Genomic DNA, 69,786 nt, shown 5'->3' on the forward strand with positions numbered 1-69,786 from the left:
ATTGGCAGAGACTTTAACATCAGAAGCCCGGATGGCTCAGTCAGTGGAACATCAGACTCTAGAATTATATTTTGAAAAGTTTAAAAATGTTAAGATATGTTAGACTGATTGTATGAGTGAGATGTTGTGAGTGTGCTTTTTGATATAGAAATGCTATAGCAAACACGTGAACAAAGTTATTTTAGCTTAATATTTTAGAATCAGGCCTGTAAGTAAGTTATAGTAAATGCTATATTTTATGTCTATAGTAAGTTTTATCTGTTATTAAGTAGTTTAAGTTAAATTAAATGCTAAATACTATTAAGGTTAAGTTTGTTAAGTTTATTTGCTGTTAAGTTTCGAGGTCTGTTAAGGTTAAATCATATTAGGTTTAAGATAAGTTAGATTCTGTTAAGTTTGATCTTACATTATTTACAAATAGGTCTAAAATCAGTTAGATTTTGTTATAGTTTTGTTAGAATTAAGAGATTTTACATGTAAGTTCTGTTGATTTAAAATTCTATTAAGTTTAAGTAAAGATAAGTTTAAGTAATGTTAAGTTCTATTAAGTTTAAATATTTTAAGTTTAAGTATTTTAAGTATAAGTGCTATTAAGTTTAAGTGATGTTAGATAGATTTATGCTTTTAGGATAGGTGTTTGTTTTATGACTTGTGTTCAAAGTGTTGTTGTAAACATCAGAGAAACCTTGCTAGCTGAAAATACTATTTAGTTATTAGAATTGCCTATTCTTATGTTGCAAAGAGTGTAGCACAGTTAGCCCATAGAATTTTGAAGCCAGTTAAGTTCTATTAATTTGAAAATAAGTCTGCTAAGTTAAGTATTTTAAGTGCTTCAAGTGCATACTACTTTCTCACCACTCCAAATCAACAAAGGACTGAGAATCGCCCAGCTGATGCCATTTCAGCCAAATGACTAAAGGATTACAGACTATAAAACTGATTTTGAACATTTTTGAGAAACCCAGGGAAGAGGTGGATGTGAAAATCTCATGGACAGAAAGGATCGTTTTCAGACTTGTCATTCACCTCCTCTCCAGGTTCACATAAATGAAAACAGCTAACAGCTTTCTTTTCTTAGTCCAATTACCACCTACCGTGCAATGCCTGATAAGGCCGGACATTGTAGCTCAGCTGAGGGTGGTTTTAACCCTTTGGGATAAAACACTGTTGCCGGACGACCGGGGAACTGATTGACATTATTGAATCATTATCATCTTTCCATATAAAAGGACCGGCAAAAGAGAACTGTCTTGAATGTCACAGCCCACATTGTGCTGCTTGGGTTGCACTGTGTTGTGGGGGTTGTGACAGGACCTTTTGGGTGGATCAGTTGTCACTTTTTCGTTTATGGTGTGATACCTGTAATCATAGACATAACTGGGAACATAATTGGGAGTGGGCTCTACGGAACGAAACAGGACTAAACACTGCCTCAGCTTTAGGTCTTTATGAGTCGCATGAGCAGAAAATCTTGGCTTATTATCGGTGGGAGGTACAGTGTATTTTGAAAAGGGTTAAAGGTTAAAAACTGATAAGAAAAGAAAAAAAAAAAAAAAAAAGGTCAAAGTAAAAACAGAAAAATGAGGTTTACTTTTGTTATATTGCTAGGTGTAGTAGTAGCTGAAGAATTAAGGGTAATACAGTTTAATCAACCTAGAGATAATGTATGAATAACACTTGCTAGACAGATTAATCAGTCGTCGCTTTGTCTCAGCATTGCCAGTGTCGTCTCCTCAAGAATTCTGCAGTTTTATTAATAATCGTGCCTTATGTATGCACAATATGGTAAATATTAAATTGCCTGCACAGAAAGGGTATACTGCCAGTCAGAGTGATGGCTACCGACAATGTCTGTTAATTCAATCACTTAATATTCCTTTGCATTCTCCACCTGAGGAGTTAGAGCTTTTTGGAAGTGCAAATGCTAGCATGACCAGCACTTCTGATGGTGGATGGTTTAACTTTGATTATTTTAATCCTCAAAAGATGAATCCATATAAACAAACATGGGCTACTCTGGATTCAGCTCTAAAGCCAAACATAGTGTCTAAACAACTCTACAACCATTGTAAAGGCTCTAGCATCATGACACCTAAGAAATTACCTACAGGAATATTTCTAATTTGCGGAGATAGAGCCTGGAATGGTATACCTGCTCAACCTCAGGGTGGACCTTGTTATTTAGGCAAGTTATCACTATTTCACCCTAATATATCTGTGCTGATGCAATTAAGTCATCAGGTAAGCAGGCAAAAGCGTAGCTTACATGACTTGGACTGTAGTCAAATAGGAGATCCGTGGTTCTGGAGTAAATTTAAACAAGTGATGGTTTCAGCTTTCCTACCCTGGGGTGCTGCAAGCAAAGCATTGACTCTAGCAAAACAAATAGGGTGTTGGGCTAAGGGTGAACTAAATAAAACTTCACAGATATTAGATATGTTAACTTCAGATGTACAAAGTGTTAATCACGCTGTTCTACAAAATAGAGCTGCTATAGATTTCTTATTATTAGCTCAAGGCCATGGGTGTGAAGAGTTTGAAGGAATGTGTTGCATGAATTTATCTGATCATTCTGTATCTATTCATGCTAAGATAAAAGAGCTACGGCTAGGACTTAATAAGCTTAAGGAAGAAGAAGGATTAGGTATTGATGGGTGGCTTAAAAGTTTCGGATTGGGACCCTGGCTAAGAAACCTTATAACATATGCTATAGGGATATTAGGAGTACTCTTATTGCTTTTACTTATATTACCTTGTTTCTGTAGCTGTATCCAAAAGATGGTTAGTAGGATGATAGAGAAAATGTGGCAAACTAACCTCCTTTCTTTTAAAGAAAAAGACGGGGGAAATGTCGGGAGTTTAGTTCAAGTATGGCTTAAAGAAAAAGGCCACGAAGCCATGCAGCTGAGAGAAAAGTAACAGGTAGCTGTGAAGCAGTTTCAAAGCAGTTTCCAGCCTGACTTCTATAAACAATTAGTCTCTCTCAGGCATCCTTGTATAAGCAATAAAGTTCTCAGGCAGTCTTCCCATAACAAAGGTAACATCCTCTCTGGGAAAAGATGGCACCCTGGGAACAGTTATGGAAGTTTTGGGAACCGTTCGTATCACAGTGAGAACACTGATTTTGTTTGATGTAAACAATCAACGGTATTGTAAAACAAAAGGAGTGGTTAGAGTTTTCTCTGTTAGCCTATCATAAAGCTGTATTTTGGAATATGCATGAAGTTAATTAACACTGTTATTTAAAGTGACGGATCGATCAATAAAGTCGGAGTTCGATGCATTATAGGATGGTCGTTCTCCCCCTCACTTCAACAGCCCGGGAGCGGTGCTTAGCTCCGGAGAGCCTCGTACCTTCGTCTTTAGCGTCTTTTGTGGTCTACATCCTAGCAGAAAGCTTTTCCACTCTGTCTGGCAAGGATAACCTGCGCCAGCACAGAAAACATCTCCCATCGTGTTCTGGACGTTGTACGGAGGTCTGCCAAGTGTTTGCATAAAGAAATGAAAAGTTGTCCAAAATAACTTCCTATCGAATGTTCATGTGATTGGAAAAGTCAGGAAAGTGGTAAGGTACTGTTTTCTATCAGTTGGCAAGCTGCGCACACAAGCCCAGTGTTGTACAGCTTCCTTCTTCACCTTTCCGATGCTGCCGCTCTCTCCGGCTCCCGGAGCCGAAGAAGCGGCTTCTTCGCGCAAAGACGATTGTACCGCTCACAGTGCTCTCTTAGCGCCGCTTCTGCCGAAAGAAGCCCGGGAGCGGCGCTTAGCTCCGGAGAGCATCGTACCTTCGTCTTTAGCGTCTTTTGTGGTCTACATCCTAGCAGAAAGCTTTTCCACTCAGTCTGGCAAGGAAAACCTGCGCCAGCACAGAAAACATCTCCCATCGTGTTCTGGACGTTGCACGGATGTCTGCCAAGTGTTTGAAAAAAACAAAGAAAAGTTGTACAAAACAGCTTCCAATCGAATATTCATGTGATTGGAAAAGTCAGGAAAGTGGTAAGGTAATGTTTTCTACCAGTTGGCAAGCTGCGCACACAATCCCAGTGTTGTACAGCTTCCTTCTTCACCTTTCCGATGCTGCCGCTCTCTCCGGCTCCCGGAGCCGAAGAAGCGGATTCTTCGCGCAAAGACGATTGTACCGCTCACAGTGCTCTCTTAGCGCGGCTTCTGCCGAAAGAAGCCCGGGAGCGGCGCTTAGCTCCGGAGAGCATCGTACCTTCGTCTTTAGTGTCTTTTGTGGTCTACATCCTAGCAGAAAGCTTTTCCACTCTGTCTGGCAAGGAAAACATGCGCCAGCGCAGAAAACATCTCCCATCGTGTTCTGGACGTTGTACGGAGGTCTGCCAAGTGTTTGAAAGAAGAGAGGAAAAGTTGTCCAAAACAGCTTCCAATCGAATATTCATGTGATTGGAAAAGTCAGGAAAGTTGTAAGGTACTGTTTTCTATCAGTTGGCAAGCTGCGCACACAATCCCAGTGTTGTACAGCTTCCTTCTTCACCTTTCCGATGCTGCCGCTCTCTCCGGCTCCCGGAGCCGAAGAAGCGGCTTCTTCGCGCAAAGACGATTGTACCGCTCACAGTGCTCTCTTAGCGCCGCTTCTGCCGAAAGAAGCCCGGGAGCGGCGCTTAGCTCCGGAGAGCATCGTACCTTCGTCTTTAGCGTCTTTTGTGGTCTACATCCTAGCAGAAAGCTTTTCCACTCTGTCTGGCAAGGAAAACATGCGCCAGCACAGAAAACATCTCCCATCGTGTTCTGGACGTTGTACGGAGGTCTGCCAAGTGTTTGAAAGAAACAAAGAAAAGTTGTCCAAAACAGCTTCCAATCGAATATTCATGTGATTGGAAACGTCAGGAAAGTGTAAGGTACTGTTTTCTATCAGTTGGCAAGCTGCGCACACAATCCCAGTGTTGTACAGCTTCCTTCTTCACCTTTCCGATGCTGCCGCTCTCTCCGGCTCCCGGAGCCGAAGAAGCGGCTTCTTCGCGCAAAGACGATTGTACCGCTCACAGTGCTCTCTTAGCGCCGCTTCTGCCGAAAGAAGCCCGGGAGCGGCGCTTAGCTCCGGAGAGCATCGTACCTTCGTCTTTAGCGTCTTTTGTGGTCTACATCCTAGCAGAAAGCTTTTCCACTCTGTCTGGCAAGGATAACCTGTGCCAGCACAGAAAACATCTCCCATCGTGTTCTGGACGTTTTACGGAGGTCTGCCAAGTGTTTGCATAAAGAAATGAAAAGTTGTCCAAAATAACTTCCTATCGAATGTTCATGTGATTGGAAAAGTCAGGAAAGTGTAAGGTACTGTTTTCTATCAGTTGGCAAGCTGCGCACACAATCCCAGTGTTGTACAGCTTCCTTCTTCACCTTTCCGATGCTGCCGCTCTCTCCGGCTCCCGGAGCCGAAGAAGCGGCTTCTTCGCGCAAACACGATTGTACCGCTCACAGTGCTCTCTTAGCGCGGCTTCTGCCGAAAGAAGCCCGGGAGCGGCGCTTAGCTCCGGAGAGCATCGTACCTTCGTCTTTAGCGTCTTTTGTGGTCTACATCCTAGCAGAAAGCTTTTCCACTCTGTCTGGCAAGGAAAACCTGCGGGAGCACAGAAAACATCTCCCATCGTGTTCTGGACGTTGTACGGAGGTCTGCCAAGTGTTTGCATAAAGAAATGAAAAGTTGTCCAAAATATCTTCCTATCGAATGTTCATGTGATTGGAAAAGTCAGGAAAGTGGTAAGGTACTGTTTTCTATCAGTTGGCAAGCTGCGCACACAAGCCCAGTGTTGTACAGCTTCCTTCTTCACCTTTCCGATGCTGCCGCTCTCTCCGGCTCCCGGAGCCGAAGAAGCGGCTTCTTCGCGCAAAGACGATTGTACCGCTCACAGTGCTCTCTTAGCGCGGCTTCTGCCGAAAGAAGCCCGGGAGCGGCGCTTAGCTCCGGAGAGCATCGTACCTTCGTCTTTAGCGTCTTTTGTGGTCTACATCCTAGCAGAAAGCTTTTCCACTCTGTCTGGCAAGGAAAACCTGCGGGAGCACAGAAAACATCTCCCATCGTTTTCTGGACGTTGTACGGAGGTCTGCCAAGTGTTTGACAAGAAGAGAGGAAAAGTTGTCCAAAACAGCTTCCAATCGAATATTCATGTGATTGGAAAAGTCAGGAAAGTGGTAAGGTACTGTTTTCTATCGGTTGGCAAGCTGCGCACACAATCCCAGTGTTGTACAGCTTCCTTCTTCACCTTTCCGATGCTGCCGCTCTCTCCGGCTCCCGGAGCCGAAGAAGCGGCTTCTTCGCGCAAAGACGATTGTACCGCTCACAGTGCTCTCTTAGCGCGGCTTCTGCCGAAAGAAGCCCGGGAGCGGCGCTTAGCTCCGGAGAGCATCGTACCTTCGTCTTTAGCGTCTTTTGTGGTCTAAATCCTAGCAGAAAGCTTTTCCACTCTGTCTGGCAAGGAAAACATGCGCCAGCGCAGAAAACATCTCCCATCGTGTTCTGGACGTTGCATGGAGGTCTGCCAAGTGTTTGCATAAAGAAAAAAAAAGTTATCCAAAATAACTTCCTATCGAATGTTCATGTGATTGGGAAAGTCAGGAAAGTGGTAAGGTACTGTTTTCTATCAGTTGGCAAGCTGCGCACACAATCCCAGTGTTGTACAGCTTCCTTCTTCACCTTTCCGATGCTGCCGCTCTCTCCGGCTCCCGGAGCCGAAGAAGCGGCTTCTTCGCGCAAAGACGATTGTACCGCTCACAGTGCTCTCTTAGCACCGCTTCTGCCGAAAGAAGCCCGGGAGCGGCGCTTAGCTCCGGAGAGCATCGTACCTTCGTCTTTAGCGTCTTTTGTGGTCTACATCCTAGCAGAAAGCTTTTCCACTCTGTCTGGCAAGGAAAACATGCGCCAGCAAAGAAAACATCTCCCATCGTGTTCTGGACGTTGCACGGAGGTCTGCCAAGTGTTTGACAAGAAGAGAGGAAAAGTTGTCCAAAACAGCTCCCAATCGAATATTCATGTGATTGGAAAAGTCAGGAAAGTGGTAAGGTACTGTTTTCTATCAGTTGGCAAGCTGCGCACACAATCCCAGTGTTGTACAGCTTCCTTCTTCACCTTTCCGATGCTGCCGCTCTCTCCGGCTCCCGGAGCCGAAGAAGCGGCTTCTTCGCGCAAAGACGATTGTACCGCTCACAGTGCTCTCTTAGCGCCGCTTCTGCCGAAAGAAGCCCGGGAGCGGCGCTTAGCTCCGGAGAGCATCGTCCCTTCGTCTTTAGCGTCTTTTGTGGTCTACATCCTAGCAGAAAGCTTTTCCACTCTGTCTGGCAAGGAAAACATGCGCCAGCACAGAAAACATCTCCCATCGTGTTCTGGACGTTGCACGGATGTCTGCCAAGTGTTTGAAAAAAACAAAGAAAAGTTGTACAAAACAGCTTCCAATCGAATATTCATGTGATTGGAAAAGTCAGGAAAGTGGTAAGGTACTGTTTTCTATCAGTTGGCAAGTTGCGCACACAATCCCAGTGTTGTACAGCTTCCTTCTTCACCTTTCCGATGCTGCCGCTCTCTCCGGCTCCCGGAGCCGAAGAAGCGGCTTCTTCGCGCAAAGGCGATTGTACCGCTCACAGTGCTCTCTTAGCGCCGCTTCTGCCGAAAGAAGCCCGGGAGCGGTGCTTAGCTCCGGAGAGCCTCGTACCTTCGTCTTTAGCGTCTTTTGTGGTCTACATCCTAGCAGAAAGCTTTTCCACTCTGTCTGGCAAGGAAAACATGCGGAACACAGAAAACATCTCCCATCGTGTTCTGGACGTTGCACGGAGGTCTGCCAAGTGTTTGCATAAAGAAATGAAAAGTTGTCCAAAAGAACTTCCTATCGAATGTTCATGTGATTGGAAAAGTCAGGAAAGTGGTAAGGTACTGTTTTCTATCAGTTGGCAAGCTGCGCACACAATCCCAGTGTTGTACAGCTTCCTTCTTCACCTTTCCGATGCTGCCGCTCTCTCCGGCTCCCGGAGCCGAAGAAGCGGCTTCTTCGCGCAAAGACGATTGTACCGCTCACAGTGCTCTCTTAGCGCCGCTTCTGCCGAAAGAAGCCCGGGAGCGGCGCTTAGCTCCGGAGAGCATCGTCCCTTCGTCTTTAGCGTCTTTTGTGGTCTACATCCTAGCAGAAAGCTTTTCCACTCTGTCTGGCAAGGAAAACATGCGGAACACAGAAAACATCTCCCATCGTGTTCTGGACGTTGTACGGAGGTCTGCCAAGTGTTTGACAAGAAGAGAGGAAAAGTTGTCCAAAACAGCTTCCAATCGAATATTCATGTGATTGGAAACGTCAGGAAAGTGGTAAGGTACTGTTTTCTATCAGTTGGCAAGCTGGCGCACACAATCCCAGTGTTGTACAGCTTCCTTCTTCACCTTTCCGATGCTGCCGCTCTCTCCGGCTCCCGGAGCCGAAGAAGCGGCTTCTTCGCGCAAAGACGATTGTACCGCTCACAGTGCTCTCTTAGCGCCGCTTCTGCCGAATGAAGCCCGGGAGCGGCGCTTAGCTCCGGAGAGCCTCGTACCATCTTCTTTAGCGTCTTTTGTGGTCTACATCCTAGCAGAAAGCTTTTCCACTCTGTCTGGCAAGGAAAACCTGCGCCAGCGCAGAAAACATCTCCCATCGTGTTCTGGACGTTGCACGGAGGTCTGCCAAGTGTTTGCATAATGAAATGAAAAGTTGTCCAAAATAACTTCCTATCGAATATTCATGTGATTGGAAAGGTCAGGAAAGTGTAAGGTACTGTTTTCTATCAGTTGGCAAGCTGCGTACACAATCCCAGTGTTGTACAGCTTCCTTCTTCACCTTTCCGATGCTGCCGCTCTCTCCGGCTCCCGGAGCCGAAGAAGCGGCTTCTTCGCGCAAAGACGATTGTACCGCTCACAGTGCTCTCTTAGCGCGGCTTCTGCCGAAAGAAGCCCGGGAGCGGCGCTTAGCTCCGGAGAGCATCGTCCCTTCGTCTTTAGCGTCTTTTGTGGTCTACATCCTAGCAGAAAGCTTTTCCACTCTGTCTGGCAAGGAAAACATGCGCCAGCACAGAAAACATCTCCCATCGTGTTCTGGACGTTGCACGGATGTCTGCCAAGTGTTTGAAAGAAACAAAGAAAAGTTGTCCAAAACAGCTTCCAATCGAATATTCATGTGATTGGAAACGTCCGGAAAGTGTAAGGTACTGTTTTCTATCAGTTGGCAAGCTGCGCACACAATCCCAGTGTTGTACAGCTTCCTTCTTCACCTTTCCGATGCTGCCGCTCTCTCCGGCTCCCGGAGCCGAAGAAGCGGCTTCTTCGCGCAAAGACGATTGTACCGCTCACAGTGCTCTCTTAGCGCCGCTTCTGCCGAAAGAAGCCCGGGAGCGGCTCTTAGCTCCGGAGAGCCTCGTACCTTCGTCTTTAGCGTCTTTTGTGGTCTACATCCTAGCAGAAAGCTTTTCCACTCTGTCTGGCAAGGAAAACCTGCGCCAGCACAGAAAACATCTCCCATCGTGTTCTGGACGTTGCACGGAGGTCTGCCAAGTGTTTGAAAGAAACAAAGAAAAGTTGTCCAAAACAGCTTCCAATCGAATATTCATGTGATTGGAAAAGTCAGGAAAGTGGTAAGGTACTGTTTTCTGTCAGTTGGCAAGCTGCGCACACAATCCCAGTGTTGTACAGCTTCCTTCTTCACCTTTCCGATGCTGCCGCTCTCTCCGGCTCCCGGAGCCGAAGAAGCGGCTTCTTCGCGCAAAGGCGATTGTACCGCTCACAGTGCTCTCTTAGCGCGGCTTCTGCCGAAAGAAGCCCGGGAGCGGTGCTTAGCTCCGGAGAGCCTCGTCCCTTCGTCTTTAGCGTCTTTTGTGGTCTACATCCTAGCAGAAAGCTTTTCCACTCTGTCTGGCAAGGAAAACCTGCGCCAGCACAGAAAACATCTCCCATCGTGTTCTGGACGTTTTACGGAGGTCTGCCAAGTGTTTGCATAAAGAAATGAAAAGTTGTCCAAAATAACTTCCTATCGAATGTTCATGTGATTGGAAAAGTCAGGAAAGTGGTAAGGTACTGTTTTCTATCAGTTGGCAAGCTGCGCACACAATCCCAGTGTTGTACAGCTTCCTTCTTCACCTTTCCGATGCTGCCGCTCTCTCCGGCTCCCGGAGCCGAAGAAGCGGCTTCTTCGCGCAAAGACGATTGTACCGCTCACAGTGCTCTCTTAGCGCGGCTTCTGCCGAAAGAAGCCCGGGAGCGGCGCTTAGCTCCGGAGAGCATCGTCCCTTCGTCTTTAGCGTCTTTTGTGGTCTACATCCTAGCAGAAAGCTTTTCCACTCTGTCTGGCAAGGAAAACATGCGCCAGCACAGAAAACATCTCCCATCGTGTTCTGGACGTTGCACGGAGGTCTGCCAAGTGTTTGACAAGAAGAAATGAAAAGTTGTCCAAAACAGCTTCCAATCGAATATTCATGTGATTGGAAACGTCAGGAAAGTGGTAAGGTACTGTTTTCTATCAGTTGGCAAGCTGCGCACACAATCCCAGTGTTGTACAGCTTCCTTCTTCACCTTTCCGATGCTGCCGCTCTCTCCGGCTCCCGGAGCCGAAGAAGCGGCTTCTTCGCGCAAAGACGATTGTACCGCTCACAGTGCTCTCTTAGCGCGGCTTCTGCCGAAAGAAGCCCGGGAGCGGCGCTTAACTCCGGAGAGCCTCTTACCTTCTTCTTCAGCGTCTTTTGTGGTCTACATCCTAGCAAAAGGCTTTTCCACTCAGTCTGGCAAGGAAAACATGCGCCAGCGCAGAAAACATCTCCCATCGTGTTCTGGACGTTGCACGGAGGTCTGCCAAGTGTTTGCATAAAGAAATGAAAAGTTGTCCAAAATAACTTCCTATCGAATGTTCATGTGATTGGAAAAGTCAGGAAAGTGGTAAGGTACTGTTTTCTATCAGTTAACAAGCTGCGCACACAATCCCAGTGTTGTACAGCTTCCTTCTTCACCTTTCCGATGCTGCCGCTCTCTCCGGCTCCCGGAGCCGAAGAAGCGGCTTCTTCGCGCAAAGACGATTGTACCGCTCACAGTGCTCTCTTAGCGCGGCTTCTGCCGAAAGAAGCCCGGGAGCGGCGCTTAGCTCCGGAGAGTATCGTACCTTCGTCTTTAGCGTCTTTTGTGGTCTACATCCTAGCAGAAAGCTTTTCCACTCTGTCTGGCAAGGAAAACCTGCGCCAGCACAGAAAACATCTCCCATCGTGTTCTGGACGTTGCACGGAGGTCTGCCAAGTGTTTGCATAAAGAAATGAAAAGTTGTCCAAAATAACTTCCTATCGAATGTTCATGTGATTGGAAAAGTCAGGAAAGTGGTAAGGTACTGTTTTCTATCAGTTGGCAAGCTGCGCACACAATCCCAGTGTTGTACAGCTTCCTTCTTCACCTTTCCGATGCTGCCGCTCTCTCCGGCTCCCGGAGCCGAAGAAGCGGCTTCTTCGCACAAAGGCGATTGTACCGCTCACAGTGCTCTCTTAGCGCCGCTTCTGCCGAAAGAAGCCCGGGAGCGGTGCTTAGCTCCGGAGAGGCTCGTACCTTCGTCTGCAGCGTCTTTTGTGGTCTACATCCTAGCAGAAAGCTTTTCCACTCTGTCTGGCAAGGAAAACATGCGCCAGCGCTGAAAACATCTCCCATCGTGTTCTGGACGTTGCACGGAGGTCTGCCAAGTGTTTGCACATAGAAATGAAAAGTTGTCCAAAATAACTTCCAATCGAATGTTCATGTGATTGGAAAAGTCAGGAAAGTGGTAAGGTACTGTTTTCTATCAGTTGGCAAGCTGCGCACACAATCCCAGTGTTGTACAGCTTCCTTCTTCACCTTTCCGATGCTGCCGCTCTCTCCGGCTCCCGGAGCCGAAGAAGCGGCTTCTTCGCGCAAAGACGATTGTACCGCTCACAGTGCTCTCTTAGCGCCGCTTCTGCCGAAAGAAGCCCGGGAGCGGCGCTTAGCTCCGGAGAGCCTCGTCCCTTCGTCTTTAGTGTCTTTTGTGGTCTACATCCTAGCAGAAAGCTTTTCCACTCAGTCTGGCAAGGAAAACATGCGCCAGCACAGAAAACATCTCCCATCGTGTTCTGGACGTTGTACGGAGGTCTGCCAAGTGTTTGACAAGAAGAGAAGAAAAGTTGTCCAAAACAGCTTCCAATCGAATATTCATGTGATTGGAAAAGTCAGGAAAGTTGTAAGGTACTGTTTTCTATCAGTTGGCAAGCTGCGCACACAATCCCAGTGTTGTACAGCTTCCTTCTTCACCTTTCCGATGCTGCCGCTCTCTCCGGCTCCCGGAGCCGAAGAAGCGGCTTCTTCGCGCAAAGACGATTGTACCGCTCACAGTGCTCTCTTAGCGCGGCTTCTGCCGAAAGAAGCCCGGGAGCGGCGCTTAGCTCCGGAGAGCATCGTACCTTCGTCTTTAGCGTCTTTTGTGGTCTACATCCTAGCAGAAAGCTTTTCCACTCTGTCTGGCAAGGAAAACCTGCGCCAGCACAGAAAACATCTCCCATCGTGTTCTGGACGTTGTACGGAGGTCTGCCAAGTGTTTGACAAGAAGAGAAGAAAAGTTGTCCAAAACAGCTTCCAATCGAATATTCATGTGATTGGAAAAGTCAGGAAAGTTGTAAGGTACTGTTTTCTATCAGTTGGCAAGCTGCGCACACAATCCCAGTGTTGTACAGCTTCCTTCTTCACCTTTCCGATGCTGCCGCTCTCTCCGGCTCCCGGAGCCGAAGAAGCGGCTTCTTCGCGCAAAGACGATTGTACCGCTCACAGTGCTCTCTTAGCGCGGCTTCTGCCGAAAGAAGCCCGGGAGCGGCGCTTAGCTCCGGAGAGCATCGTACCTTCGTCTTTAGCGTCTTTTGTGGTCTACATCCTAGCAGAAAGCTTTTCCACTCTGTCTGGCAAGGAAAACCTGCGCCAGCACAGAAAACATCTCCCATCGTGTTCTGGACGTTGCACGGAGGTCTGCCAAGTGTTTGCATAAAGAAATGAAAAGTTGTCCAAAATAACTTCCTAACGAATGTTCATGTGATTGGAAAAGTCAGGAAAGTGGTAAGGTACTGTTTTCTATCAGTTGGCAAGCTGCGCACACAATCCCAGTGTTGTACAGCTTCCTTCTTCACCTTTCCGATGCTGCCGCTCTCTCCGGCTCCCGGAGCCGAAGAAGCGGCTTCTTCGCGCAAAGGCGATTGTACCGCTCACAGTGCTCTCTTAGCGCCGCTTCTGCCGAAAGAAGCCCGGGAGCGGTGCTTAGCTCCGGAGAGCCTCGTACCTTCGTCTGCAGCGTCTTTTGTGGTCTACATCCTAGCAGAAAGCTTTTCCACTCTGTCTGGCAAGGAAAACATGCGCCAGCGCTGAAAACATCTCCCATCGTGTTCTGGACGTTGCACGGAGGTCTGCCAAGTGTTTGCATAAAGAAATGAAAAGTTGTCCAAAACAGCTTCCAATCGAATATTCATGTGATTGGAAAAGTCAGGAAAATGGTAAGGTACTGTTTTCTATCAGTTGGCAAGCTGCGCACACAATCCCAGTGTTGTACAGCTTCCTTCTTCACCTTTCCGATGCTGCCGCTCTCTCCGGCTCCCGGAGCCGAAGAAGCGGCTTCTTCGCGCAAAGACGATTGTACCGCTCACAGTGCTCTCTTAGCGCCGCTTCTGCCGAAAGAAGCCCGGGAGCGGTGCTTAGCTCCGGAGAGCCTCGTCCCTTCGTCTTTAGTGTCTTTTGTGGTCTACATCCTAGCAGAAAGCTTTTCCACTCTGTCTGGCAAGGAAAACATGCGCCAGCACAGAAAACATCTCCCATCGTGTTCTGGACGTTGCACGGAGGTCTGCCAAGTGTTTGCATAAAGAAATGAAAAGTTGTCCAAAATAACTTCCTATCGAATGTTCATGTGATTGGAAAAGTCAGGAAAGTGGTAAGGTACTGTTTTCTATCAGTTAACAAGCTGCGCACACAATCCCAGTGTTGTACAGCTTCCTTCTTCACCTTTCCGATGCTGCCGCTCTCTCCGGCTCCCGGAGCCGAAGAAGCGGCTTCTTCGCGCAAAGACGATTGTACCGCTCACAGTGCTCTCTTAGCGCCGCTTCTGCCGAAAGAAGCCCGGGAGAGGCGCTTAGCTCCGGAGAGCATCGTCCCTTCGTCTTTAGCGTCTTTTGTGGTCTACATCCTAGCAGAAAGCTTTTCCACTCTGTCTGGCAAGGAAAACATGCGCCAGCACAGGAAACATCTCCCATCGTGTTCTGGACGTTGTACGGAGGTCTGCCAAGTGTTTGACAAGAAGAGAAGAAAAGTTGTCCAAAACAGCTTCCAATCGAATATTCATGTGATTGGAAAAGTCAGGAAAGTTGTAAGGTACTGTTTTCTATCAGTTGGCAAGCTGCGCACACAATCCCAGTGTTGTACAGCTTCCTTCTTCACCTTTCCGATGCTGCCGCTCTCTCCGGCTCCCGGAGCCGAAGAAGCGGCTTCTTCGCGCAAAGACGATTGTACCGCTCACAGTGCTCTCTTAGCGCCGCTTCTGCCGAAAGAAGCCCGGGAGCGGCGCTTAGCTCCGGAGAGCATCGTACCTTCGTCTTTAGCGTCTTTTGTGGTCTACATCCTAGCAGAAAGCTTTTCCACTCTGTCTGGCAAGGAAAACCTGCGCCAGCACAGAAAACATCTCCCATCGTGTTCTGGACGTTGTACGGAGGTCTGCCAAGTGTTTGACAAGAAGAGAAGAAAAGTTGTCCAAAACAGCTTCCAATCGAATATTCATGTGATTGGAAAAGTCAGGAAAGTTGTAAGGTACTGTTTTCTATCAGTTGGCAAGCTGCGCACACAATCCCAGTGTTGTACAGCTTCCTTCTTCACCTTTCCGATGCTGCCGCTCTCTCCGGCTCCCGGAGCCGAAGAAGCGGCTTCTTCGCGCAAAGACGATTGTACCGCTCACAGTGCTCTCTTAGCGCCGCTTCTGCCGAAAGAAGCCCGGGAGCGGCGCTTAGCTCCGGAGAGCATCGTACCTTCGTCTTTAGCGTCTTTTGTGGTCTACATCCTAGCAGAAAGCTTTTCCACTCTGTCTGGCAAGGAAAACATGCGCCAGCACAGAAAACATCTCCCATCGTGTTCTGGACGTTGTACGGAGGTCTGCCAAGTGTTTGACAAGAAGAGAGGAAAAGTTGTCCAAAACAGCTTCCAATCGAATATTCATGTGATTGGAAAAGTCAGGAAAGTGGTAAGGTACTGTTTTCTATCAGTTGGCAAGCTGCGCACACAATCCCAGTGTTGTACAGCTTCCTTCTTCACCTTTCCGATGCTGCCGCTCTCTCCGGCTCCCGGAGCCGAAGAAGCGGCTTCTTCGCGCAAAGACGATTGTACCGCTCACAGTGCTCTCTTAGCGCCGCTTCTGCCGAATGAGGCCCGGGAGCGGCGCTTAACTCCGGAGAGCCTCTTACCTTCTTCTTTAGCGTCTTTTGTGGTCTACATCCTAGCAGAAAGCTTTTCCACTCTGTCTGGCAAGGAAAACCTGCGCCAGCGCAGAAAACATCTCCCATCGTGTTCTGGACGTTGCACGGAGGTCTGCCAAGTGTTTGAAAGAAACAAAGAAAAGTTGTCCAAAACAGCTTCCAATCGAATATTCATGTGATTGGAAACGTCAGGAAAGTGTAAGGTACTGTTTTCTATCAGTTGGCAAGCTGCGCACACAATCCCAGTGTTGTACAGCTTCCTTCTTCACCTTTCCGATGCTGCCGCTCTCTCCGGCTCCCGGAGCCGAAGAAGCGGCTTCTTCGCGCAAAGACGATTGTACCGCTCACAGTGCTCTCTTAGCGCCGCTTCTGCCGAAAGAAGCCCGGGAGCGGCGCTTAGCTCCGGAGAGCCTCGTACCTTCGTCTTTAGCGTCTTTTGTGGTCTAAATCCTAGCAGAAAGCTTTTCCACTCTGTCTGGCAAGGAAAACATGCGCCAGCACAGAAAACATCTCCCATCGTGTTCTGGACGTTGCACGGAGGTCTGCCAAGTGATTGAAAGAAACAAAGAAAAGTTGTCCAAAACAGCTTCCAATCGAATATTCATGTGATTGGAAAAGTCAGGAAAGTGGTAAGGTACTGTTTTCTGTCAGTTGGCAAGCTGCGCACACAATCCCAGTGTTGTACAGCTTCCTTCTTCACCTTTCCGATGCTGCCGCTCTCTCCGGCTCCCGGAGCCGAAGAAGCGGCTTCTTCGCGCAAAGGCGATTGTACCGCTCACAGTGCTCTCTTAGCGCGGCTTCTGCCGAAAGAAGCCCGGGAGCGGTGCTTAGCTCCGGAGAGCCTCGTCCCTTCGTCTTTAGCGTCTTTTGTGGTCTACATCCTAGCAGAAAGCTTTTCCACTCTGTCTGGCAAGGAAAACCTGCGCCAGCACAGAAAACATCTCCCATCGTGTTCTGGACGTTGCACGGAGGTCTGCCAAGTGTTTGCATAAAGAAATGAAAAGTTGTCCAAAATAACTTCCTATCGAATGTTCATGTGATTGGAAAAGTCAGGAAAGTGGTAAGGTACTGTTTTCTATCAGTTGGCAAGCTGCGCACACAATCCCAGTGTTGTACAGCTTCCTTCTTCACCTTTCCGATGCTGCCGCTCTCTCCGGCTCCCGGAGCCGAAGAAGCGGCTTCTTCGCGCAAAGACGATTGTACCGCTCACAGTGCTCTCTTAGCGCGGCTTCTGCCGAAAGAAGCCCGGGAGCGGCGCTTAGCTCCGGAGAGCATCGTCCCTTCGTCTTTAGCGTCTTTTGTGGTCTACATCCTAGCAGAAAGCTTTTCCACTCTGTCTGGCAAGGAAAACATGCGCCAGCACAGAAAACATCTCCCATCGTGTTCTGGACGTTGCACGGAGGTCTGCCAAGTGTTTGACAAGAAGAAATGAAAAGTTGTCCAAAACAGCTTCCAATCGAATATTCATGTGATTGGAAACGTCAGGAAAGTGGTAAGGTACTGTTTTCTATCAGTTGGCAAGCTGCGCACACAATCCCAGTGTTGTACAGCTTCCTTCTTCACCTTTCCGATGCTGCCGCTCTCTCCGGCTCCCGGAGCCGAAGAAGCGGCTTCTTCGCGCAAAGACGATTGTACCGCTCACAGTGCTCTCTTAGCGCGGCTTCTGCCGAAAGAAGCCCGGGAGCGGCGCTTAACTCCGGAGAGCCTCTTACCTTCTTCTTCAGCGTCTTTTGTGGTCTACATCCTAGCAAAAGGCTTTTCCACTCAGTCTGGCAAGGAAAACCTGCGCCAGCGCAGAAAACATCTCCCATCGTGTTCTGGACGTTGCACGGAGGTCTGCCAAGTGTTTGCATAAAGAAATGAAAAGTTGTCCAAAATAACTTCCTATCGAATGTTCATGTGATTGGAAAAGTCAGGAAAGTGGTAAGGTACTGTTTTCTATCAGTTAACAAGCTGCGCACACAATCCCAGTGTTGTACAGCTTCCTTCTTCACCTTTCCGATGCTGCCGCTCTCTCCGGCTCCCGGAGCCGAAGAAGCGGCTTCTTCGCGCAAAGACGATTGTACCGCTCACAGTGCTCTCTTAGCGCCGCTTCTGCCGAAAGAAACCCGGGAGAGGCGCTTAGCTCCGGAGAGCATCGTCCCTTCGTCTTTAGCGTCTTTTGTGGTCTACATCCTAGCAGAAAGCTTTTCCACTCTGTCTGGCAAGGAAAACATGCGCCAGCACAGAAAACATCTCCCATCGTGTTCTGGACGTTGCACGGAGGTCTGCCAAGTGTTTGCATAAAGAAATGAAAAGTTGTCCAAAATAACTTCCTATCGAATGTTCATGTGATTGGAAAAGTCAGGAAAGTGGTAAGGTACTGTTTTCTATCAGTTGGCAAGCTGCGCACACAATCCCAGTGTTGTACAGCTTCCTTCTTCACCTTTCCGATGCTGCCGCTCTCTCCGGCTCCCGGAGCCGAAGAAGCGGCTTCTTCGCACAAAGGCGATTGTACCGCTCACAGTGCTCTCTTAGCGCCGCTTCTGCCGAAAGAAGCCCGGGAGCGGTGCTTAGCTCCGGAGAGGCTCGTACCTTCGTCTGCAGCGTCTTTTGTGGTCTACATCCTAGCAGAAAGCTTTTCCACTCTGTCTGGCAAGGAAAACCTGCGCCAGCACAGAAAACATCTCCCATCGTGTTCTGGACGTTGCACGGAGGTCTGCCAAGTGTTTGCATAAAGAAATGAAAAGTTGTCCAAAATAACTTCCTATCGAATGTTCATGTGATTGGAAAAGTCAGGAAAGTGGTAAGGTACTGTTTTCTATCAGTTGGCAAGCTGCGCACACAATCCCAGTGTTGTACAGCTTCCTTCTTCACCTTTCCGATGCTGCCGCTCTCTCCGGCTCCCGGAGCCGAAGAAGCGGCTTCTTCGCGCAAAGACGATTGTACCGCTCACAGTGCTCTCTTAGCGCCGCTTCTGCCGAAAGAAGCCCGGGAGCGGCGCTTAGCTCCGGAGAGCATCGTCCCTTCGTCTTTAGCGTCTTTTGTGGTCTACATCCTAGCAGAAAGCTTTTCCACTCTGTCTGGCAAGGAAAACATGCGCCAGCACAGAAAACATCTCCCATCGTGTTCTGGACGTTGTACGGAGGTCTGCCAAGTGTTTGACAAGAAGAGAAGAAAAGTTGTCCAAAACAGCTTCCAATCGAATATTCATGTGATTGGAAAAGTCAGGAAAGTTGTAAGGTACTGTTTTCTATCAGTTGGCAAGCTGCGCACACAATCCCAGTGTTGTACAGCTTCCTTCTTCACCTTTCCGATGCTGCCGCTCTCTCCGGCTCCCGGAGCCGAAGAAGCGGCTTCTTCGCGCAAAGACGATTGTACCGCTCACAGTGCTCTCTTAGCGCCGCTTCTGCCGAAAGAAGCCCGGGAGCGGCGCTTAGCTCCGGAGAGCATCGTCCCTTCGTCTTTAGCGTCTTTTGTGGTCTACATCCTAGCAGAAAGCTTTTCCACTCAGTCTGGCAAGGAAAACATGCGCCAGCACAGAAAACATCTCCCATCGTGTTCTGGACGTTGTACGGAGGTCTGCCAAGTGTTTGACAAGAAGAGAAGAAAAGTTGTCCAAAACAGCTTCCAATCGAATATTCATGTGATTGGAAAAGTCAGGAAAGTTGTAAGGTACTGTTTTCTATCAGTTGGCAAGCTGCGCACACAATCCCAGTGTTGTACAGCTTCCTTCTTCACCTTTCCGATGCTGCCGCTCTCTCCGGCTCCCGGAGCCGAAGAAGCGGCTTCTTCGCGCAAAGACGATTGTACCGCTCACAGTGCTCTCTTAGCGCGGCTTCTGCCGAAAGAAGCCCGGGAGCGGCGCTTAGCTCCGGAGAGCATCGTACCTTCGTCTTTAGCGTCTTTTGTGGTCTACATCCTAGCAGAAAGCTTTTCCACTCTGTCTGGCAAGGAAAACCTGCGCCAGCACAGAAAACATCTCCCATCGTGTTCTGGACGTTGTACGGAGGTCTGCCAAGTGTTTGACAAGAAGAGAAGAAAAGTTGTCCAAAACAGCTTCCAATCGAATATTCATGTGATTGGAAAAGTCAGGAAAGTTGTAAGGTACTGTTTTCTATCAGTTGGCAAGCTGCGCACACAATCCCAGTGTTGTACAGCTTCCTTCTTCACCTTTCCGATGCTGCCGCTCTCTCCGGCTCCCGGAGCCGAAGAAGCGGCTTCTTCGCGCAAAGACGATTGTACCGCTCACAGTGCTCTCTTAGCGCGGCTTCTGCCGAAAGAAGCCCGGGAGCGGCGCTTAGCTCCGGAGAGCATCGTACCTTCGTCTTTAGCGTCTTTTGTGGTCTACATCCTAGCAGAAAGCTTTTCCACTCTGTCTGGCAAGGAAAACCTGCGCCAGCACAGAAAACATCTCCCATCGTGTTCTGGACGTTGCACGGAGGTCTGCCAAGTGTTTGCATAAAGAAATGAAAAGTTGTCCAAAATAACTTCCTATCGAATGTTCATGTGATTGGAAAAGTCAGGAAAGTGGTAAGGTACTGTTTTCTATCAGTTGGCAAGCTGCGCACACAATCCCAGTGTTGTACAGCTTCCTTCTTCACCTTTCCGATGCTGCCGCTCTCTCCGGCTCCCGGAGCCGAAGAAGCGGCTTCTTCGCGCAAAGGCGATTGTACCGCTCACAGTGCTCTCTTAGCGCCGCTTCTGCCGAAAGAAGCCCGGGAGCGGTGCTTAGCTCCGGAGAGCCTCGTACCTTCGTCTGCAGCGTCTTTTGTGGTCTACATCCTAGCAGAAAGCTTTTCCACTCTGTCTGGCAAGGAAAACATGCGCCAGCGCTGAAAACATCTCCCATCGTGTTCTGGACGTTGCACGGAGGTCTGCCAAGTGTTTGCATAAAGAAATGAAAAGTTGTCCAAAACAGCTTCCAATCGAATGTTCATGTGATTGGAAAAGTCAGGAAAATGGTAAGGTACTGTTTTCTATCAGTTGGCAAGCTGCGCACACAATCCCAGTGTTGTACAGCTTCCTTCTTCACCTTTCCGATGCTGCCGCTCTCTCCGGCTCCCGGAGCCGAAGAAGCGGCTTCTTCGCGCAAAGACGATTGTACCGCTCACAGTGCTCTCTTAGCGCCGCTTCTGCCGAAAGAAGCCCGGGAGCGGTGCTTAGCTCCGGAGAGCCTCGTCCCTTCGTCTTTAGTGTCTTTTGTGGTCTACATCCTAGCAGAAAGCTTTTCCACTCTGTCTGGCAAGGAAAACATGCGCCAGCACAGAAAACATCTCCCATCGTGTTCTGGACGTTGCACGGAGGTCTGCCAAGTGTTTGCATAAAGAAATGAAAAGTTGTCCAAAATAACTTCCTATCGAATGTTCATGTGATTGGAAAAGTCAGGAAAGTGGTAAGGTACTGTTTTCTATCAGTTAACAAGCTGCGCACACAATCCCAGTGTTGTACAGCTTCCTTCTTCACCTTTCCGATGCTGCCGCTCTCTCCGGCTCCCGGAGCCGAAGAAGCGGCTTCTTCGCGCAAAGACGATTGTACCGCTCACAGTGCTCTCTTAGCGCGGCTTCTGCCGAAAGAAGCCCGGGAGAGGCGCTTAGCTCCGGAGAGCATCGTCCCTTCGTCTTTAGCGTCTTTTGTGGTCTACATCCTAGCAGAAAGCTTTTCCACTCTGTCTGGCAAGGAAAACATGCGCCAGCACAGAAAACATCTCCCATCGTGTTCTGGACGTTGTACGGAGGTCTGCCAAGTGTTTGACAAGAAGAGAAGAAAAGTTGTCCAAAACAGCTTCCAATCGAATATTCATGTGATTGGAAAAGTCAGGAAAGTTGTAAGGTACTGTTTTCTATCAGTTGGCAAGCTGCGCACACAATCCCAGTGTTGTACAGCTTCCTTCTTCACCTTTCCGATGCTGCCGCTCTCTCCGGCTCCCGGAGCCGAAGAAGCGGCTTCTTCGCGCAAAGACGATTGTACCGCTCACAGTGCTCTCTTAGCGCCGCTTCTGCCGAAAGAAGCCCGGGAGCGGCGCTTAGCTCCGGAGAGCATCGTACCTTCGTCTTTAGCGTCTTTTGTGGTCTACATCCTAGCAGAAAGCTTTTCCACTCTGTCTGGCAAGGAAAACCTGCGCCAGCACAGAAAACATCTCCCATCGTGTTCTGGACGTTGTACGGAGGTCTGCCAAGTGTTTGACAAGAAGAGAAGAAAAGTTGTCCAAAACAGCTTCCAATCGAATATTCATGTGATTGGAAAAGTCAGGAAAGTTGTAAGGTACTGTTTTCTATCAGTTGGCAAGCTGCGCACACAATCCCAGTGTTGTACAGCTTCCTTCTTCACCTTTCCGATGCTGCCGCTCTCTCCGGCTCCCGGAGCCGAAGAAGCGGCTTCTTCGCGCAAAGACGATTGTACCGCTCACAGTGCTCTCTTAGCGCCGCTTCTGCCGAAAGAAGCCCGGGAGCGGCGCTTAGCTCCGGAGAGCATCGTACCTTCGTCTTTAGCGTCTTTTGTGGTCTACATCCTAGCAGAAAGCTTTTCCACTCTGTCTGGCAAGGAAAACATGCGCCAGCACAGAAAACATCTCCCATCGTGTTCTGGACGTTGCACGGAGGTCTGCCAAGTGTTTGACAAGAGGAAATGAAAAGTTGTCCAAAACAGCTTCCAATCGAATATTCATGTGATTGGAAAAGTCAGGAAAGTGGTAAGGTACTGTTTTCTATCAGTTGGCAAGCTGCGCACACAATCCCAGTGTTGTACAGCTTCCTTCTTCACCTTTCCGATGCTGCCGCTCTCTCCGGCTCCCGGAGCCGAAGAAGCGGCTTCTTCGCGCAAAGACGATTGTACCGCTCACAGTGCTCTCTTAGCGCCGCTTCTGCCGAATGAGGCCCGGGAGCGGCGCTTAACTCCGGAGAGCCTCTTACCTTCTTCTTTAGCGTCTTTTGTGGTCTACATCCTAGCAGAAAGCTTTTCCACTCTGTCTGGCAAGGAAAACCTGCGCCAGCGCAGAAAACATCTCCCATCGTGTTCTGGACGTTGCACGGAGGTCTGCCAAGTGTTTGAAAGAAACAAAGAAAAGTTGTCCAAAACAGCTTCCAATCGAATATTCATGTGATTGGAAACGTCAGGAAAGTGTAAGGTACTGTTTTCTATCAGTTGGCAAGCTGCGCACACAATCCCAGTGTTGTACAGCTTCCTTCTTCACCTTTCTGATGCTGCCGCTCTCTCCGGCTCCCGGAGCCGAAGAAGCGGCTTCTTCGCGCAAAGACGATTGTACCGCTCACAGTGCTCTCTTAGCGCCGCTTCTGCCGAAAGAAGCCCGGGAGCGGCGCTTAGCTCCGGAGAGCCTCGTACCTCCGTCTTTAGCGTCTTTTGTGGTCTACATCCTAGCAGAAAGCTTTTCCACTCTGTCTGGCAAGGAAAACATGCGCCAGCACAGAAAACATCTCCCATCGTGTTCTGGACGTTGCACGGAGGTCTGCCAAGTGTTTGCATAAAGAAATGAAAAGTTGTCCAAAATAACTTCCTATCGAATGTTCATGTGATTGGAAAAGTCAGGAAAGTGGTAAGGTACTGTTTTCTATCAGTTGGCAAGCTGCGCACACAAGCCCAGTGTTGTACAGCTTCCTTCTTCACCTTTGCGATGCTGCCGCTCTCTCCGGCTCCCGGAGCCGAAGAAGCGGCTTCTTCGCGCAAAGACGACTGTACCGCTCACAGTGCTCTCTTAGCGCGGCTTCTGCCGAAAGAAGCCCGGGAGCGGCGCTTAGCTCCGGAGAGCATCGTACCTTCGTCTTTAGTGTCTTTTGTGGTCTACATCCTAGCAGAAAGCTTTTACACTCAGTCTGGCAAGGAAAACATGCGCCAGCACAGAAAACATCTCCCATCGTGTTCTGGACGTTGCACGGAGGTCTGCCAAGTGTTTGCATAAAGAAATGAAAAGTTGTCCAAAATAACTTCCTATCGAATGTTCATGTGATTGGAAAAGTCAGGAAAGTGGTAAGGTACTGTTTTCTATCAGTTAACAAGCTGCGCACACAATCCCAGTGTTGTACAGCTTCCTTCTTCACCTTTGCGATGCTGCCGCTCTCTCCGGCTCCCGGAGCCGAAGAAGCGGCTTCTTCGCGCAAAGACGATTGTACCGCTCACAGTGCTCTCTTAGCGCGGCTTCTGCCGAAAGAAGCCCGGGAGCGGCGCTTAGCTCCGGAGAGCATCGTCCCTTCGTCTTTAGCGTCTTTTGTGGTCTACATCCTAGCAGAAAGCTTTTCCACTCTGTCTGGCAAGGAAAACCTGCGCCAGCACAGAAAACATCTCCCATCGTGTTCTGGACGTTGTACGGAGGTCTGCCAAGTGTTTGACAAGAAGAGAAGAAAAGTTGTCCAAAACAGCTTCCAATCGAATATTCATGTGATTGGAAAAGTCAGGAAAGTTGTAAGGTACTGTTTTCTATCAGTTGGCAAGCTGCGCACACAATCCCAGTGTTGTACAGCTTCCTTCTTCACCTTTCCGATGCTGCCGCTCTCTCCGGCTCCCGGAGCCGAAGAAGCGGCTTCTTCGCGCAAAGACGATTGTACCGCTCACAGTGCTCTCTTAGCGCGGCTTCTGCCGAAAGAAGCCCGGGAGCGGCGCTTAGCTCCGGAGAGCATCGTACCTTCGTCTTTAGCGTCTTTTGTGGTCTACATCCTAGCAGAAAGCTTTTCCACTCTGTCTGGCAAGGAAAACCTGCGCCAGCACAGAAAACATCTCCCATCGTGTTCTGGACGTTGCACGGAGGTCTGCCAAGTGTTTGCATAAAGAAATGAAAAGTTGTCCAAAATAACTTCCTATCGAATGTTCATGTGATTGGAAAAGTCAGGAAAGTGGTAAGGTACTGTTTTCTATCAGTTGGCAAGCTGCGCACACAATCCCAGTGTTGTACAGCTTCCTTCTTCACCTTTCCGATGCTGCCGCTCTCTCCGGCTCCCGGAGCCGAAGAAGCGGCTTCTTCGCGCAAAGGCGATTGTACCGCTCACAGTGCTCTCTTAGCGCCGCTTCTGCCGAAAGAAGCCCGGGAGCGGTGCTTAGCTCCGGAGAGGCTCGTACCTTCGTCTGCAGCGTCTTTTGTGGTCTACATCCTAGCAGAAAGCTTTTCCACTCTGTCTGGCAAGGAAAACATGCGCCAGCGCTGAAAACATCTCCCATCGTGTTCTGGACGTTGCACGGAAGTCTGCCAAGTGTTTGCATAAAGAAATGAAAAGTTGTCCAAAACAGCTTCCAATCGAATGTTCATGTGATTGGAAAAGTCAGGAAAGTGGTAAGGTACTGTTTTCTATCAGTTGGCAAGCTGCGCACACAATCCCAGTGTTGTACAGCTTCCTTCTTCACCTTTCCGATGCTGCCGCTCTCTCCGGCTCCCGGAGCCGAAGAAGCGGCTTCTTCGCGCAAAGACGATTGTACCGCTCACAGTGCTCTCTTAGCGCCGCTTCTGCCGAAAGAAGCCCGGGAGCGGTGCTTAGCTCCGGAGAGCCTCGTCCCTTCGTCTTTAGTGTCTTTTGTGGTCTACATCCTAGCAGAAAGCTTTTCCACTCTGTCTGGCAAGGAAAACATGCGCCAGCACAGAAAACATCTCCCATCGTGTTCTGGACGTTGCACGGAGGTCTGCCAAGTGTTTGCATAAAGAAATGAAAAGTTGTCCAAAATAACTTCCTATCGAATGTTCATGTGATTGGAAAAGTCAGGAAAGTGGTAAGGTACTGTTTTCTATCAGTTAACAAGCTGCGCACACAATCCCAGTGTTGTACAGCTTCCTTCTTCACCTTTCCGATGCTGCCGCTCTCTCCGGCTCCCGGAGCCGAAGAAGCGGCTTCTTCGCGCAAAGACGATTGTACCGCTCACAGTGCTCTCTTAGCGCGGCTTCTGCCGAAAGAAGCCCGGGAGAGGCGCTTAGCTCCGGAGAGCATCGTCCCTTCGTCTTTAGCGTCTTTTGTGGTCTACATCCTAGCAGAAAGCTTTTCCACTCTGTCTGGCAAGGAAAACATGCGCCAGCACAGAAAACATCTCCCATCGTGTTCTGGACGTTGTACGGAGGTCTGCCAAGTGTTTGACAAGAAGAGAAGAAAAGTTGTCCAAAACAGCTTCCAATCGAATATTCATGTGATTGGAAAAGTCAGGAAAGTTGTAAGGTACTGTTTTCTATCAGTTGGCAAGCTGCGCACACAATCCCAGTGTTGTACAGCTTCCTTCTTCACCTTTCCGATGCTGCCGCTCTCTCCGGCTCCCGGAGCCGAAGAAGCGGCTTCTTCGCGCAAAGACGATTGTACCGCTCACAGTGCTCTCTTAGCGCCGCTTCTGCCGAAAGAAGCCCGGGAGCGGCGCTTAGCTCCGGAGAGCATCGTACCTTCGTCTTTAGCGTCTTTTGTGGTCTACATCCTAGCAGAAAGCTTTTCCACTCTGTCTGGCAAGGAAAACCTGCGCCAGCACAGAAAACATCTCCCATCGTGTTCTGGACGTTGTACGGAGGTCTGCCAAGTGTTTGACAAGAAGAGAAGAAAAGTTGTCCAAAACAGCTTCCAATCGAATATTCATGTGATTGGAAAAGTCAGGAAAGTTGTAAGGTACTGTTTTCTATCAGTTGGCAAGCTGCGCACACAATCCCAGTGTTGTACAGCTTCCTTCTTCACCTTTCCGATGCTGCCGCTCTCTCCGGCTCCCGGAGCCGAAGAAGCGGCTTCTTCGCGCAAAGACGATTGTACCGCTCACAGTGCTCTCTTAGCGCCGCTTCTGCCGAAAGAAGCCCGGGAGCGGCGCTTAGCTCCGGAGAGCATCGTACCTTCGTCTTTAGCGTCTTTTGTGGTCTACATCCTAGCAGAAAGCTTTTCCACTCTGTCTGGCAAGGAAAACATGCGCCAGCACAGAAAACATCTCCCATCGTGTTCTGGACGTTGCACGGAGGTCTGCCAAGTGTTTGAAAGAAACAAAGAAAAGTTGTCCAAAACAGCTTCCAATCGAATATTCATGTGATTGGAAACGTCAGGAAAGTGTAAGGTACTGTTTTCTATCAGTTGGCAAGCTGCGCACACAATCCCAGTGTTGTACAGCTTCCTTCTTCACCTTTCCGATGCTGCCGCTCTCTCCGGCTCCCGGAGCCGAAGAAGCGGCTTCTTCGCGCAAAGACGATTGTACCGCTCACAGTGCTCTCTTAGCGCCGCTTCTGCCGAAAGAAGCCCGGGAGCGGCGCTTAGCTCCGGAGAGCCTCGTACCTTCGTCTTTAGCGTCTTTTGTGGTCTAAATCCTAGCAGAAAGCTTTTCCACTCTGTCTGGCAAGGAAAACATGCGCCAGCACAGAAAACATCTCCCATCGTGTTCTGGACGTTGCACGGAGGTCTGCCAAGTGATTGAAAGAAACAAAGAAAAGTTGTCCAAAACAGCTTCCAATCGAATATTCATGTGATTGGAAAAGTCAGGAAAGTGGTAAGGTACTGTTTTCTGTCAGTTGGCAAGCTGCGCACACAATCCCAGTGTTGTACAGCTTCCTTCTTCACCTTTCCGATGCTGCCGCTCTCTCCGGCTCCCGGAGCCGAAGAAGCGGCTTCTTCGCGCAAAGGCGATTGTACCGCTCACAGTGCTCTCTTAGCGCGGCTTCTGCCGAAAGAAGCCCGGGAGCGGTGCTTAGCTCCGGAGAGCCTCGTCCCTTCGTCTTTAGCGTCTTTTGTGGTCTACATCCTAGCAGAAAGCTTTTCCACTCTGTCTGGCAAGGAAAACCTGCGCCAGCACAGAAAACATCTCCCATCGTGTTCTGGACGTTGCACGGAGGTCTGCCAAGTGTTTGCATAAAGAAATGAAAAGTTGTCCAAAATAACTTCCTATCGAATGTTCATGTGATTGGAAAAGTCAGGAAAGTGGTAAGGTACTGTTTTCTATCAGTTGGCAAGCTGCGCACACAATCCCAGTGTTGTACAGCTTCCTTCTTCACCTTTCCGATGCTGCCGCTCTCTCCGGCTCCCGGAGCCGAAGAAGCGGCTTCTTCGCGCAAAGACGATTGTACCGCTCACAGTGCTCTCTTAGCGCGGCTTCTGCCGAAAGAAGCCCGGGAGCGGCGCTTAGCTCCGGAGAGCATCGTCCCTTCGTCTTTAGCGTCTTTTGTGGTCTACATCCTAGCAGAAAGCTTTTCCACTCTGTCTGGCAAGGAAAACATGCGCCAGCACAGAAAACATCTCCCATCGTGTTCTGGACGTTGCACGGAGGTCTGCCAAGTGTTTGACAAGAAGAAATGAAAAGTTGTCCAAAACAGCTTCCAATCGAATATTCATGTGATTGGAAACGTCAGGAAAGTGGTAAGGTACTGTTTTCTATCAGTTGGCAAGCTGCGCACACAATCCCAGTGTTGTACAGCTTCCTTCTTCACCTTTCCGATGCTGCCGCTCTCTCCGGCTCCCGGAGCCGAAGAAGCGGCTTCTTCGCGCAAAGACGATTGTACCGCTCACAGTGCTCTCTTAGCGCGGCTTCTGCCGAAAGAAGCCCGGGAGCGGCGCTTAACTCCGGAGAGCCTCTTACCTTCTTCTTCAGCGTCTTTTGTGGTCTACATCCTAGCAAAAGGCTTTTCCACTCAGTCTGGCAAGGAAAACCTGCGCCAGCGCAGAAAACATCTCCCATCGTGTTCTGGACGTTGCACGGAGGTCTGCCAAGTGTTTGCATAAAGAAATGAAAAGTTGTCCAAAATAACTTCCTATCGAATGTTCATGTGATTGGAAAAGTCAGGAAAGTGGTAAGGTACTGTTTTCTATCAGTTAACAAGCTGCGCACACAATCCCAGTGTTGTACAGCTTCCTTCTTCACCTTTCCGATGCTGCCGCTCTCTCCGGCTCCCGGAGCCGAAGAAGCGGCTTCTTCGCGCAAAGACGATTGTACCGCTCACAGTGCTCTCTTAGCGCCGCTTCTGCCGAAAGAAACCCGGGAGAGGCGCTTAGCTCCGGAGAGCATCGTCCCTTCGTCTTTAGCGTCTTTTGTGGTCTACATCCTAGCAGAAAGCTTTTCCACTCTGTCTGGCAAGGAAAACATGCGCCAGCACAGAAAACATCTCCCATCGTGTTCTGGACGTTGCACGGAGGTCTGCCAAGTGTTTGCATAAAGAAATGAAAAGTTGTCCAAAATAACTTCCTATCGAATGTTCATGTGATTGGAAAAGTCAGGAAAGTGGTAAGGTACTGTTTTCTATCAGTTGGCAAGCTGCGCACACAATCCCAGTGTTGTACAGCTTCCTTCTTCACCTTTCCGATGCTGCCGCTCTCTCCGGCTCCCGGAGCCGAAGAAGCGGCTTCTTCGCGCAAAGGCGATTGTACCGCTCACAGTGCTCTCTTAGCGCCGCTTCTGCCGAAAGAAGCCCGGGAGCGGTGCTTAGCTCCGGAGAGGCTCTTACCTTCGTCTGCAGCGTCTTTTGTGGTCTACATCCTAGCAGAAAGCTTTTCCACTCTGTCTGGCAAGGAAAACCTGCGCCAGCACAGAAAACATCTCCCATCGTGTTCTGGACGTTGCACGGAGGTCTGCCAAGTGTTTGCATAAAGAAATGAAAAGTTGTCCAAAATAACTTCCTATCGAATGTTCATGTGATTGGAAAAGTCAGGAAAGTGGTAAGGTACTGTTTTCTATCAGTTGGCAAGCTGCGCACACAATCCCAGTGTTGTACAGCTTCCTTCTTCACCTTTCCGATGCTGCCGCTCTCTCCGGCTCCCGGAGCCGAAGAAGCGGCTTCTTCGCGCAAAGACGATTGTACCGCTCACAGTGCTCTCTTAGCGCCGCTTCTGCCGAAAGAAGCCCGGGAGCGGCGCTTAGCTCCGGAGAGCATCGTCCCTTCGTCTTTAGCGTCTTTTGTGGTCTACATCCTAGCAGAAAGCTTTTCCACTCTGTCTGGCAAGGAAAACATGCGCCAGCACAGAAAACATCTCCCATCGTGTTCTGGACGTTGTACGGAGGTCTGCCAAGTGTTTGACAAGAAGAGAAGAAAAGTTGTCCAAAACAGCTTCCAATCGAATATTCATGTGATTGGAAAAGTCAGGAAAGTTGTAAGGTACTGTTTTCTATCAGTTGGCAAGCTGCGCACACAATCCCAGTGTTGTACAGCTTCCTTCTTCACCTTTCCGATGCTGCCGCTCTCTCCGGCTCCCGGAGCCGAAGAAGCGGCTTCTTCGCGCAAAGACGATTGTACCGCTCACAGTGCTCTCTTAGCGCCGCTTCTGCCGAAAGAAGCCCGGGAGCGGCGCTTAGCTCCGGAGAGCATCGTCCCTTCGTCTTTAGCGTCTTTTGTGGTCTACATCCTAGCAGAAAGCTTTTCCACTCAGTCTGGCAAGGAAAACATGCGCCAGCACAGAAAACATCTCCCATCGTGTTCTGGACGTTGTACGGAGGTCTGCCAAGTGTTTGACAAGAAGAGAAGAAAAGATGTCCAAAACAGCTTCCAATCGAATATTCATGTGATTGGAAAAGTCAGGAAAGTTGTAAGGTACTGTTTTCTATCAGTTGGCAAGCTGCGCACACAATCCCAGTGTTGTACAGCTTCCTTCTTCACCTTTCCGATGCTGCCGCTCTCTCCGGCTCCCGGAGCCGAAGAAGCGGCTTCTTCGCGCAAAGACGATTGTACCGCTCACAGTGCTCTCTTAGCGCGGCTTCTGCCGAAAGAAGCCCGGGAGCGGCGCTTAGCTCCGGAGAGCATCGTACCTTCGTCTTTAGCGTCTTTTGTGGTCTACATCCTAGCAGAAAGCTTTTCCACTCTGTCTGGCAAGGAAAACCTGCGCCAGCACAGAAAACATCTCCCATCGTGTTCTGGACGTTGTACGGAGGTCTGCCAAGTGTTTGACAAGAAGAGAAGAAAAGTTGTCCAAAACAGCTTCCAATCGAATATTCATGTGATTGGAAAAGTCAGGAAAGTTGTAAGGTACTGTTTTCTATCAGTTGGCAAGCTGCGCACACAATCCCAGTGTTGTACAGCTTCCTTCTTCACCTTTCCGATGCTGCCGCTCTCTCCGGCTCCCGGAGCCGAAGAAGCGGCTTCTTCGCGCAAAGACGATTGTACCGCTCACAGTGCTCTCTTAGCGCGGCTTCTGCCGAAAGAAGCCCGGGAGCGGCGCTTAGCTCCGGAGAGCATCGTACCTTCGTCTTTAGCGTCTTTTGTGGTCTACATCCTAGCAGAAAGCTTTTCCACTCTGTCTGGCAAGGAAAACCTGCGCCAGCACAGAAAACATCTCCCATCGTGTTCTGGACGTTGCACGGAGGTCTGCCAAGTGTTTGCATAAAGAAATGAAAAGTTGTCCAAAATAACTTCCTATCGAATGTTCATGTGATTGGAAAAGTCAGGAAAGTGGTAAGGTACTGTTTTCTATCAGTTGGCAAGCTGCGCACACAATCCCAGTGTTGTACAGCTTCCTTCTTCACCTTTCCGATGCTGCCGCTCTCTCCGGCTCCCGGAGCCGAAGAAGCGGCTTCTTCGCGCAAAGGCGATTGTACCGCTCACAGTGCTCTCTTAGCGCCGCTTCTGCCGAAAGAAGCCCGGGAGCGGTGCTTAGCTCCGGAGAGCCTCGTACCTTCGTCTGCAGCGTCTTTTGTGGTCTACATCCTAGCAGAAAGCTTTTCCACTCTGTCTGGCAAGGAAAACATGCGCCAGCGCTGAAAACATCTCCCATCGTGTTCTGGACGTTGCACGGAGGTCTGCCAAGTGTTTGCATAAAGAAATGAAAAGTTGTCCAAAACAGCTTCCAATCGAATGTTCATGTGATTGGAAAAGTCAGGAAAATGGTAAGGTACTGTTTTCTATCAGTTGGCAAGCTGCGCACACAATCCCAGTGTTGTACAGCTTCCTTCTTCACCTTTCCGATGCTGCCGCTCTCTCCGGCTCCCGGAGCCGAAGAAGCGGCTTCTTCGCGCAAAGACGATTGTACCGCTCACAGTGCTCTCTTAGCGCCGCTTCTGCCGAAAGAAGCCCGGGAGCGGTGCTTAGCTCCGGAGAGCCTCGTCCCTTCGTCTTTAGTGTCTTTTGTGGTCTACATCCTAGCAGAAAGCTTTTCCACTCTGTCTGGCAAGGAAAACATGCGCCAGCACAGAAAACATCTCCCATCGTGTTCTGGACGTTGCACGGAGGTCTGCCAAGTGTTTGCATAAAGAAATGAAAAGTTGTCCAAAATAACTTCCTATCGAATGTTCATGTGATTGGAAAAGTCAGGAAAGTGGTAAGGTACTGTTTTCTATCAGTTAACAAGCTGCGCACACAATCCCAGTGTTGTACAGCTTCCTTCTTCACCTTTCCGATGCTGCCGCTCTCTCCGGCTCCCGGAGCCGAAGAAGCGGCTTCTTCGCGCAAAGACGATTGTACCGCTCACAGTGCTCTCTTAGCGCGGCTTCTGCCGAAAGAAGCCCGGGAGAGGCGCTTAGCTCCGGAGAGCATCGTCCCTTCGTCTTTAGCGTCTTTTGTGGTCTACATCCTAGCAGAAAGCTTTTCCACTCTGTCTGGCAAGGAAAACATGCGCCAGCACAGAAAACATCTCCCATCGTGTTCTGGACGTTGTACGGAGGTCTGCCAAGTGTTTGACAAGAAGAGAAGAAAAGTTGTCCAAAACAGCTTCCAATCGAATATTCATGTGATTGGAAAAGTCAGGAAAGTTGTAAGGTACTGTTTTCTATCAGTTGGCAAGCTGCGCACACAATCCCAGTGTTGTACAGCTTCCTTCTTCACCTTTCCGATGCTGCCGCTCTCTCCGGCTCCCGGAGCCGAAGAAGCGGCTTCTTCGCGCAAAGACGATTGTACCGCTCACAGTGCTCTCTTAGCGCCGCTTCTGCCGAAAGAAGCCCGGGAGCGGCGCTTAGCTCCGGAGAGCATCGTACCTTCGTCTTTAGCGTCTTTTGTGGTCTACATCCTAGCAGAAAGCTTTTCCACTCTGTCTGGCAAGGAAAACCTGCGCCAGCACAGAAAACATCTCCCATCGTGTTCTGGACGTTGTACGGAGGTCTGCCAAGTGTTTGACAAGAAGAGAAGAAAAGTTGTCCAAAACAGCTTCCAATCGAATATTCATGTGATTGGAAAAGTCAGGAAAGTTGTAAGGTACTGTTTTCTATCAGTTGGCAAGCTGCGCACACAATCCCAGTGTTGTACAGCTTCCTTCTTCACCTTTCCGATGCTGCCGCTCTCTCCGGCTCCCGGAGCCGAAGAAGCGGCTTCTTCGCGCAAAGACGATTGTACCGCTCACAGTGCTCTCTTAGCGCCGCTTCTGCCGAAAGAAGCCCGGGAGCGGCGCTTAGCTCCGGAGAGCATCGTACCTTCGTCTTTAGCGTCTTTTGTGGTCTACATCCTAGCAGAAAGCTTTTCCACTCTGTCTGGCAAGGAAAACATGCGCCAGCACAGAAAACATCTCCCATCGTGTTCTGGACGTTGCACGGAGGTCTGCCAAGTGTTTGACAAGAGGAAATGAAAAGTTGTCCAAAACAGCTTCCAATCGAATATTCATGTGATTGGAAAAGTCAGGAAAGTGGTAAGGTACTGTTTTCTATCAGTTGGCAAGCTGCGCACACAATCCCAGTGTTGTACAGCTTCCTTCTTCACCTTTCCGATGCTGCCGCTCTCTCCGGCTCCCGGAGCCGAAGAAGCGGCTTCTTCGCGCAAAGACGATTGTACCGCTCACAGTGCTCTCTTAGCGCCGCTTCTGCCGAATGAGGCCCGGGAGCGGCGCTTAACTCCGGAGAGCCTCTTACCTTCTTCTTTAGCGTCTTTTGTGGTCTACATCCTAGCAGAAAGCTTTTCCACTCTGTCTGGCAAGGAAAACCTGCGCCAGCGCAGAAAACATCTCCCATCGTGTTCTGGACGTTGCACGGAGGTCTGCCAAGTGTTTGAAAGAAACAAAGAAAAGTTGTCCAAAACAGCTTCCAATCGAATATTCATGTGATTGGAAACGTCAGGAAAGTGTAAGGTACTGTTTTCTATCAGTTGGCAAGCTGCGCACACAATCCCAGTGTTGTACAGCTTCCTTCTTCACCTTTCTGATGCTGCCGCTCTCTCCGGCTCCCGGAGCCGAAGAAGCGGCTTCTTCGCGCAAAGACGATTGTACCGCTCACAGTGCTCTCTTAGCGCCGCTTCTGCCGAAAGAAGCCCGGGAGCGGCGCTTAGCTCCGGAGAGCCTCGTACCTTCGTCTTTAGCGTCTTTTGTGGTCTACATCCTAGCAGAAAGCTTTTCCACTCTGTCTGGCAAGGAAAACATGCGCCAGCACAGAAAACATCTCCCATCGTGTTCTGGACGTTGCACGGAGGTCTGCCAAGTGTTTGCATAAAGAAATGAAAAGTTGTCCAAAATAACTTCCTATCGAATGTTCATGTGATTGGAAAAGTCAGGAAAGTGGTAAGGTACTGTTTTCTATCAGTTGGCAAGCTGCGCACACAAGCCCAGTGTTGTACAGCTTCCTTCTTCACCTTTGCGATGCTGCCGCTCTCTCCGGCTCCCGGAGCCGAAGAAGCGGCTTCTTCGCGCAAAGACGACTGTACCGCTCACAGTGCTCTCTTAGCGCGGCTTCTGCCGAAAGAAGCCCGGGAGCGGCGCTTAGCTCCGGAGAGCATCGTACCTTCGTCTTTAGTGTCTTTTGTGGTCTACATCCTAGCAGAAAGCTTTTACACTCAGTCTGGCAAGGAAAACATGCGCCAGCACAGAAAACATCTCCCATCGTGTTCTGGACGTTGCACGGAGGTCTGCCAAGTGTTTGCATAAAGAAATGAAAAGTTGTCCAAAATAACTTCCTATCGAATGTTCATGTGATTGGAAAAGTCAGGAAAGTGGTAAGGTACTGTTTTCTATCAGTTAACAAGCTGCGCACACAATCCCAGTGTTGTACAGCTTCCTTCTTCACCTTTGCGATGCTGCCGCTCTCTCCGGCTCCCGGAGCCGAAGAAGCGGCTTCTTCGCGCAAAGACGATTGTACCGCTCACAGTGCTCTCTTAGCGCGGCTTCTGCCGAAAGAAGCCCGGGAGCGGCGCTTAGCTCCGGAGAGCATCGTCCCTTCGTCTTTAGCGTCTTTTGTGGTCTACATCCTAGCAGAAAGCTTTTCCACTCTGTCTGGCAAGGAAAACCTGCGCCAGCACAGAAAACATCTCCCATCGTGTTCTGGACGTTGTACGGAGGTCTGCCAAGTGTTTGACAAGAAGAGAAGAAAAGTTGTCCAAAACAGCTTCCAATCGAATATTCATGTGATTGGAAAAGTCAGGAAAGTTGTAAGGTACTGTTTTCTATCAGTTGGCAAGCTGCGCACACAATCCCAGTGTTGTACAGCTTCCTTCTTCACCTTTCCGATGCTGCCGCTCTCTCCGGCTCCCGGAGCCGAAGAAGCGGCTTCTTCGCGCAAAGACGATTGTACCGCTCACAGTGCTCTCTTAGCGCGGCTTCTGCCGAAAGAAGCCCGGGAGCGGCGCTTAGCTCCGGAGAGCATCGTACCTTCGTCTTTAGCGTCTTTTGTGGTCTACATCCTAGCAGAAAGCTTTTCCACTCTGTCTGGCAAGGAAAACCTGCGCCAGCACAGAAAACATCTCCCATCGTGTTCTGGACGTTGCACGGAGGTCTGCCAAGTGTTTGCATAAAGAAATGAAAAGTTGTCCAAAATAACTTCCTATCGAATGTTCATGTGATTGGAAAAGTCAGGAAAGTGGTAAGGTACTGTTTTCTATCAGTTGGCAAGCTGCGCACACAATCCCAGTGTTGTACAGCTTCCTTCTTCACCTTTCCGATGCTGCCGCTCTCTCCGGCTCCCGGAGCCGAAGAAGCGGCTTCTTCGCGCAAAGGCGATTGTACCGCTCACAGTGCTCTCTTAGCGCCGCTTCTGCCGAAAGAAGCCCGGGAGCGGTGCTTAGCTCCGGAGAGGCTCGTACCTTCGTCTGCAGCGTCTTTTGTGGTCTACATCCTAGCAGAAAGCTTTTCCACTCTGTCTGGCAAGGAAAACATGCGCCAGCGCTGAAAACATCTCCCATCGTGTTCTGGACGTTGCACGGAAGTCTGCCAAGTGTTTGCATAAAGAAATGAAAAGTTGTCCAAAACAGCTTCCAATCGAATGTTCATGTGATTGGAAAAGTCAGGAAAGTGGTAAGGTACTGTTTTCTATCAGTTGGCAAGCTGCGCACACAATCCCAGTGTTGTACAGCTTCCTTCTTCACCTTTCCGATGCTGCCGCTCTCTCCGGCTCCCGGAGCCGAAGAAGCGGCTTCTTCGCGCAAAGACGATTGTACCGCTCACAGTGCTCTCTTAGCGCCGCTTCTGCCGAAAGAAGCCCGGGAGCGGTGCTTAGCTCCGGAGAGCCTCGTCCCTTCGTCTTTAGTGTCTTTTGTGGTCTACATCCTAGCAGAAAGCTTTTCCACTCTGTCTGGCAAGGAAAACATGCGCCAGCACAGAAAACATCTCCCATCGTGTTCTGGACGTTGCACGGAGGTCTGCCAAGTGTTTGCATAAAGAAATGAAAAGTTGTCCAAAATAACTTCCTATCGAATGTTCATGTGATTGGAAAAGTCAGGAAAGTGGTAAGGTACTGTTTTCTATCAGTTAACAAGCTGCGCACACAATCCCAGTGTTGTACAGCTTCCTTCTTCACCTTTCCGATGCTGCCGCTCTCTCCGGCTCCCGGAGCCGAAGAAGCGGCTTCTTCGCGCAAAGACGATTGTACCGCTCACAGTGCTCTCTTAGCGCGGCTTCTGCCGAAAGAAGCCCGGGAGAGGCGCTTAGCTCCGGAGAGCATCGTCCCTTCGTCTTTAGCGTCTTTTGTGGTCTACATCCTAGCAGAAAGCTTTTCCACTCTGTCTGGCAAGGAAAACATGCGCCAGCACAGAAAACATCTCCCATCGTGTTCTGGACGTTGTACGGAGGTCTGCCAAGTGTTTGACAAGAAGAGAAGAAAAGTTGTCCAAAACAGCTTCCAATCGAATATTCATGTGATTGGAAAAGTCAGGAAAGTTGTAAGGTACTGTTTTCTATCAGTTGGCAAGCTGCGCACACAATCCCAGTGTTGTACAGCTTCCTTCTTCACCTTTCCGATGCTGCCGCTCTCTCCGGCTCCCGGAGCCGAAGAAGCGGCTTCTTCGCGCAAAGACGATTGTACCGCTCACAGTGCTCTCTTAGCGCCGCTTCTGCCGAAAGAAGCCCGGGAGCGGCGCTTAGCTCCGGAGAGCATCGTACCTTCGTCTTTAGCGTCTTTTGTGGTCTACATCCTAGCAGAAAGCTTTTCCACTCTGTCTGGCAAGGAAAACCTGCGCCAGCACAGAAAACATCTCCCATCGTGTTCTGGACGTTGTACGGAGGTCTGCCAAGTGTTTGACAAGAAGAGAAGAAAAGTTGTCCAAAACAGCTTCCAATCGAATATTCATGTGATTGGAAAAGTCAGGAAAGTTGTAAGGTACTGTTTTCTATCAGTTGGCAAGCTGCGCACACAATCCCAGTGTTGTACAGCTTCCTTCTTCACCTTTCCGATGCTGCCGCTCTCTCCGGCTCCCGGAGCCGAAGAAGCGGCTTCTTCGCGCAAAGACGATTGTACCGCTCACAGTGCTCTCTTAGCGCCGCTTCTGCCGAAAGAAGCCCGGGAGCGGCGCTTAGCTCCGGAGAGCATCGTACCTTCGTCTTTAGCGTCTTTTGTGGTCTACATCCTAGCAGAAAGCTTTTCCACTCTGTCTGGCAAGGAAAACATGCGCCAGCACAGAAAACATCTCCCATCGTGTTCTGGACGTTGCACGGAGGTCTGCCAAGTGTTTGACAAGAAGAAATGAAAAGTTGTCCAAAACAGCTTCCAATCGAATATTCATGTGATTGGAAAAGTCAGGAAAGTGGTAAGGTACTGTTTTCTATCAGTTGGCAAGCTGCGCACACAATCCCAGTGTTGTACAGCTTCCTTCTTCACCTTTCCGATGCTGCCGCTCTCTCCGGCTCCCGGAGCCGAAGAAGCGGCTTCTTCGCGCAAAGACGATTGTACCGCTCACAGTGCTCTCTTAGCGCCGCTTCTGCCGAATGAGGCCCGGGAGCGGCGCTTAACTCCGGAGAGCCTCTTACCTTCTTCTTTAGCGTCTTTTGTGGTCTACATCCTAGCAGAAAGCTTTTCCACTCTGTCTGGCAAGGAAAACCTGCGCCAGCGCAGAAAACATCTCCCATCGTGTTCTGGACGTTGCACGGAGGTCTGCCAAGTGTTTGAAAGAAACAAAGAAAAGTTGTCCAAAACAGCTTCCAATCGAATATTCACGTGATTGGAAACGTCAGGAAAGTGTAAGGTACTGTTTTCTATCAGTTGGCAAGCTGCGCACACAATCCCAGTGTTGTACAGCTTCCTTCTTCACCTTTCCGATGCTGCCGCTCTCTCCGGCTCCCGGAGCCGAAGAAGCGGCTTCTTCGCGCAAAGACGATTGTACCGCTCACAGTGCTCTCTTAGCGCCGCTTCTGCCGAAAGAAGCCCGGGAGCGGCGCTTAGCTCCGGAGAGCCTCGTACCTTCGTCTTTAGCGTCTTTTGTGGTCTACATCCTAGCAGAAAGCTTTTCCACTCTGTCTGGCAAGGATAACCTGCGCCAGCACAGAAAACATCTCCCATCGTGTTCTGGACGTTGTACGGAGGTCTGCCAAGTGTTTGCATAAAGAAATGAAAAGTTGTCCAAAATAACTTCCTATCGAATGTTCATGTGATTGGAAAAGTCAGGAAAGTGTAAGGTACTGTTTTCTATCAGTTGGCAAGCTGCGCACACAATCCCAGTGTTGTACAGCTTCCTTCTTCACCTTTCCGATGCTGCCGCTCTCTCCAGCTCCCGGAGCCGAAGAAGCGGCTTCTTCGCGCAAAGACGATTGTACCGCTCACAGTGCTCTCTTAGCGCGGCTTCTGCCGAAAGAAGCCCGGGAGCGGCGCTTAGCTCCGGAGAGCATCGTACCTTCGTCTTTAGCGTCTTTTGTGGTCTACATCCTAGCAGAAAGCTTTTCCACTCTGTCTGGCAAGGAAAACATGCGCCAGCACAGAAAACATCTCCCATCGTGTTCTGGACGTTGCACGGAGGTCTGCCAAGTGTTTGCATAAAGAAATGAAAAGTTGTCCAAAATAACTTCCTATCGAATGTTCATGTGATTGGAAAAGTCAGGAAAGTGGTAAGGTACTGTTTTCTATCAGTTGGCAAGCTGCGCACACAAGCCCAGTGTTGTACAGCTTCCTTCTTCACCTTTGCGATGCTGCCGCTCTCTCCGGCTCCCGGAGCCGAAGAAGCGGCTTCTTCGCGCAAAGACGATTGTACCGCTCACAGTGCTCTCTTAGCGCGGCTTCTGCCGAAAGAAGCCCGGGAGCGGCGCTTAGCTCCGGAGAGCATCGTACCTTCGTCTTTAGCGTCTTTTGTGGTCTACATCCTAGCAGAAATCTTTTCCACTCTGTCTGGAAAGGAAAACATGCGCCAGCGCAGAAAACATCTCCCATCGTTTTCTGGACGTTGTACGGAGGTCTGCCAAGTGTTTGACAAGAAGAGAGGAAAAGTTGTCCAAAACAGCTTCCAATCGAATATTCATGTGATTGGAAAAGTCAGGAAAGTGGTAAGGTACTGTTTTCTATCAGTTGGCAAGCTGCGCACACAATCCCAGTGTTGTACAGCTTCCTTCTTCACCTTTCCGATGCTGCCGCTCTCTCCAGCTCCCGGAGCCGAAGAAGCGGCTTCTTCGCGCAAAGACGATTGTACCGCTCACAGTGCTCTCTTAGCGCGGCTTCTGCCGAAAGAAGCCCGGGAGCGGCGCTTAGCTCCGGAGAGCATCGTACCTTCGTCTTTAGCGTCTTTTGTGGTCTAAATCCTAGCAGAAAGCTTTTCCACTCTGTCTGGCAAGGAAAACATGCGCCAGCACAGAAAACATCTCCCATCGTGTTCTGGACGTTGCACGGAGGTCTGCCAAGTGTTTGCATAAAGAAAAAAAAAGTTGTCCAAAATAACTTCCTATCGAATGTTCATGTGATTGGAAAAGTCAGGAAAGTGTATGGTACTGTTTTCTATTAGTTGGCAAGCTGGCGCACACAATCCCAGTGTTGTACAGCTTCCTTCTTCACCTTTCCGATGCTGCCGCTCTCTCCGGCTCCCGGAGCCGAAGAAGCGGCTTCTTCGCGCAAAGACGATTGTACCGCTCACAGTGCTCTCTTAGCGCCGCTTCTGCCGAAAGAAGCCCGGGAGCGGCGCTTAGCTCCGGAGAGCATCGTACCTTCGTCTTTAGCGTCTTTTGTGGTCTACATCCTAGCAGAAAGCTTTTCCACTCTGTCTGGCAAGGAAAACCTGCGCCAGCGCAGAAAACATCTCCCATCGTGTTCTGGACGTTGCACGGAGGTCTGCCAAGTGTTTGCATAAAGAAATGAAAAGTTGTCCAAAACAGCTTCCAATCGAATATTCATGTGATTGGAAAAGTCAGGAAAGTGGTAAGGTACTGTTTTCTATCAGTTGGCAAGCTGCGCACACAATCCCAGTGTTGTACAGCTTCCTTCTTCACCTTTTCGATGCTGCCGCTCTCTCCGGCTCCCGGAGCCGAAGAAGCGGCTTCTTCGCGCAAAGACGATTGTACCGCTCACAGTGCTCTCTTAGCGCCGCTTCTGCCGAAAGAAGCCCGGGAGCGGCGCTTAGCTCCGGAGAGCATCGTCCCTTCGTCTTTAGCGTCTTTTGTGGTCTACATCCTAGCAGAAAGCTTTTCCACTCTGTCTGGCAAGGAAAACATGCGCCAGCACAGAAAACATCTCCCATCGTGTTCTGGACGTTGTACGGAGGTCTGCCAAGTGTTTGACAAGAAGAGAGGAAAAGTTGTCCAAAACAGCTTCCAATCGAATATTCATGTGATTGGAAACGTCAGGAAAGTGGTAAGGTACTGTTTTCTATCAGTTGGCAAGCTGCGCACACAATCCCAGTGTTGTACAGCTTCCTTCTTCACCTTTCCGATGCTGCCGCTCTCTCCGGCTCCCGGAGCCGAAGAAGCGGCTTCTTCGCGCAAAGACGATTGTACCGCTCACAGTGCTCTCTTAGCGCCGCTTCTGCCGAATGAGGCCCGGGAGCGGCGCTTAACTCCGGAGAGCCTCTTACCTTCTTCTTTAGCGTCTTTTGTGGTCTACATCCTAGCAGAAAGCTTTTCCACTCTGTCTGGCAAGGAAAACCTGCGCCAGCGCAGAAAACATCTCCCATCGTGTTCTGGACGTTGCACGGAGGTCTGCCAAGTGTTTGAAAGAAACAAAGAAAAGTTGTCCAAAACAGCTTCCAATCGAATATTCATGTGATTGGAAAAGTCAGGAAAGTGGTAAGGTACTGTTTTCTATCAGTTGGCAAGCTGCGCACACAATCCCAGTGTTGTACAGCTTCCTTCTTCACCTTTCCGATGCTGCCGCTCTCTCCGGCTCCCGGAGCCGAAGAAGCGGCTTCTTCGCGCAAAGACGATTGTACCGCTCACAGTGCTCTCTTAGCGCCGCTTCTGCCGAAAGAAGCCCGGGAGCAGTGCTTAGCTCCGGAGAGCCTCGTACCTTCGTCTTTAGCGTCTTTTGTGGTCTACATCCTAGCAGAAAGCTTTTCCACTCTGTCTGGCAAGGATAACCTGCGCCAGCACAGAAAACATCTCCCATCGTGTTCTGGACGTTGTACGGAGGTCTGCCAAGTGTTTGCATAAAGAAATGAAAAGTTGTCCAAAATAACTTCCTATCGAATGTTCATGTGATTGGAAAAGTCAGGAAAGTGGTAAGGTACTGTTTTCTCTCAGTAACAAGCTGCGCACACAATCCCAGTGTTGTACAGCTTCCTTCTTCACCTTTCCGATGCTGCCGCTCTCTCCGGCTCCCGGAGCCGAAGAAGCGGCTTCTTCGCGCAAAGACGATTGTACCGCTCACAGTGCTCTCTTAGCGCCGCTTCTGCCGAAAGAAGCCCGGGAGCGGCGCTTAGCTCCGGAGAGCATCGTACCTTCGTCTTTAGCGTCTTTTGTGGTCTACATCCTAGCAGAAAGCTTTTCCACTCTGTCTGGCAAGGAAAACATGCGCCAGCACAGAAAACATCTCCCATCGTGTTCTGGACATTGCACGGAGGTCTGCCAAGTGTTTGCATAAAGAAATGAAAAGTTGTCCAAAATAACTTCCTATCGAATGTTCATGTGATTGGAAAAGTCAGGAAAGTGGTAAGGTACTGTTTTCTATCAGTTGGCAAGCTGCGCACACAAGCCCAGTGTTGTACAGCTTCCTTCTTCACCTTTGCGATGCTGCCGCTCTCTCCGGCTCCCGGAGCCGAAGAAGCGGCTTCTTCGCGCAAAGACGATTGTACCGCTCACAGTGCTCTCTTAGCGCGGCTTCTGCCGAAAGAAGCCCGGGAGCGGCGCTTAGCTCCGGAGAGCATCGTACCTTCGTCTTTAGCGTCTTTTGTGGTCTACATCCTAGCAGAAAGCTTTTCCACTCTGTCTGGCAAGGAAAACATGCGCCAGCACAGAAAACATCTCCCATCGTGTTCTGGACGTTGCACGGAGGTCTGCCAAGTGTTTGAAAGAAACAAAGAAAAGTTGTCCAAAACAGCTTCCAATCGAATATTCATGTGATTGGAAACGTCAGGAAAGTGTAAGGTACTGTTTTCTATCAGTTGGCAAGCTGCGCACACAATCCCAGTGTTGTACAGCTTCCTTCTTCACCTTTCCGATGCTGCCGCTCTCTCCGGCTCCCGGAGCCGAAGAAGCGGCTTCTTCGCGCAAAGACGATTGTACCGCTCACAGTGCTCTCTTAGCGCCGCTTCTGCCGAAAGAAGCCCGGGAGCGGCGCTTAGCTCCGGAGAGCCTCGTACCTTCGTCTTTAGCGTCTTTTGTGGTCTACATCCTAGCAGAAAGCTTTTCCACTCTGTCTGGCAAGGAAAACATGCGCCAGCACAGAAAACATCTCCCATCGTGTTCTGGACGTTGCACGGAGGTCTGCCAAGTGTCTGCATAAAGAAATGAAAAGTTGTCCAAAATAACTTCCTATCGAATGTTCATGTGATTGGAAAAGTCAGGAAAGTGGTAAGGTACTGTTTTCTATCAGTTAACAAGCTGCGCACACAATCCCAGTGTTGTACAGCTTCCTTCTTCACCTTTCCGATGCTGCCGCTCTCTCCGGCTCCCGGAGCCGAAGAAGCGGCTTCTTCGCGCAAAGACGATTGTACCGCTCACAGTGCTCTCTTAGCGCCGCTTCTGCCGAAAGAAGCCCGGGAGCGGCGCTTAGCTCCGGAGAGCATCGTACCTTCGTCTTTAGCGTCTTTTGTGGTCTACATCCTAGCAGAAAGCTTTTCCACTCTGTCTGGCAAGGAAAACATGCGCCAGCGCAGAAAACATCTCCCATCGTTTTCTGGACGTTGTACGGAGGTCTGCCAAGTGTTTGACAAGAAGAGAGGAAAAGTTGTCCAAAACAGCTTCCAATCGAATATTCATGTGATTGGAAAAGTCAGGAAAGTGGTAAGGTACTGTTTTCTATCAGTTGGCAAGCTGCGCACACAATCCCAGTGTTGTACAGCTTCCTTCTTCACCTTTCCGATGCTGCCGCTCTCTCCGGCTCCCGGAGCCGAAGAAGCGGCTTCTTCGCGCAAAGGCGATTGTACCGCTCACAGTGCTCTCTTAGCGCCGCTTCTGCCGAAAGAAGCCCGGGAGCGGTGCTTAGCTCCGGAGAGGCACGTACCTTCGTCTGCAGCGTCTTTTGTGGTCTACATCCTAGCAGAAAGCTTTTCCACTCTGTCTGGCAAGGAAAACATGCGCCAGCGCTGAAAACATCTCCCATCGTGTTCTGGACGTTGCACGGAGGTCTGCCAAGTGTTTGCATAAAGAAATGAAAAGTTGTCCAAAACAGCTTCCAATCGAATGTTCATGTGATTGGAAAAGTCAGGAAAGTGGTAAGGTACTGTTTTCTATCAGTTGGCAAGCTGCGCACACAATCCCAGTGTTGTACAGCTTCCTTCTTCACCTTTCCGATGCTGCCGCTCTCTCCGGCTCCCGGAGCCGAAGAAGCGGCTTCTTCGCGCAAAGACGATTGTACCGCTCACAGTGCTCTCTTAGCGCCGCTTCTGCCGAAAGAAGCCCGGGAGCGGTGCTTAGCTCCGGAGAGCCTCGTCCCTTCGTCTTTAGTGTCTTTTGTGGTCTACATCCTAGCAGAAAGCTTTTCCACTCAGTCTGGCAAGGAAAACATGCGCCAGCACAGAAAACATCTCCCATCGTGTTCTGGACATTGCACGGAGGTCTGCCAAGTGTTTGCATAAAGAAATGAAAAGTTGTCCAAAATAACTTCCTATCGAATGTTCATGTGATTGGAAAAGTCAGGAAAGTGGTAAGGTACTGTTTTCTATCAGTTAACAAGCTGCGCACACAATCCCAGTGTTGTACAGCTTCCTTCTTCACCTTTCCGATGCTGCCGCTCTCTCCGGCTCCCGGAGCCGAAGAAGCGGCTTCTTCGCGCAAAGACGATTGTACCGCTCACAGTGCTCTCTTAGCGCGGCTTCTGCCGAAAGAAGCCCGGGAGAGGCGCTTAGCTCCGGAGAGCATCGTCCCTTCGTCTTTAGCGTCTTTTGTGGTCTACATCCTAGCAGAAAGCTTTTCCACTCTGTCTGGCAAGGAAAACATGCGCCAGCACAGAAAACATCTCCCATCGTGTTCTGGACGTTGTACGGAGGTCTGCCAAGTGTTTGACAAGAAGAGAAGAACAGTTGTCCAAAACAGCTTCCAATCGAATATTCATGTGATTGGAAAAGTCAGGAAATTTGTAAGGTACTGTTTTCTATCAGTTGGCAACTGCGCACACAATCCCAGTGTTGTACAGCTTCCTTCTTCACCTTTCCGATGCTGCCGCTCTCTCCGGCTCCCGGAGCCGAAGAAGCGGCTTCTTCGCGCAAAGACGATTCTACCGCTCACAGTGCTCTCTTAGCGCGGCTTCTGCCGAAAGAAGCCCGGGAGCGGCGCTTAGCTCCGGAGAGCATCGTACCTTCGTCTTTAGCGTCTTTTGTGGTCTACATCCTAGCAGAAAGCTTTTCCACTCTGTCTGGCAAGGAAAACCTGCGCCAGCACAGAAAACATCTCCCATCGTGTTCTGGACGTTGTACGGAGGTCTGCCAAGTGTTTGACAAGAAGAGAAGAAAAGTTGTCCAAAACAGCTTCCAATCGAATATTCATGTGATTGGAAAAGTCAGGAAAGTTGTAAGGTACTGTTTTCTATCAGTTGGCAAGCTGCGCACACAATCCCAGTGTTGTACAGCTTCCTTCTTCACCTTTCCGATGCTGCCGCTCTCTCCGGCTCCCGGAGCCGAAGAAGCGGCTTCTTCGCGCAAAGACGATTGTACCGCTCACAGTGCTCTCTTAGCGCCGCTTCTGCCGAAAGAAGCCCGGGAGCGGCGCTTAGCTCCGGAGAGCCTCGTCCCTTCGTCTTTAGCGTCTTTTGTGGTCTACATCCTAGCAGAAAGCTTTTCCACTCTGTCTGGCAAGGAAAACATGCGCCAGCACAGAAAACATCTCCCATCGTGTTCTGGACGTTGCACGGAGGTCTGCCAAGTGTTTGACAAGAAGAAATGAAAAGTTGTCCAAAACAGCTTCCAATCGAATATTCACGTGATTGGAAACGTCAGGAAAGTGGTAAGGTACTGTTTTCTATCAGTTGGCAAGCTGCGCACACAATCCCAGTGTTGTACAGCTTCCTTCTTCACCTTTCCGATGCTGCCGCTCTCTCCGGCTCCCGGAGCCGAAGAAGCGGCTTCTTCGCGCAAAGACGATTGTACCGCTCACAGTGCTCTCTTAGCGCCGCTTCTGCCGAATGAGGCCCGGGAGCGGCGCTTAACTCCGGAGAGCCACTTACCTTCTTCTTTAGCGTCTTTTGTGGTCTACATCCTAGCAGAAAGCTTTTCCACTCTGTCTGGCAAGGAAAACCTGCGCCAGCGCAGAAAACATCTCCCATCGTGTTCTGGACGTTGCACGGAGGTCTGCCAAGTGTTTGAAAGAAACAAAGAAAAGTTGTCCAAAACAGCTTCCAATCGAATATTCATGTGATTGGAAACGTCAGGAAAGTGTAAGGTACTGTTTTCTATCAGTTGGCAAGCTGCGCACACAATCCCAGTGTTGTACAGCTTCCTTCTTCACCTTTCCGATGCTGCCGCTCTCTCCGGCTCCCGGAGCCGAAGAAGCGGCTTCTTCGCGCAAAGACGATTGTACCGCTCACAGTGCTCTCTTAGCGCCGCTTCTGCCGAAAGAAGCCCGGGAGCGGCGCTTAGCTCCGGAGAGCCTCGTACCTTCGTCTTTAGCGTCTTTTGTGGTCTACATCCTAGCAGAAAGCTTTTCCACTCTGTCTGGCAAGGAAAACCTGCGCCAGCGCAGAAAACATCTCCCATCGTGTTCTGGACGTTGTACGGAGGTCTGCCAAGTGTTTGCATAAAGAAATGAAAAGTTGTCCAAAATAACTTCCTATCGAATGTTCATGTGATTGGAAAAGTCAGGAAAGTGTAAGGTACTGTTTTCTATCAGTTGGCAAGCTGCGCACACAATCCCAGTGTTGTACAGCTTCCTTCTTCACCTTTCCGATGCTGCCGCTCTCTCCGGCTCCCGGAGCCGAAGAAGCGGCTTCTTCGCGCAAACACGATTGTACCGCTCACAGTGCTCTCTTAGCGCGGCTTCTGCCGAAAGAAGCCCGGGAGCGGCGCTTAACTCCGGAGAGCATCGTACCTTCGTCTTTAGCGTCTTTTGTGGTCTACATCCTAGCAGAAAGCTTTTCCACTCTGTCTGGCAAGGAAAACATGCGCCAGCACAGAAAACATCTCCCATCGTGTTCTGGACGTTGCACGGAGGTCTGCCAAGTGTTTGACAAGAAGAGAGGAAAAGTTGTCCAAAACAGCTTCCAATCGAATATTCATGTGATTGGAAAAGTCAGGAATGTGGTAAGGTACTGTTTTCTATCAGTTGGCAAGCTGCGCACACAAGCCCAGTGTTGTACAGCTTCCTTCTTCACCTTTGCGATGCTGCCGCTCTCTCCGGCTCCCGGAGCCGAAGAAGCGGCTTCTTCGCGCAAAGACGATTGTACCGCTCACAGTGCTCTCTTAGCGCCGCTTCTGCCGAAAGAAGCCCGGGAGCGGCGCTTAGCTCCGGAGAGCATCGTACCTTCATCTTTAGCGTCTTTTGTGGTCTACATCCTAGCAGAAAGCTTTTCCACTCTGTCTGGCAAGGAAAACATGCGCCAGCGCAGAAAACATCTCCCATCGTTTTCTGGACGTTGTACGGAGGTCTGCCAAGTGTTTGACAAGAAGAGAGGAAAAGTTGTCCAAAACAGCTTCCAATCGAATATTCATGTGATTGGAAAAGTCAGGAAAGTGGTAAGGTACTGTTTTCTATCAGTTGGCAAGCTGCGCACACAATCCCAGTGTTGTACAGCTTCCTTCTTCACCTTTCCGATGCTGCCGCTCTCTCCGGCTCCCGGAGCCGAAGAAGCGGCTTCTTCGCGCAAAGACGATTGTACCGCTCACAGTGCTCTCTTAGCGCGGCTTCTGCCGAAAGAAGCCCGGGAGCGGCGCTTAGCTCCGGAGAGCATCGTACCTTCGTCTTTAGCGTCTTTTGTGGTCTAAATCCTAGCAGAAAGCTTTTCCACTCTGTCTGGCAAGGAAAACATGCGCCAGCACAGAAAACATCTCCCATCGTGTTCTGGACGTTGCACGGAGGTCTGCCAAGTGTTTGACAAGAAGAAATGAAAAGTTGTCCAAAACAGCTTCCAATCGAATATTCATGTGATTGGAAACGTCAGGAAAGTGGTAAGGTACTGTTTTCTATCAGTTGGCAAGCTGCGCACACAATCCCAGTGTTGTACAGCTTCCTTCTTCACCTTTCCGATGCTGCCGCTCTCTCCGGCTCCCGGAGCCGAAGAAGCGGCTTCTTCGCGCAAAGACGATTGTACCGCTCACAGTGCTCTCTTAGCGCCGCTTCTGCCGAATGAGGCCCGGGAGCGGCGCTTAACTCCGGAGAGCCACTTACCTTCTTCTTTAGCGTCTTTTGTGGTCTACATCCTAGCAGAAAGCTTTTCCACTCTGTCTGGCAAGGAAAACCTGCGCCAGCGCAGAAAACATCTCCCATCGTGTTCTGGACGTTGCACGGAGGTCTGCCAAGTGTTTGAAAGAAACAAAGAAAAGTTGTCCAAAACAGCTTCCAATCGAATATTCATGTGATTGGAAACGTCAGGAAAGTGTAAGGTACTGTTTTCTATCAGTTGGCAAGCTGCGCACACAATCCCAGTGTTGTACAGCTTCCTTCTTCACCTTTCCGATGCTGCCGCTCTCTCCGGCTCCCGGAGCCGAAGAAGCGGCTTCTTCGCGCAAAGACGATTGTACCGCTCACAGTGCTCTCTTAGCGCCGCTTCTGCCGAAAGAAGCCCGGGAGCGGCGCTTAGCTCCGGAGAGCCTCGTACCTTCGTCTTTAGCGTCTTTTGTGGTCTACATCCTAGCAGAAAGCTTTTCCACTCTGTCTGGCAAGGAAAACCTGCGCCAGCGCAGAAAACATCTCCCATCGTGTTCTGGACGTTGTACGGAGGTCTGCCAAGTGTTTGCATAAAGAAATGAAAAGTTGTCCAAAATAACTTCCTATCGAATGTTCATGTGATTGGAAAAGTCAGGAAAGTGTAAGGTACTGTTTTCTATCAGTTGGCAAGCTGCGCACACAATCCCAGTGTTGTACAGCTTCCTTCTTCACCTTTCCGATGCTGCCGCTCTCTCCGGCTCCCGGAGCCGAAGAAGCGGCTTCTTCGCGCAAACACGATTGTACCGCTCACAGTGCTCTCTTAGCGCGGCTTCTGCCGAAAGAAGCCCGGGAGCGGCGCTTAACTCCGGAGAGCATCGTACCTTCGTCTTTAGCGTCTTTTGTGGTCTACATCCTAGCAGAAAGCTTTTCCACTCTGTCTGGCAAGGAAAACATGCGCCAGCACAGAAAACATCTCCCATCGTGTTCTGGACGTTGCACGGAGGTCTGCCAAGTGTTTGACAAGAAGAGAGGAAAAGTTGTCCAAAACAGCTTCCAATCGAATATTCATGTGATTGGAAAAGTCAGGAATGTGGTAAGGTACTGTTTTCTATCAGTTGGCAAGCTGCGCACACAAGCCCAGTGTTGTACAGCTTCCTTCTTCACCTTTGCGATGCTGCCGCTCTCTCCGGCTCCCGGAGCCGAAGAAGCGGCTTCTTCGCGCAAAGACGATTGTACCGCTCACAGTGCTCTCTTAGCGCCGCTTCTGCCGAAAGAAGCCCGGGAGCGGCGCTTAGCTCCGGAGAGCATCGTACCTTCATCTTTAGCGTCTTTTGTGGTCTACATCCTAGCAGAAAGCTTTTCCACTCTGTCTGGCAAGGAAAACATGCGCCAGCGCAGAAAACATCTCCCATCGTTTTCTGGACGTTGTACGGAGGTCTGCCAAGTGTTTGACAAGAAGAGAGGAAAAGTTGTCCAAAACAGCTTCCAATCGAATATTCATGTGATTGGAAAAGTCAGGAAAGTGGTAAGGTACTGTTTTCTATCAGTTGGCAAGCTGCGCACACAATCCCAGTGTTGTACAGCTTCCTTCTTCACCTTTCCGATGCTGCCGCTCTCTCCGGCTCCCGGAGCCGAAGAAGCGGCTTCTTCGCGCAAAGACGATTGTACCGCTCACAGTGCTCTCTTAGCGCGGCTTCTGCCGAAAGAAGCCCGGGAGCGGCGCTTAGCTCCGGAGAGCATCGTACCTTCGTCTTTAGCGTCTTTTGTGGTCTAAATCCTAGCAGAAAGCTTTTCCACTCTGTCTGGCAAGGAAAACATGCGCCAGCACAGAAAACATCTCCCATCGTGTTCTGGACGTTGCACGGAGGTCTGCCAAGTGTTTGACAAGAAGAAATGAAAAGTTGTCCAAAACAGCTTCCAATCGAATATTCATGTGATTGGAAACGTCAGGAAAGTGGTAAGGTACTGTTTTCTATCAGTTGGCAAGCTGCGCACACAATCCCAGTGTTGTACAGCTTCCTTCTTCACCTTTCCGATGCTGCCGCTCTCTCCGGCTCCCGGAGCCGAAGAAGCGGCTTCTTCGCGCAAAGACGATTGTACCGCTCACAGTGCTCTCTTAGCGCCGCTTCTGCCGAATGAGGCCCGGGAGCGGCGCTTAACTCCGGAGAGCCACTTACCTTCTTCTTTAGCGTCTTTTGTGGTCTACATCCTAGCAGAAAGCTTTTCCACTCTGTCTGGCAAGGAAAACCTGCGCCAGCGCAGAAAACATCTCCCATCGTGTTCTGGACGTTGCACGGAGGTCTGCCAAGTGTTTGAAAGAAACAAAGAAAAGTTGTCCAAAACAGCTTCCAATCGAATATTCATGTGATTGGAAACGTCAGGAAAGTGTAAGGTACTGTTTTCTATCAGTTGGCAAGCTGCGCACACAATCCCAGTGTTGTACAGCTTCCTTCTTCACCTTTCCGATGCTGCCGCTCTCTCCGGCTCCCGGAGCCGAAGAAGCGGCTTCTTCGCGCAAAGACGATTGTACCGCTCACAGTGCTCTCTTAGCGCCGCTTCTGCCGAAAGAAGCCCGGGAGCGGCGCTTAGCTCCGGAGAGCCTCGTACCTTCGTCTTTAGCGTCTTTTGTAGTCTACATCCTAGCAGAAAGCTTTTCCACTCTGTCTGGCAAGGAAAACCTGCGCCAGCGCAGAAAACATCTCCCATCGTGTTCTGGACGTTGTACGGAGGTCTGCCAAGTGTTTGCATAAAGAAATGAAAAGTTGTCCAAAATAACTTCCTATCGAATGTTCATGTGATTGGAAAAGTCAGGAAAGTGTAAGGTACTGTTTTCTATCAGTTGGCAAGCTGCGCACACAATCCCAGTGTTGTACAGCTTCCTTCTTCACCTTTCCGATGCTGCCGCTCTCTCCGGCTCCCGGAGCCGAAGAAGCGGCTTCTTCGCGCAAACACGATTGTACCGCTCACAGTGCTCTCTTAGCGCGGCTTCTGCCGAAAGAAGCCCGGGAGCGGCGCTTAACTCCGGAGAGCATCGTACCTTCGTCTTTAGCGTCTTTTGTGGTCTACATCCTAGCAGAAAGCTTTTCCACTCTGTCTGGCAAGGAAAATATGCGCCAGCACAGAAAACATCTCCCATCGTGTTCTGGACGTTGCACGGAGGTCTGCCAAGTGTTTGACAAGAAGAGAGGAAAAGTTGTCCAAAACAGCTTCCAATCGAATATTCATGTGATTGGAAAAGTCAGGAAAGTGGTAAGGTACTGTTTTCTATCAGTTGGCAAGCTGCGCACACAAGCCCAGTGTTGTACAGCTTCCTTCTTCACCTTTGCGATGCTGCCGCTCTCTCCGGCTCCCGGAGCCGAAGAAGCGGCTTCTTCGCGCAAAGACGATTGTACCGCTCACAGTGCTCTCTTAGCGCCGCTTCTGCCGAAAGAAGCCCGGGAGCGGCGCTTAGCTCCGGAGAGCATCGTACCTTCATCTTTAGCGTCTTTTGTGGTCTACATCCTAGCAGAAAGCTTTTCCACTCTGTCTGGCAAGGAAAACATGCGCCAGCGCAGAAAACATCTCCCATCGTTTTCTGGACGTTGTACGGAGGTCTGCCAAGTGTTTGACAAGAAGAGAGGAAAAGTTGTCCAAAACAGCTTCCAATCGAATATTCATGTGATTGGAAAAGTCAGGAAAGTGGTAAGGTACTGTTTTCTATCAGTTGGCAAGCTGCGCACACAATCCCAGTGTTGTACAGCTTCCTTCTTCACCTTTCCGATGCTGCCGCTCTCTCCGGCTCCCGGAGCCGAAGAAGCGGCTTCTTCGCGCAAAGACGATTGTACCGCTCACAGTGCTCTCTTAGCGCGGCTTCTGCCGAAAGAAGCCCGGGAGCGGCGCTTAGCTCCGGAGAGCATCGTACCTTCGTCTTTAGCGTCTTTTGTGGTCTAAATCCTAGCAGAAAGCTTTTCCACTCTGTCTGGCAAGGAAAACATGCGCCAGCACAGAAAACATCTCCCATCGTGTTCTGGACGTTGCACGGAGGTCTGCCAAGTGTTTGCATAAAGAAATGAAAAGTTGTCCAAAATAACTTCCTATAGAATGTTCATGTGATTGGAAAAGTCAGGAAAGTGGTAAGGTACTGTTTTCTATCAGTTGGCAAGCTGCGCACACAAGCCCAGTGTTGTACAGCTTCCTTCTTCACCTTTCCGATGCTGCCGCTCTCTCCGGCTCCCGGAGCCGAAGAAGCGGCTTCTTCGCGCAAAGACGATTGTACCGCTCACAGTGCTCTCTTAGCGCGGCTTCTGCCGAAAGAAGCCCGGGAGCGGCGCTTAGCTCCGGAGAGCATCGTACCTTCGTCCTTAGCGTCTTTTGTGGTCTACATCCTAGCAGAAAGCTTTTCCACTCTGTCTGGCAAGGAAAACATGCGCCAGCACAGAAAACATCTCCCATCGTTTTCTGGACGTTGTACGGAGGTCTGCCAAGTGTTTGACAAGAAGAGAAGAACAGTTGTCCAAAACAGCTTCCAATCGAATATTCATGTGATTGGAAAAGTCAGGAAAGTGGTAAGGTACTGTTTTCTATCAGTTGGCAAGCTGCGCACACAATCCCAGTGTTGTACAGCTTCCTTCTTCACCTTTCCGATGCTGCCGCTCTCTCCGGCTCCCGGAGCCGAAGAAGCGGCTTCTTCGCGCAAAGACGATTGTACCGCTCACAGTGCTCTCTTAGCGCCGCTTCTGCCGAAAGAAGCCCGGGAGCGGCGCTTAGCTCCGGAGAGCATCGTACCTTCGTCTTTAGCGTCTTTTGTGGTCTAAATCCTAGCAGAAAGCTTTTCCACTCTGTCTGGCAAGGAAAACATGCGCCAGCACAGAAAACATCTCCCATCGTGTTCTGGACGTTGCACGGAGGTCTGCCAAGTGTTTGCATAAAGAAAAAAAAAGTTGTCCAAAATAACTTCCTATCGAATGTTCATGTGATTGGAAAAGTCAGGAAAGTGGTAAGGTACTGTTTTCTATCAGTTGGCAAGCTGCGCACACAATCCCAGTGTTGTACAGCTTCCTTCTTCACCTTTCCGATGCTGCCGCTCTCTCCGGCTCCCGGAGCCGAAGAAGCGGCTTCTTCGCGCAAAGACGATTGTACCGCTCACAGTGCTCTCTTAGCGCCGCTTCTGCCGAAAGAAGCCCGGGAGCGGCGCTTAGCTCCGGAGAGCATCGTACCTTCGTCTTTAGCGTCTTTTGTGGTCTACATCCTAGCAGAAAGCTTTTCCACTCTGTCTGGCAAGGAAAACATGCGCCAGCACAGAAAACATCTCCCATCGTGTTCTGGACGTTGCACGGAGGTCTGCCAAGTGTTTGCATAAAGAAATGAAAAGTTGTCCAAAACAGCTTCCAATCGAATATTCATGTGATTGGAAACGTCAGGAAAGTGGTAAGGTACTGTTTTCTATCAGTTGGCAAGCTGCGCACACAATCCCAGTGTTGTACAGCTTCCTTCTTCACCTTTCCGATGCTGCCGCTCTCTCCGGCTCCCGGAGCCGAAGAAGCGGCTTCTTCGCGCAAAGACGATTGTACCGCTCACAGTGCTCTCTTAGCGCCGCTTCTGCCGAATGAGGCCCGGGAGCGGCGCTTAACTCCGGAGAGCCTCTTACCTTCTTCTTTAGCGTCTTTTGTGGTCTACATCCTAGCAGAAAGCTTTTCCACTCTGTCTGGCAAGGAAAACCTGCGCCAGCGCAGAAAACATCTCCCATCGTGTTCTGGACGTTGCACGGAGGTCTGCCAAGTGTTTGAAAGAAACAAAGAAAAGTTGTCCAAAACAGCTTCCAATCGAATATTCATGTGATTGGAAACGTCAGGAAAGTGGTAAGGTACTGTTTTCTATCAGTTGGCAAGCTGCGCACACAATCCCAGTGTTGTACAGCTTCCTTCTTCACCTTTCCGATGCTGCCGCTCTCTCCGGCTCCCGGAGCCGAAGAAGCGGCTTCTTCGCGCAAAGACGATTGTACCGCTCACAGTGCTCTCTTAGCGCCGCTTCTGCCGAAAGAAGCCCGGGAGCGGCGCTTAGCTCCGGAGAGCCTCGTACCTTCGTCTTTAGCGTCTTTTGTGGTCTACATCCTAGCAGAAAGCTTTTCCACTCTGTCTGGCAAGGATAACCTGCGCCAGCACAGAAAACATCTCCCATCGTGTTCTGGACGTTGTACGGAGGTCTGCCAAGTGTTTGCATAAAGAAATGAAAAGTTGTCCAAAATAACTTCCTATCGAATGTTCATGTGATTGGAAAAGTCAGGAAAGTGGTAAGGTACTGTTTTCTATCAGTTGGCAAGCTGCGCACACAATCCCAGTGTTGTACAGCTTCCTTCTTCACCTTTCCGATGCTGCCGCTCTCTCCGGCTCCCGGAGCTGAAGAAGCGGCTTCTTCGCGCAAAGACGATTGTACCGCTCACAGTGCTCTCTTAGCGCCGCTTCTGCCGAAAGAAGCCCGGGAGCGGCGCTTAGCTCCGGAGAGCATCGTACCTTCGTCTTTAGCGTCTTTTGTGGTCTACATCCTAGCAGAAAGCTTTTCCACTCTGTCTGGCAAGGAAAACATGCGCCAGCACAGAAAACATCTCCCATCGTGTTCTGGACGTTGCACGGAGGTCTGCCAAGTGTTTGCATAAAGAAATGAAAAGTTGTCCAAAATAACTTCCTATCGAATGTTCATGTGATTGGAAAAGTCAGGAAAGTGGTAAGGTACTGTTTTCTATCAGTTGGCAAGCTGCGCACACAATCCCAGTGTTGTACAGCTTCCTTCTTCACCTTTCCGATGCTGCCGCTCTCTCCGGCTCCCGGAGCCGAAGAAGCGGCTTCTTCGCGCAAAGACGATTGTACCGCTCACAGTGCTCTCTTAGCGCGGCTTCTGCCGAAAGAAGCCCGGGAGCGGCGCTTAGCTCCGGAGAGCATCGTCCCTTCGTCTTTAGCGTCTTTTGTGGTCTACATCCTAGCAGAAAGCTTTTCCACTCTGTCTGGCAAGGAAAACATGCGCCAGCGCTGAAAACATCTCCCATCGTGTTCTGGACGTTGCACGGAGGTCTGCCAAGTGTTTGCATAAAGAAATGAAAAGTTGTCCAAAATAACTTCCGATCGAATGTTCATGTGATTGGAAAAGTCAGGAAAGTGGTAAGGTACTGTTTTCTATCAGTTGGCAAGCTGCGCACACAATCCCAGTGTTGTACAGCTTCCTTCTTCACCTTTCCGATGCTGCCGCTCTCTCCGGCTCCCGGAGCCGAAGAAGCGGCTTCTTCGCGCAAAGGCGATTGTACCGCTCACAGTGCTCTCTTAGCGCCGCTTCTGCCGAAAGAAGCCCGGGAGCGGTGCTTAGCTCCGGAGAGCCTCGTCCCTTCGTCTTTAGTGTCTTTTGTGGTCTACATCCAAGCAGTAAGCTTTTCCACTCAGTCTGGCAAGGAAAACATGCGCCAGCACAGAAAACATCTCCCATCGTGTTCTGGACGTTGCACGGAGGTCTGCCAAGTGTTTGCATGAAGAAATGAAAAGTTGTCCAAAATAACTTCCTATCGAATGTTCATGTGATTGGAAAAGTCAGGAAAGTGGTAAGGTACTGTTTTCTATCAGTTAACAAGCTGCGCACACAAGCCCAGTGTTGTACAGCTTCCTTCTTCACCTTTCCGATGCTGCCGCTCTCTCCGGCTCCCGGAGCCGAAGAAGCGGCTTCTTCGCGCAAAGACGATTGTACCGCTCACAGTGCTCTCTTAGCGCGGCTTCTGCCGAAAGAAGCCCGGGAGCGGCGCTTAGCTCCGGAGAGCATCGTCCCTTCGTCTTTAGCGTCTTTTGTGGTCTACATCCTAGCAGAAAGCTTTTCCACTCTGTCTGGCAAGGAAAACATGCGCCAGCACAGAAAACATCTCCCATCGTGTTCTGGACGTTGTACGGAGGTCTGCCAAGTGTTTGACAAGAAGAGAAGAACAGTTGTCCAAAACAGCTTCCAATCGAATATTCATGTGATTGGAAAAGTCAGGAAAGTTGTAAGGTACTGTTTTCTATCAGTTGGCAAGCTGCGCACACAATCCCAGTGTTGTACAGCTTCCTTCTTCACCTTTCCGATGCTGCCGCTCTCTCCGGCTCCCGGAGCCGAAGAAGCGGCTTCTTCGCGCAAAGACGATTGTACCGCTCACAGCGCTCTCTTAGCGCGGCTTCTGCCGAAAGAAGCCCGGGAGCGGCGCTTAGCTCCGGAGAGCATCGTACCTTCGTCTTTAGCGTCTTTTGTGGTCTACATCCTAGCAGAAAGCTTTTCCACTCTGTCTGGCAAGGAAAACCTGCGCCAGCACAGAAAACATCTCCCATCGTGTTCTGGACGTTGTACGGAGGTCTGCCAAGTGTTTGACAAGAAGAGAAGAAAAGTTGTCCAAAACAGCTTCCAATCGAATATTCATGTGATTGGAAAAGTCAGGAAAGTTGTAAGGTACTGTTTTCTATCAGTTGGCAAGCTGCGCACACAATCCCAGTGTTGTACAGCTTCCTTCTTCACCTTTCCGATGCTGCCGCTCTCTCCGGCTCCCGGAGCCGAAGAAGCGGCTTCTTCGCGCAAAGACGATTGTACCGCTCACAGTGCTCTCTTAGCGCCGCTTCTGCCGAAAGAAGCCCGGGAGCGGCGCTTAGCTCCGGAGAGCCTCGTCCCTTCGTCTTTAGCGTCTTTTGTGGTCTACATCCTAGCAGAAAGCTTTTCCACTCTGTCTGGCAAGGAAAACATGCGCCAGCACAGAAAACATCTCCCATCGTGTTCTGGACGTTGCACGGAGGTCTGCCAAGTGTTTGACAAGAAGAAATGAAAAGTTGTCCAAAACAGCTTCCAATCGAATATTCATGTGATTGGAAACGTCAGGAAAGTGGTAAGGTACTGTTTTCTATCAGTTGGCAAGCTGCGCACACAATCCCAGTGTTGTACAGCTTCCTTCTTCACCTTTCCGATGCTGCCGCTCTCTCCGGCTCCCGGAGCCGAAGAAGCGGCTTCTTCGCGCAAAGACGATTGTACCGCTCACAGTGCTCTCTTAGCGCCGCTTCTGCCGAATGAGGCCCGGGAGCGGCGCTTAACTCCGGAGAGCCTCTTACCTTCTTCTTTAGCGTCTTTTGTGGTCTACATCCTAGCAGAAAGCTTTTCCACTCAGTCTGGCAAGGAAAACCTGCGCCAGCGCAGAAAACATCTCCCATCGTGTTCTGGACGTTGCACGGAGGTCTGCCAAGTGTTTGAAAGAAACAAAGAAAAGTTGTCCAAAACAGCTTCCAATCGAATATTCATGTGATTGGAAACGTCAGGAAAGTGTAAGGTACTGTTTTCTATCAGTTGGCAAGCTGCGCACACAATCCCAGTGTTGTACAGCTTCCTTCTTCACCTTTCCGATGCTGCCGCTCTCTCCGGCTCCCGGAGCCGAAGAAGCGGCTTCTTCGCGCAAAGACGATTGTACCGCTCACAGTGCTCTCTTAGCGCCGCTTCTGCCGAAAGAAGCCCGGGAGCGGCGCTTAGCTCCGGAGAGCATCGTACCTTCGTCTTTAGCGTCTTTTGTGGTCTACATCCTAGCAGAAAGCTTTTCCACTCTGTCTGGCAAGGATAACCTGCGCCAGCACAGAAAACATCTCCCATCGTGTTCTGGACGTTGTACGGAGGTCTGCCAAGTGTTTGCATAAAGAAATGAAAAGTTGTCCAAAATAACTTCCTATCGAATGTTCATGTGATTGGAAAAGTCAGGAAAGTGTAAGGTACTGTTTTCTATCAGTTGGCAAGCTGCGCACACAATCCCAGTGTTGTACAGCTTCCTTCTTCACCTTTCCGATGCTGCCGCTCTCTCCGGCTCCCGGAGCCGAAGAAGCGGCTTCTTCGCGCAAACACGATTGTACCGCTCACAGTGCTCTCTTAGCGCGGCTTCTGCCGAAAGAAGCCCGGGAGCGGCGCTTAACTCCGGAGAGCATCGTACCTTCATCTTTAGCGTCTTTTGTGGTCTACATCCTAGCAGAAAGCTTTTCCACTCTGTCTGGCAAGGAAAACATGCGCCAGCACAGAAAACATCTCCCATCGTGTTCTGGACGTTGCACGGAGGTCTGCCAAGTGTTTGCATAAAGAAATGAAAAGTTGTCCAAAATAACTTCCTATCGAATGTTCATGTGATTGGAAAAGTCAGGAAAGTGGTAAGGTACTGTTTTCTATCAGTTGGCAAGCTGCGCACACAAGCCCAGTGTTGTACAGCTTCCTTCTTCACCTTTGCGATGCTGCCGCTCTCTCCGGCTCCCGGAGCCGAAGAAGCGGCTTCTTCGCGCAAAGACGATTGTACCGCTCACAGTGCTCTCTTAGCGCGGCTTCTGCCGAAAGAAGCCCGGGAGCGGCGCTTAGCTCCGGAGAGCATCGTACCTTCGTCTTTAGCGTCTTTTGTGGTCTACATCCTAGCAGAAAGCTTTTCCACTCTGTCTGGCAAGGAAAACATGCGCCAGCGCAGAAAACATCTCCCATCGTTTTCTGGACGTTGTACGGAGGTCTGCCAAGTGTTTGACAAGAAGAGAGGAAAAGTTGTCCAAAACAGCTTCCAATCGAATATTCATGTGATTGGAAAAGTCAGGAAAGTGGTAAGGTACTGTTTTCTATCAGTTGGCAAGCTGCGCACACAATCCCAGTGTTGTACAGCTTCCTTCTTCACCTTTCCGATGCTGCCGCTCTCTCCGGCTCCCGGAGCCGAAGAAGCGGCTTCTTCGCGCAAAGACGATTGTACCGCTCACAGTGCTCTCTTAGCGCGGCTTCTGCCGAAAGAAGCCCGGGAGCGGCGCTTAGCTCCGGAGAGCATCGTACCTTCGTCTTTAGCGTCTTTTGTGGTCTAAATCCTAGCAGAAAGCTTTTCCACTCTGTCTGGCAAGGAAAACATGCGCCAGCACAGAAAACATCTCCCATCGTGTTCTGGACGTTGCACGGAGGTCTGCCAAGTGTTTGCATAAAGAAAAAAAAAGTTGTCCAAAATAACTTCCTATCGAATGTTCATGTGATTGGAAAAGTCAGGAAAGTGGTAAGGTACTGTTTTCTATCAGTTGGCAAGCTGCGCACACAATCCCAGTGTTGTACAGCTTCCTTCTTCACCTTTCCGATGCTGCCGCTCTCTCCGGCTCCCGGAGCCGAAGAAGCGGCTTCTTCGCGCAAAGACGATTGTACCGCTCACAGTGCTCTCTTAGCGCCGCTTCTGCCGAAAGAAGCCCGGGAGCGGCGCTTAGCTCCGGAGAGCATCGTACCTTCGTCTTTAGCGTCTTTTGTGGTCTACATCCTAGCAGAAAGCTTTTCCACTCTGTCTGGCAAGGAAAACATGCGCCAGCAAAGAAAACATCTCCCATCGTGTTCTGGACGTTGCACGGAGGTCTGCCAAGTGTTTGCATAAAGAAATGAAAAGTTGTCCAAAACAGCTTCCAATCGAATATTCATGTGATTGGAAAAGTCAGGAAAGTGGTAAGGTACTGTTTTCTATCAGTTGGCAAGCTGCGCACACAATCCCAGTGTTGTACAGCTTCCTTCTTCACCTTTCCGATGCTGCCGCTCTCTCCGGCTCCCGGAGCCGAAGAAGCGGCTTCTTCGCGCAAAGACGATTGTACCGCTCACAGTGCTCTCTTAGCGCGGCTTCTGCCGAAAGAAGCCCGGGAGCGGCGCTTAACTCCGGAGAGCATCGTCCCTTCGTCTTTAGTGTCTTTTGTGGTCTACATCCTAGCAGAAAGCTTTTCCACTCTGTCTGGCAAGGAAAACATGCGCCAGCACAGAAAACATCTCCCATCGTGTTCTGGACGTTGTACGGAGGTCTGCCAAGTGTTTGACAAGAAGAGAGGAAAAGTTGTCCAAAACAGCTTCCAATCGAATATTCAGGTGATTGGAAAAGTCAGGAAAGTGGTAAGGTACTGTTTTCTATCAGTTGGCAAGCTGCGCACACAATCCCAGTGTTGTACAGCTTCCTTCTTCACCTTTCCGATGCTGCCGCTCTCTCCGGCTCCCGGAGCCGAAGAAGCGGCTTCTTCGCGCAAAGACGATTGTACCGCTCACAGTGCTCTCTTAGCGCGGCTTCTGCCGAAAGAAGCCCGGGAGCGGCGCTTAGCTCCGGAGAGCATCGTACCTTCGTCTTTAGCGTCTTTTGTGGTCTAAATCCTAGCAGAAAGCTTTTCCACTCTGTCTGGCAAGGAAAACATGCGCCAGCACAGAAAACATCTCCCATCGTGTTCTGGACGTTGCACGGAGGTCTGCCAAGTGTTTGCATAAAGAAAAAAAAAAGTTGTCCAAAATAACTTCCTATCGAATGTTCATGTGATTGGAAAAGTCAGGAAAGTGGTAAGGTACTGTTTTCTATCAGTTGGCAAGCTGCGCACACAATCCCAGTGTTGTACAGCTTCCTTCTTCACCTTTCCGATGCTGCCGCTCTCTCCGGCTCCCGGAGCCGAAGAAGCGGCTTCTTCGCGCAAAGACGATTGTACCGCTCACAGTGCTCTCTTAGCGCCGCTTCTGCCGAAAGAAGCCCGGGAGCGGTGCTTAGCTCCGGAGAGCATCGTACCTTCGTCTTTAGCGTCTTTTGTGGTCTACATCCTAGCAGAAAGCTTTTCCACTCTGTCTGGCAAGGAAAACATGCGCCAGCAAAGAAAACATCTCCCATCGTGTTCTGGACGTTGCACGGAGGTCTGCCAAGTGTTTGCATAAAGAAATGAAAAGTTGTCCAAAACAGCTTCCAATCGAATATTCATGTGATTGGAAAAGTCAGGAAAGTGGTAAGGTACTGTTTTCTATCAGTTGGCAAGCTGCGCACACAATCCCAGTGTTGTACAGCTTCCTTCTTCACCTTTCCGATGCTGCCGCTCTCTCCGGCTCCCGGAGCCGAAGAAGCGGCTTCTTCGCGCAAAGACGATTGTACCGCTCACAGTGCTCTCTTAGCGCGGCTTCTGCCGAAAGAAGCCCGGGAGCGGCGCTTAGCTCCGGAGAGCATCGTCCCTTCGTCTTTAGCGTCTTTTGTGGTCTACATCCTAGCAGAAAGCTTTTCCACTCTGTCTGGCAAGGAAAACATGCGCCAGCGCAGAAAACATCTCCCATCGTGTTCTGGACGTTGTACGGAGGTCTGCCAAGTGTTTGACAAGAAGAGAAGAAAAGTTGTCCAAAACAGCTTCCAATCGAATATTCATGTGATTGGAAAAGTCAGGAAAGTGGTAAGGTACTGTTTTCTATCAGTTGGCAAGCTGCGCACACAATCCCAGTGTTGTACAGCTTCCTTCTTCACCTTTCCGATGCTGCCGCTCTCTCCGGCTCCCGGAGCCGAAGCAGCGGCTTCTTCGCGCAAAGACGATTGCACCGCTCACAGTGCTCTCTTAGCGCGGCTTCTGCCGAAAGAAGCCCGGGAGCGGCGCTTAGCTCCGGAGAGCATCGTACCTTCGTCTTTAGCGTCTTTTGTGGTCTACATCCTAGCAGAAAGCTTTTCCACTCTGTCTGGCAAGGAAAACATGCGCCAGCACAGAAAACATCTCCCATCGTTTTCTGGACTTTGTACGGAGGTCTGCCAAGTGTTTGACAAGAAGAGAGGAAAAGATGTCCAAAACAGCATCCAATCGAATATTCATGTGATTGGAAACGTCAGGAAAGTGTAAGGTACTGTTTTCTATTAGTTGGCAAGCTGGCGCACACAATCCCAGTGTTGTACAGCTTCCTTCTTCACCTTTCCGATGCTGCCGCTCTCTCCGGCTCCCGGAGCCGAAGAAGCGGCTTCTTCGCGCAAAGACGATTGTACCGCTCACAGTGCTCTCTTAGCGCCGCTTCTGCCGAATGAAGCCCGGGAGCGGCGCTTAACTCCGGAGAGCCTCGTACCATCTTCTTTAGCGTCTTTTGTGGTCTACATCCTAGCAGAAAGCTTTTCCACTCAGTCTGGCAAGGAAAACCTGCGCCAGCGCAGAAAACATCTCCCATCGTGTTCTGGACGTTGCACGGAGGTCTGCCAAGTGTTTGCATAAAGAAATGAAAAGTTGTCCAAAATAACTTCCTATCGAATGTTCATGTGATTGGAAAGGTCAGGAAAGTGTTAGGTACTGTTTTCTATCAGTTGGCAAGCTGCGCACACAATCCCAGTGTTGTACAGCTTCCTTCTTCACCTTTCCGATGCTGCCGCTCTCTCCGGCTCCCGGAGCCGAAGAAGCGGCTTCTTCGCGCAAAGACGATTGTACCGCTCACAGTGCTCTCTTAGCGCGGCTTGTGCTGAAAGAAGCCCGGGAGCGGCGCTTAGCTCCGGAGAGCATCGTCCCTTCGTCTTTAGCGTCTTTTGTGGTCTACATCCTAGCAGAAAGCTTTTCCACTCTGTCTGGCAAGGAAAACATGCGCCAGCACAGAAAACATCTCCCATCGTGTTCTGGACGTTGTACGGAGGTCTGCCAAGTGTTTGACAAGAAGAGAGGAAAAGTTGTCCAAAACAGCTTCCAATCGAATATTCATGTGATTGGAAACGTCAGGAAAGTGGTAAGGTACTGTTTTCTATCAGTTGGCAAGCTGCGCACACAATCCCAGTGTTGTACAGCTTCCTTCTTCACCTTTCCGATGCTGCCGCTCTCTCCGGCTCCCGGAGCCGAAGAAGCGGCTTCTTCGCGCAAAGACGATTGTACCGCTCACAGTGCTCTCTTAGCGCGGCTTGTGCTGAAAGAAGCCCGGGAGCGGCGCTTAGCTCCGGAGAGCATCGTCCCTTCGTCTTTAGCGTCTTTTGTGGTCTACATCCTAGCAGAAAGCTTTTCCACTCTGTCTGGCAAGGAAAACATGCGCCAGCACAGAAAACATCTCCCATCGTGTTCTGGACGTTGTACGGAGGTCTGCCAAGTGTTTGACAAGAAGAGAGGAAAAGTTGTCCAAAACAGCTTCCAATCGAATATTCATGTGATTGGAAAAGTCAGGAAAGTGGTAAGGTACTGTTTTCTATCAGTTGGCAAGCTGCGCACACAAGCCCAGTGTTGTACAGCTTCCTTCTTCACCTTTCCGATGCTGCCGCTCTCTCCGGCTCCCGGAGCCGAAGAAGCGGCTTCTTCGCGCAAAGACGATTGTACCGCTCACAGTGCTCTCTTAGCGCGGCTTCTGCTGAAAGAAGCCCGGGAGCGGCGCTTAGCTCCGGAGAGCCTCGTACCATCTTCTTTAGCGTCTTTTGTGGTCTACATCCTAGCAGAAAGCTTTTCCACTCAGTCTGGCAAGGAAAACCTGCGCCAGCGCAGAAAACATCTCCCATCGTGTTCTGGACGTTGCACGGAGGTCTGCCAAGTGTTTGCATAAAGAAATGAAAAGTTGTCCAAAATAACTTCCTATCGAATGTTCATGTGATTGGAAAGGTCAGGAAAGTGTTAGGTACTGTTTTCTATCAGTTGGCAAGCTGCGCACACAATCCCAGTGTTGTACAGCTTCCTTCTTCACCTTTCCGATGCTGCCGCTCTCTCCGGCTCCCGGAGCCGAAGAAGCGGCTTCTTCGCGCAAAGACGATTGTACCGCTCACAGTGCTCTCTTAGCGCGGCTTCTGCCGAATGAGGCCCGGGAGCGGTGCTTAACTCCGGAGAGCCTCTTACCTTCTTCTTTAGCGTCTTTTGTGGTCTACATCCTAGCAGAAAGCTTTTCCACTCTGTCTGGCAAGGAAAACCTGCGCCAGCGCAGAAAACATCTCCCATCGTGTTCTGGACGTTGCACGGAGGTCTGCCAAGTGTTTGAAAGAAACAAAGAAAAGTTGTCCAAAACAGCTTCCAATCGAATATTCATGTGATTGGAAAAGTCAGGAAAGTGGTAAGGTACTGTTTTCTATCAGTTGGCAAGCTGCGCACACAATCCCAGTGTTGTACAGCTTCCTTCTTCACCTTTCCGATGCTGCCGCTCTCTCCGGCTCCCGGAGCCGAAGAAGCGGCTTCTTCGCGCAAAGACGATTGTACCGCTCACAGTGCTCTCTTAGCGCCGCTTCTGCCGAAAGAAGCCCGGGAGCGGCGCTTAGCTCCGGAGAGCCTCGTACCTTCGTCTTTAGCGTCTTTTGTGGTCTACATCCTAGCAGAAAGCTTTTCCACTCTGTCTGGCAAGGATAACCTGCGCCAGCACAGAAAACATCTCCCATCGTGTTCTGGACGTTGTACGGAGGTTTGCCAAGTGTTTGCATAAAGAAATGAAAAGTTGTCCAAAATAACTTCCTATCGAATGTTCATGTGATTGGAAAAGTCAGGAAAGTGGTAAGGTACTGTTTTCTCTCAGTAACAAGCTGCGCACACAATCCCAGTGTTGTACAGCTTCCTTCTTCACCTTTCCGATGCTGCCGCTCTCTCCGGCTCCCGGAGCCGAAGAAGCGGCTTCTTCGCGCAAAGACGATTGTACCGCTCACAGTGCTCTCTTAGCGCGGCTTCTGCCGAAAGAAGCCCGGGAGCGGCGCTTAGCTCCGGAGAGCATCGTACCTTCGTCTTTAGCGTCTTTTGTGGTCTACATCCTAGCAGAAAGCTTTTCCACTCTGTCTGGCAAGGAAAACATGCGCCAGCACAGAAAACATCTCCCATCGTGTTCTGGACGTTGCACGGAGGTCTGCCAAGTGTTTGCATAAAGAAATGAAAAGTTGTCCAAAATAACTTCCTATCGAATGTTCATGTGATTGGAAAAGTCAGGAAAGTGGTAAGGTACTGTTTTCTATCAGTTGGCAAGCTGCGCACACAAGCCCAGTGTTGTACAGCTTCCTTCTTCACCTTTGCGATGCTGCCGCTCTCTCCGGCTCCCGGAGCCGAAGAAGCGGCTTCTTCGCGCAAAGACGATTGTACCGCTCACAGTGCTCTCTTAGCGCGGCTTCTGCCGAAAGAAGCCCGGGAGCGGCGCTTAGCTCCGGAGAGCATCGTCCCTTCGTCTTTAGCGTCTTTTGTGGTCTACATCCTAGCAGAAAGCTTTTCCACTCTGTCTGGCAAGGAAAACATGCGCCAGCACAGAAAACATCTCCCATCGTGTTCTGGACGTTGTACGGAGGTCTGCCAAGTGTTTGACAAGAAGAGAGGAAAAGTTGTCCAAAACAGCTTCCAATCGAATATTCATGTGATTGGAAACGTCAGGAAAGTGGTAAGGTACTGTTTTCTATCAGTTGGCAAGCTGCGCACACAAGCCCAGTGTTGTACAGCTTCCTTCTTCACCTTTCCGATGCTGCCGCTCTCTCCGGCTCCCGGAGCCGAAGAAGCGGCTTCTTCGCGCAAAGACGATTGTACCGCTCACAGTGCTCTCTTAGCGCCGCTTCTGCCGAATGAGGCCCGGGAGCGGCGCTTAACTCCGGAGAGCCTCTTACCTTCTTCTTTAGCGTCTTTTGTGGTCTACATCCTAGCAGAAAGCTTTTCCACTCTGTCTGGCAAGGAAAACCTGCGCCAGCGCAGAAAACATCTCCCATCGTGTTCTGGACGTTGCACGGAGGTCTGCCAAGTGTTTGAAAGAAACAAAGAAAAGTTGTCCAAAACAGCTTCCAATCGAATATTCATGTGATTGGAAACGTCAGGAAAGTGGTAAGGTACTGTTTTCTATCAGTTGGCAAGCTGCGCACACAATCCCAGTGTTGTACAGCTTCCTTCTTCACCTTTCCGATGCTGCCGCTCTCTCCGGCTCCCGGAGCCGAAGAAGCGGCTTCTTCGCGCAAAGACGATTGTACCGCTCACAGTGCTCTCTTAGCGCCGCTTCTGCCGAAAGAAACCCGGGAGCGGCGCTTAGCTCCGGAGAGCCTCGTACCTTCGTCTTTAGCGTCTTTTGTGGTCTACATCCTAGCAGAAAGCTTTTCCACTCTGTCTGGCAAGGATAACCTGCGCCAGCACAGAAAACATCTCCCATCGTGTTCTGGACGTTGTACGGAGGTTTGCCAAGTGTTTGCATAAAGAAATGAAAAGTTGTCCAAAATAACTTCCTATCGAATGTTCATGTGATTGGAAAAGTCAGGAAAGTGGTATGGTACTGTTTTCTCTCAGTAACAAGCTGCGCACACAATCCCAGTGTTGTACAGCTTCCTTCTTCACCTTTCCGATGCTGCCGCTCTCTCCGGCTCCCGGAGCCGAAGAAGCGGCTTCTTCGCGCAAAGACGATTGTACCGCTCACAGTGCTCTCTTAGCGCGGCTTCTGCCGAAAGAAGCCCGGGAGCGGCGCTTAGCTCCGGAGAGCATCGTCCCTTCGTCTTTAGCGTCTTTTGTGGTCTCCATCCTAGCAGAAAGCTTTTCCACTCTGTCTGGCAAGGAAAACATGCGCCAGCGCAGAAAACATCTCCCATCGTGTTCTGGACGTTGTACGGAGGTCTGCCAAGTGTTTGACAAGAAGAGAAGAAAAGTTGTCCAAAACAGCTTCCAATCGAATATTCATGTGATTGGAAAAGTCAGGAAAGTGGTAAGGTACTGTTTTCTATCAGTTGGCAAGCTGCGCACACAATCCCAGTGTTGTACAGCTTCCTTCTTCACCTTTCCGATGCTGCCGCTCTCTCCGGCTCCCGGAGCCGAAGCAGCGGCTTCTTCGCGCAAAGACGATTACACCGCTCACAGTGCTCTCTTAGCGCGGCTTCTGCCGAAAGAAGCCCGGGAGCGGCGCTTAGCTCCGGAGAGCATCGTACCTTCGTCTTTAGCGTCTTTTGTGGTCTACATCCTAGCAGAAAGCTTTTCCACTCTGTCTGGCAAGGAAAACATGCGCCAGCACAGAAAACATCTCCCATCGTTTTCTGGACGTTGTACGGAGGTCTGCCAAGTGTTTGACAAGAAGAGAGGAAAAGATGTCCAAAACAGCATCCAATCGAATATTCATGTGATTGGAAACGTCAGGAAAGTGTAAGGTACTGTTTTCTATTAGTTGGCAAGCTGGCGCACACAATCCCAGTGTTGTACAGCTTCCTTCTTCACCTTTCCGATGCTGCCGCTCTCTCCGGCTCCCGGAGCCGAAGAAGCGGCTTCTTCGCGCAAAGACGATTGTACCGCTCACAGTGCTCTCTTAGCGCCGCTTCTGCCGAAAGAAGCCCGGGAGCGGCGCTTAACTCCGGAGAGCATCGTACCTTCGTCTTTAGCGTCTTTTGTGGTCTACATCCTAGCAGAAAGCTTTTCCACTCTGTCTGGAAAGGAAAACCTGCGCCAGCACAGAAAACATCTCCCATCGTGTTCTGGACGTTGCACGGAGGTCTGCCAAGTGTTTGAAAGAAACAAAGAAAAGTTGTCCAAAACAGCTTCCAATCGAATATTCATGTGATTGGAAACATCAGGAAAGTGGTAAGGTACTGTTTTCTATCAGTTGGCAAGCTGCGCACACAATCCCAGTGTTGTACAGCTTCCTTCTTCACCTTTCCGATGCTGCCGCTCTCTCCGGCTCCCGGAGCCGAAGAAGCGGCTTCTTCGCGCAAAGACGATTGTACCGCTCACAGTTCTCTATTAGCGCGGCTTCTGCCGAAAGAAGCCCGGGAGCGGCGCTTAACTCCGGAGAGCCTCTTAACTTCTTCTTTAGCGTCTTTTGTGGTCTACATCCTAGCAAAAGTCTTTTCCACTCTGTCTGGCAAGGAAAACCTGCGCCAGCGCTGAAAACATCTCCCATCGTGTTCTGGACGTTGCACGGAGGTCTGCCAAGTGTTTGAAAGAAACAAAGAAAAGTTGTCCAAAACAGCTTCCAATCGAATATTCATGTGATTGGAAACGTCAGGAAAGTGGTAAGGTACTGTTTTCTATCAGTTGGCAAGCTGCGCACACAATCCCAGTGTTGTACAGCTTCCTTCTTCACCTTTGCGATGCTGCCGCTCTCTCCGGCTCCCGGAGCCGAAGAAGCGGCTTCTTCGCGCAAAGACGATTGTACCGCTCACAGTGCTCTCTTAGCGCCGCTTCTGCCGAAAGAAGCCCGGGAGCGGCGCTTAGCTCCGGAGAGCCTCGTACCTTCGTCTTTAGCGTCTTTTGTGGTCTACATCCTAGCAGAAAGCTTTTCCACTCTGTCTGGCAAGGATAACCTGCGCCAGCACAGAAAACATCTCCCATCGTGTTCTGGACGTTGTACGGAGGTCTGCCAAGTGTTTGCATAAAGAAATGAAAAGTTGTCCAAAATAACTTCCTATCGAATGTTCATGTGATTGGAAAAGTCAGGAAAGTGGTAAGGTACTGTTTTCTCTCAGTAACAAGCTGCGCACACAATCCCAGTGTTGTACAGCTTCCTTCTTCACCTTTCCGATGCTGCCGCTCTCTCCGGCTCCCGGAGCCGAAGAAGCGGCTTCTTCGCGCAAAGACGATTGTACCGCTCACAGTGCTCTCTTAGCGCGGCTTCTGCCGAAAGAAGCCCGGGAGCGGCGCTTAGCTCCGGAGAGCATCGTACCTTCGTCTTTAGCGTCTTTTGTGGTCTACATCCTAGCAGAAAGCTTTTCCACTCTGTCTGGCAAGGAAAACATGCGCCAGCACAGAAAACATCTCCCATCGTGTTCTGGACGTTGCACGGAGGTCTGCCAAGTGTTTGCATAAAGAAATGAAAAGTTGTCCAAAATAACTTCCTATCGAATGTTCATGTGATTGGAAAAGTCAGGAAAGTGGTAAGGTACTGTTTTCTATCAGTTGGCAAGCTGCGCACACAATCCCAGTGTTGTACAGCTTCCTTCTTCACCTTTCCGATGCTGCCGCTCTCTCCGGCTCCCGGAGCCGAAGAAGCGGCTTCTTCGCGCAAAGACGATTGTACCGCTCACAGTGCTCTCTTAGCGTGGCTTCTGCCGAAAGAAGCCCGGGAGCGGCGCTTAGCTCCGGAGAGCATCGTACCTTCGTCTTTAGCGTCTTTTGTGGTCTACATCCTAGCAGAAAGCTTTTCCACTCTGTCTGGCAAGGAAAACATGCGCCAGCACAGAAAACATCTCCCATCGTGTTCTGGACGTTGTACGGAGGTCTGCCAAGTGTTTGACAAGAAGAGAGGAAAAGTTGTCCAAAACAGCTTCCAATCGAATATTCATGTGATTGGAAACGTCAGGAAAGTGGTAAGGTACTGTTTTCTATCAGTTGGCAAGCTGCGCACACAATCCCAGTGTTGTACAGCTTCCTTCTTCACCTTTCCGATGCTGCCGCTCTCTCCGGCTCCCGGAGCCGAAGAAGCGGCTTCTTCGCGCAAAGACGATTGTACCGCTCACAGTGCTCTCTTAGCGCGGCTTCTGCCGAAAGAAGCCCGGGAGCGGCGCTTAGCTCCGGAGAGCATCGTACCTTCGTCTTTAGCGTCTTTTGTGGTCTAAATCCTAGCAGAAAGCTTTTCCACTCTGTCTGGCAAGGAAAACATGCGCCAGCACAGAAAACATCTCCCATCGTGTTCTGGACGTTGCACGGAGGTCTGCCAAGTGTTTGCATAAAGAAAAAAAAAGTTGTCCAAAATAACTTCCTATCGAATGTTCATGTGATTGGAAAAGTCAGGAAAGTGGTAAGGTACTGTTTTCTATCAGTTGGCAAGCTGCGCACACAATCCCAGTGTTGTACAGCTTCCTTCTTCACCTTTCCGATGCTGCCGCTCTCTCCGGCTCCCGGAGCCGAAGAAGCGGCTTCTTCGCGCAAAGACGATTGTACCGCTCACAGTGCTCTCTTAGCGCGGCTTCTGCCGAAAGAAGCCCGGGAGCGGCGCTTAGCTCCGGAGAGCCTCGTACCTTCGTCTTTAGCGTCTTTTGTGGTCTACATCCTAGCAGAAAGCTTTTCCACTCTGTCTGGCAAGGAAAACCTGCGCCAGCACAGAAAACATCTCCCATCGTGTTCTGGACGTTGCACGGAGGTCTGCCAAGTGTTTGCATAAAGAAATGAAAAGTTGTCCAAAATAACTTCCTATCGAATGTTCATGTGATTGGAAAAGTCAGGAAAGTGGTAAGGTACTGTTTTCTATCAGTTGGCAAGCTGCGCACACAATCCCAGTGTTGTACAGCTTCCTTCTTCACCTTTGCGATGCTGCCGCTCTCTCCGGCTCCCGGAGCCGAAGAAGCGGCTTCTTCGCGCAAAGGCGATTGTACCGCTCACAGTGCTCTCTTAGCGCCGCTTCTGCCGAAAGAAGCCCGGGAGCGGTGCTTAGCTCCGGAGAGCCTCGTACCTTCGTCTTTAGCGTCTTTTGTGGTCTACATCCTAGCAGAAAGCTTTTCCACTCTGTCTGGCAAGGAAAACCTGCGCCAGCACAGAAAACATCTCCCATCGTGTTCTGGACGTTGCACGGAGGTCTGCCAAGTGTTTGCATAAAGAAATGAAAAGTTGTCCAAAATAACTTCCTATCGAATGTTCATGTGATTGGAAAAGTCAGGAAAGTGGTAAGGTACTGTTTTCTATCAGTTGGCAAGCTGCGCACACAATCCCAGTGTTGTACAGCTTCCTTCTTCACCTTTCCGATGCTGCCGCTCTCTCCGGCTCCCGGAGCCGAAGAAGCGGCTTCTTCGCGCAAAGACGATTGTACCGCTCACAGTGCTCTCTTAGCGCGGCTTCTGCCGAAAGAAGCCCGGGAGCGGCGCTTAGCTCCGGAGAGCATCGTCCCTTCGTCTTTAGCGTCTTTTGTGGTC

Source organism: Ammospiza caudacuta, chromosome 15, assembly GCF_027887145.1.
Source record: "Ammospiza caudacuta isolate bAmmCau1 chromosome 15, bAmmCau1.pri, whole genome shotgun sequence".
NCBI classification, from domain to species: domain Eukaryota; kingdom Metazoa; phylum Chordata; class Aves; order Passeriformes; family Passerellidae; genus Ammospiza; species Ammospiza caudacuta.